At 41.2% G+C, this 72,089-nt stretch overlaps 3 protein-coding genes across 5 annotated transcripts in view; all 3 read left to right on the top strand.

Moving 5' to 3' along the window:
• Positions 1–15,465: 15,465 nt before the first annotated feature.
• Positions 15,466–27,545, top strand: tlx2 (T cell leukemia homeobox 2; the record flags this gene model as incomplete). Of its 3 annotated transcripts, XM_079352638.1 has the most annotated exons (5): positions 15,466–16,596; positions 22,906–23,118; positions 23,823–24,060; positions 26,669–26,849; positions 27,182–27,545. In XM_079352638.1, exons 1-5 carry the CDS (start codon positions 16,095–16,097, stop codon positions 27,191–27,193), a joined length of 1,146 nt encoding a protein of 381 aa, XP_079208764.1. In that variant the 5' UTR covers positions 15,466–16,094. The 3 variants fall into 3 exon arrangements, with proteins under 3 accessions (XP_079208764.1, XP_079208763.1, XP_079208762.1); XM_079352637.1 differs by lacking the exon at positions 27,182–27,545 and having other exon boundaries at positions 23,826–24,060; positions 26,669–26,885; XM_079352636.1 differs by lacking the exon at positions 27,182–27,545 and having other exon boundaries at positions 26,669–26,885.
• Positions 27,546–34,499: 6,954 nt separating this feature from the next.
• Positions 34,500–47,645, top strand: npm1b (nucleophosmin 1b). Its single transcript, XM_079352670.1, has 11 exons — positions 34,500–34,599; positions 34,884–34,966; positions 35,720–35,839; positions 35,925–36,018; positions 36,231–36,322; positions 37,327–37,385; positions 37,552–37,627; positions 40,945–41,031; positions 45,454–45,549; positions 45,651–45,725; positions 46,915–47,645. The coding sequence occupies exons 1-11, from the start codon at positions 34,551–34,553 to the stop codon at positions 46,966–46,968; spliced, it is 885 nt and encodes a 294-aa protein (XP_079208796.1). The 5' UTR covers positions 34,500–34,550; the 3' UTR covers positions 46,969–47,645.
• Positions 47,646–64,698: 17,053 nt separating this feature from the next.
• fgf24 (fibroblast growth factor 24) overlaps positions 64,699–72,089 on the top strand; it is a 12,537-nt gene continuing 5,146 nt past the window's right edge. The window contains exons 1-3 of the mRNA XM_079352648.1: positions 64,699–65,588; positions 65,772–65,808; positions 70,298–70,475. Coding sequence (XP_079208774.1) covers positions 65,557–65,588; positions 65,772–65,808; positions 70,298–70,475 — 247 coding nt within the window. The 5' untranslated portion in view covers positions 64,699–65,556. The remainder of the gene's footprint in view (positions 65,589–65,771; positions 65,809–70,297; positions 70,476–72,089) is intronic.

Here is a 72,089-nt window from a genome sequence, read left to right as displayed (position 1 = left end):
CAAACCAAAAGTTTCAATTTCCACTTTGTAAGACAAGAAATTTAATCTCAATATAATCGTCACAGTCAAGATTCAAAGACCCTATTACATCACCAGTGTTGTATTTTATAGGTGTCGAGGAATTCCCTTTTAAGCAATCCTTAATCAGCAAACACTAATCCTTTAAAGAACGGTCAATAAAGGGGGAGCTGGCAAACCACTTACACTCCCTACCTTCTCTACACTGTCCTCTCACACACAAACACACACTCAGTTTAATCGGCTCTTAAATAAAGCCCAATCACATTCACATGCACATGCGCGCAGCCATCCTCATTTGTTTCTGACCGTGAGCAAAGCCCGTTTGGAGCGCTGCGTATACCAGCGTCTCTCTGCCCTCAGATTCCTTCTCTTCCTTCTTCCTGTGAAAGAGCAATCATTTCTTCATTAGCCTTTTATTTGTTTCTAACTGTTCCACTTCAGGGCTAACACACACAGTTTATTTGGGTACTCTTAATTACAAAAGGGAGATTGTGTGCCCTCCTCGCCGAAATGAATGTCTCTCTCAGCCTCCCAGAGGGCAGCGGCGGCTTCCACTCGGACTGTATCTGATTGCATTTTCCAGGATTGATGAAGTTATCGAAACACTGACCAGAATGACTTGGACCTTATCTCGCTTGTATACGGCGGTGAAGTCTTTAACCTGTGTCTCTCACCCTTAAGGTGAGGAGGATTAAGAGGAGGAAAGCCTTTATTTCCTATTTGTTAGTTTTTCAGATTTCTTTTTTTTTTTTCCTTTGGAAGGAGAAGCCCGAGGGTTGTGAGTTCAGTCACGATAAATTACATTGCAGTGCTGTTTCTCTCTCCAGATAGGCGTCCAGGAGCTTCAGCTACCTTCAGGATCTTTTCATTTTTCGTACCGTTATTAAACACAGTGATAGAGTCGGCTTCCCCTTAGTTGATTCAGAAATGCCGGGGCTGACAACAGAAGAAGAAATATGGCTTGCTGTGTGAACTTTGCTGTCGCCTTCAACATCAGATATTAGACAAAAACACCTTTGAAGACACAAGAAAGCAACTCGATGTGAACGCCGGGAGAAGCATCTGTCAGATAAAGTTCAGATTACATTCACAGCGGAGGCAACCGGATGCTTCCTGGTCGTATAAATTACCTACCATACATCTCAATCTGCTATATACATCATCTTTTACAGAGTTACTTCTGTTCTTTGTTATAATGTACTTTAATTGATTATTACTTTAAATCTGTTGAATGGTTTTCAAATAATTAGTATCTAAAACAACATATAGCTATAGAGCAAACAAATTGGATCGATCCGATCTAATATTGGTTCCAATATTGACATCATTTACGTATCATGGATAGATGGATGGATGGATGGATGGATGGATAGATCAAAAGTCCAATTCTGACACAAAGATTTCATTTGAAAAACATTTCAGATTTTGCTGCTGCTAGCTGTTTGTATGTTTAGCCAGCACGCTGCACAAAACAACAATAAGACGATTAGTATTTTTAGACAGTATGACGTGTCCATGGTGAAACGCCACCCAGATGGTAAATGACCATTTAGCTATGACACAGAAGGGCGGAGATCACTGAAACTTTCTCGTGCACATGCATTACGGTCTCATGAGCACCATTAAGCACAGTACACACTTTACTTAAGTCCCCTTAAAGACGCTTTTAAGCAAAATGCCTTCTGCTCACCTAAATCAGTTTCAAATGAACAAAGTGTAGTTCTGAAGAGAAGTCGTTTCATGGACGCACACTGATGCAGGCTCAACATATAAACACCTATAGAGATTTCCTGGCCAGTTACGTTCTTGACATCCGTCCAAACTCTTGGAGGGTGAGGCTAAAAGGCCTTAAATCTCATCCACAATTGATTACGAGCATCGAACTCAGCGTGCATTAATTCAGTTTACGGCCATTAAAAGAAGAAGAATGCTTGGGCTTGCAAATGGCAAACTACGACTGTCAACAGCATGATGTATGGTAGCTTATTATATTCCCCTCATTATGATTAATAACATAGGAAGGAATCCTCCATTCTTGTCGAGATGGAAAATGTAATTAGCTGCCTTGGCTGGCGTTGCAGCCAGGCCTGCTCTTGGCTGCTCGCTTCCCTGAGATAAAACACCATCAGGTTTACAGCAGGAGGCTCAGGATGATGTGCAAGAGAACCTGCAGATGGTCAAACATCATATGCATCCTTTGATCTCCATTTTTCATACATACCTTGCTGTTATAAGGATGTTGAAATCATTTGTGACACATGTAAATATGCAGATTCATTTTTACCATTTAAGCTACTAACAACTGGGTGGCAAATATATTTTTGTTTTTGTTCATATTGTGTCATTTCGCTTAATATTGAACACACACTGGAGGTCACACTCACCCACCGCTGGGCGGACGTGTTTGAAGGGGAAGATTGCAGTGGTGGAATGAAGTAATGGCGGAGAGCAATGGGAGGGCATTCTCTTCATTTCTGCCGCTGCACCTGCACTCGGCGCCTATGAGACTGATCGAGCTAAACATCAATTAATGCGGTGATATCCTCACGGAGACCCCGCTCGCTCTCACCTGGACTCACAGCAGCAGATTACAGTAATGACTGTGAACAAGCAAGAGACACTCAAAAGAGGAAGCTGCTAAAGTGATGGGCTTTGTTTTCGGTGTATTTAGCCTCTTCTCTTTCTGAATAACATGTTTGTTGTGAGGTTTATTTATTTTTGCTTTTTATTCCTTTATTTTAGTGGATAGAGTCTGAAATTGATAAGAGAGAGAAGTGAATGACTTTAGGTATTTTAGCTTTGTGTGCACTTCTCCACTAAACTACCAGCCCCCCTTTGATGCCTTATTCTTGCTTTTTTATGACAGTATGACATGTACCACGAGCTTTGACATTTAACAATAATTCAAAATGACTGTTTTCACTCGTGCTTGCAGGCAAACTTTGTAATTTTAAACTCAACTTTCATTTTGTGGTCATGGCCGTAGCAGATAATGATGCGGTGAAATGACTTTATGTACTTACTAAATTACCTCCAAATGAAACCATTTTAAAAGGCAGTGCAGTCCAATGGAAATGAGAATAATCAGGTTACATGGCTGAGCTGCTGAATCCAAATGGTTTAAGTGGATGATTACAGCTTCAAGCAGGTTTTCATTACCAGATCACAGATTGAACGTCACGACACAGATCCTTATCGTGATTCCACACCGGGAGAACACGGACCGTGATCTGAGTCAAAAGTCACAGGTGAAAAACGTCTCACAGGGACGGGGTGGGCCGGGTGGTTACGTCCAACTTGGAGCACCTGCATCCTGTCGCTCAACAAACTGTTGACTATTTTATTTTGTTTAAGTTTATTATTTAGGAGGTTTTTTTGCCTTTATTTGATAATACAGTGGATGTAGTAGGACATCGGCTTAAGAGAGGAGGGAATGACATGCAGGAAAGATGCCACGGGTCGGACTTGAACCCGGGCCACCTGCTAGGAGGACAATAGCCTCTGTACATGGGGCATGGCCTAATCTGTACTTGACCAAGTACTTTAAATGGATCTCGATGTCTTCAATCAAGTTAAACGTTTTCCACAATTGGGTCACTCTGTTTCAAATATTATGTGATTTATTATAATAACATGTCTGTACGTTTGGGCTCCGAACCTTTTCAATATATTATTTAAAAATGAACAAAAGATCAGAGAATATTTTTGCCTTTGTTTTGTTTGGGTTTACTGACTTCAGATGGGCTTTAAATCTTGAAACCAAAATGTGGTAACAGGGACCAAACAACGCACAGCAGATTTATAAGGAATGAGAGGCGCAAGCTTTGTCGACACTCACCACCCAATCAAATGCATCTCTGCATTGTGTCCCACCTCTCTGTCTTGTGATTGGTCCTATCCTGTTCAGTTTGAAATAACATCATAGGTGACTTCACACAGGTATGGGTGGAGGGATTGATGGATCGATAAATCATATAGCTTTTCGATAGATCAGACTCATCAATTCAATCATAATCTCCTGAAGAAAGTCAAACAGATTTTCACATGACTACATGTCAGCCAAGAGTCTAAAGGAAGCCAGCAAGCTTGATTTGCAGTAACTGATATTCAAGGAGAAAGAGTTTAAAGTGGAACATGTGGAATACAGAGACAGATGTTACACTGCATGTTGTTACTCTGTCCGTGGATGTCTCTCATTGTATGAGACAGAAAACGTACACAAACCGAACGCTACGATGAAGCATGACTCAACTCGCAGTTATAAACTGAACACCTGCAGTGTGAACATGGCTGCAGTTTAACACCTTCCTGTCTCCGCAATCACATCTGCTCTTATTGGCCTGGATTCAAACCTCATCAGCCCCCCTCTGCACCGTCCCACCCTCTCAGCCTTCCTGCACGTGGACTGACCAGCTCGCTCCCTTTTTCAGAGGAAGAAAAAAAAAAACCAACAGCCATTGACTAAGCGCAACTTGAGATGGCGGCCTCTCATCCATCACGCTGCATGTTTGGCGGACGCCATATGAAAACACAAACAAGCAATCAATTGTTTTGCTCACAGCTTGAGGCCTCCTAATAGAGCACATTTATCTGACGCCGCGGCGGTAGCCCCAGCAATACTTTAATTTGTGAGACATTATGTTGAGTTAATGCCTACCAGGTTGCCGTACAACCAAGAGGGAGTTGGCACATTTTGGCGGCGCTGTAAAAAGCCAGGCTCAGCGCTGTATTGTACTGGGACACGGCGATGTAAATGATCTCACCCGCTGTATCTTTAATGGGTTGTGAAATGAATTTATGTGGGAATATTTGCAGAGGAATATTGCATTGTATCATGGCGTAATTAGAGAGCAGGAACTGAGCTGCACTCGCACGGAATCTGCTGCTCGGCGCGCTGTTTGTCCTGCAAACGCCCCTGTGATTGGACGAGAGAGAGAGAGAGAGGGAGAGGGAGAGGGAGGGAGGGAGGGAAGCCAGGCTCTCTAATAATGATGCACCCTCAGGCCTAATGTACCATCTCTCTCTCTCTCTCTCTCTCTCTCTCTTTCTCTCTCTCTCTCTCTCTCTCTCTCTCTCTCTCTCTCTCTCTCTCTCTCTCTCTCTCTCTCTCTCTCTCTCTCTCTCTCTCCCTGCTCTGGTCTAGTAAACACACATGCAGCACTGTTTGTTTCATTCTTCTCAGCTGTGCTTGATGTCAATAAAGAGTTCATTTAAAAAAAAAAAAAAGCCTGCTTTGCTTCCACAATGAAAATACATTCAAGCTTAAACTCATTAAATCAAATCTGTAAGGATCCAGTCTTTAAAAGACTATTTCAATCAAGGGATGAATTGGCAAAAAAAACAAAAAAACAAATCTATGCTTGCGAGCTGGTGCTTGAATGTTGAGTCAAATCATTATTATTATCATTATTATTATTTTACAATCATCATTTAGATCCCTGATGGGGACTGAATGGACCACATTCTGTTTCCTAAACAATAAATAATCCACAGTTAAGATCATGTTTGTGTTGCTTTTGTTTCTCTGTATATGTGTTTTACTCGTCACATCCTCCAACTTTATTTCAGTCTCTTGTTTTATTCTGAAGATCTTAGGGTCTGTGTTTTTAATGAACAGAGTAAAGAGACCCTGCTTGGTGATCATAATCAAAATCATCATTATATAATCAGAACTGTGTTTTGGAAATCCATAATCTTCTCTCCCCCTAAAATCCTTTATTATGATGTGATGCCACACATAGCACCACAAAATATAACGGCTCATTATCACCGCAATATTCATTCAAGACATAAGAAAAAAAAAAAAAACTAAGTTATTGTATTTTTCCAAAAAAAATAAAAAATAAATACTTTATCGAAGGCCTTTGGAGATCTGAGATTGATGCTGAGATGGGAAAAAAAGACATAAATTTTAAGACATTAGTGAAAAATGTGAAAATATTTTTAAAAAAAAACCGTTTATGAACATATATTTGTCAAGCAATATTTCGTTAAGAATTTAAACTTCAGAATAAGATTTAAATGTCACATAATAAATAAATGAATGAATGGAGGAAATGGAAGCGGTGTGGATTTACTATAAACACGAATTAATAACAAAATCTGATCTTTCTACAACAAGAATTTACCTCCTCATAACCCTGCTTATTAATACATATTAAATTATAGATCTCTGTCAGCTGACCCATAAGAGGAGTGGGTTTACCCTCCATTACACCCAGCTCATAATTCATGTAGGCTTTTATTTGAAGGCAGATGTCCTCCCTCCCTCCCTCCCCCTCCTGGCTCTCCATCAGGATCGCCCGGGGCCAGACTCCTGCTCTGCCCGGGGCAGGAGAGACTGAGCTCGGCCTGACAGGCGGCTGGTGGCTCCTCAATGCTGCGCAGGAAATTAAATTACCGCTTCTGTTGCCCGCTTTGTAAACAAGACAAAGCCAATGATACGGCCAATTACACTTAAATGGCACGCATGTGTAGTGCAGGCTCGCCGAGAAGCCCGGCTTTAGACTGAGGACTCAGGGATGGACAGGAGGATAAATACACTGGAGCCAAATCACGGACATGCTTGTGTTTTTCTAGCAGAGAATTGTCACATTGTCATGTTGGTGTTATTTATTTAAACAGCTAAATCTATGACAGCAGGTATATTTTTTTATTTTATTTTATTTTTGTAGCTGACAGTATTTATATTTCTGTAGCCTATGTTGCTGTAAAAATCCTGTTATAAATTCGTTATGATGACAACCAAAACTCTGCTTTTAAATGCTGGATTTAGTTCAATAAAACATTTTAAATGCATAATAAACCAAATCATGCATCACCACTTCAATTGTTATTTTTAAATTATTTATTTGAGACAGGTTTTTTTTGTTTTTTGTTTTTAATTTACGGCACTTTCATTTGATATAAAACAGAAAATAGTATAAAGCTGCTAAACGACAAACATCAAGATTATTTCTCCTGCAATGGTACGTCCTCCTGAAGCTGCAGCTTTTGTTGAAACTGTTGATACCTGCAGATAGAAGAAAAATGCATATTAAAATATATGGAGCCAAGGCTGTAGACTTCATTGATTGGTCAAAGAATATTCCTAGAAAATATGAGTGGCCTTATTGAAGACATAATTAGCTTAACATCTGTTAAAAATGTTTAGTTTGATGTAATTATAACGATATATTATCAATATAATGCTTAAAATTGTAGGAATTTACTCTGTGAAATAAATGAAGATACAGACACTGTAATATTAAAAATCGTCGCTTTAAATGAACACAAAATTCCGTGATAAATCTTTTTCCCTCTTCAAAAAGATCCTGCTCAAACTCCCCCCGTCACACTCCCAGGAAATAAAGCCCCCCGATGAAAATGGCGATCAGAGTAAATAAAATAGATGGTCTTTATCAAAGTAAATTAGATTGGACTAAATAGTTCACCGGAGGGGCAGAGCAGTTTCTGTAATTCACTTTAAGGTTCACCAACTTACTCAATAAAGCTGTAGACTGATGTCTAATCGATGAGTTTATCTGAGGCAAACAGCTGAAAGTGTGGAGCCAAATGAATCGGTTTGCATTTAAAGGAAAATAAGAAAAGATGGAGAGAAATCTGACCAGGAGGACTGAAATGAAAAGCTCTGCCCTCCTCGGTTCGTCCCCCCCTCACAAGGCTGAACTGAAGCGGTGAAAAGCACGAGATTTTATTTTTATTCTAATATATTTTCTTCCCCCAAATAATATTAAATAACAAACTCCGACCAAAAAAAATACACCATAACCATAAATGACAGCGATAATAATTCGAGCAATATCTGTAGGATGAATGCATTCATACAATCAAATAAAATTACCTTCTTATTGTCAGGCCTGTAAAGTTCAGTGCAGCAACATGACATCCCATCATCCTCCCGATCCCCTGCCTGCATTTCAGATATTCCTCCTCTCTTTTTTTTTTTCACCCCCCCCCCCCCCCCCCCCCCCCCTCTCTCCTCTCCACTCTGATCAGCTCCGAGTCGTCTGACTCGGGGCAGGAGGCGCCAGGTTTTCCCCTGAGGAGAGGCGAAGAGTCAAGGACTGAACCCTCCAAATGCGGAATAATGTAATTCTACACTCTGAGCAAAGAGGGTTCCACATGCACCATGGGTGATGTAGTTTAACCACAGGAGGAGGCTGCAGCTGCAGCAGCGTTCACACTCTGAAGAAAACAGGTTTCACATCGGCTGCGGAAATCCAGAGATCCTGCACACAGTAGCTCACATAGTTCTGGTTTTAAGTCTTTATTTTAACACTTAAGAAAAGGAACAATTTAGTAACTTATATTTATGTAAATTCCTTTACATCCCATTTCTCACAATTTGAATCTTTGTGATACGCACATATCTTCATGTAATATATTATGCACATTGCAATACTTAATTAATCCTATCTTTATATACTGCATTGTTTTCTGTGCTCTACCTTTCTTCCTTACGTCTTATAACTCACACCTTGCTTAGCTTACTCATTATATTCATATTCATATATTATATTCAGTATTGGTTCAACTTCCAACACCCAAACTCATCCTCCAGCAATTAATAAATTCAATTCCTTTCAAATTCAATTCTATTCAATTCAACTCAATTCAATTCAATTCAATTCAATTCAATTCACAAGAATATCCATATCTGATGATCTACTTCTAAAGGAGTGGTATAGTTAACATTAATGTCACCTGTAGGTTTGAATACATGACTGTCTTTGCTGAACATTTTTTGCAATACCCCCAAAAAAGTCATTTTTTCCAAACTTCTGCCACAAGTGTTCATTATTTGATTTTTGATTTTTTTTGAAATTTTTGGCTTTAAAACGCACTCGAATTAATTTCATGGACATTTGTTACATTTGAAAATTACAAATGGTTGTCATCTGAACAGAACCTCGTCCACCTTCTTTACTTGTTGTCCAATTCAGCGAGTGACAACAGCAAGGTGCAACATTTCTGACATGCTCAAAAACACTGAAATACACAGAACTGTTTTGTTCACTGTAGGAGTGCACTGCCCTCATCAGGGGTGGCATTCTTTTGAGGGAGGGAAAAATTAACAATCATTCAGGAATTATTTTTACCATAACAAAAAGTTTATTTCATCACAGAAAACATCTGTAGAATGATTTTGGTACCATTAAGGTTATCATAGAGCTTTCATTAAAACTTATGAGGCCACAAAGTTTGGATGTATTTTGAGCCTTTTTGATACGACCAAGCAGGTCTTTTAAAGTGCAGCGGTTACATGTGGGCTGAATCTTAAAAAAATAAATAAAACAAGAACAGTGTCACCATATTTATTCAACCTGTGGGGCAAAGTGAAGTTCAGGTTTCTCAAAGCGGGTGGCTCGGGTTCAAATCCGACCTGTGGCTCCTGTGCTGTATTTCATTCCAGCGCTCTCTTTAAGTCACTTTCCACCGTCCATGTCTGGCTTAAAAAACAAACATACATTTTTTTTCTCCTTTAAAAGAGAGAAATTTGATCGTAAAGTGAAAAGATAATATCTTAACTTTAGAAAAAAGTCAATGTGGATGGGGGGGGGGGGGGGGCTTAAGCTTCAGAAATTCTAAAATCCCGTCTACGGCCCTGACTGAGCTACAGCTGAATAATGAAGAGTATTAAAAGAGGTGAAAAAATAAGTTTGCAAATCACTTCAAAAACAAAGTCTGTCTTATTTGCACATTTTCTAAAATTGAACTTAAATGCAGCACAGAGCCAGTGAAGAGGAGGAGGAGGAGGAGGACAGCCCTTGCATGTCAAAATCCTCCCTGACATGCTTGATTGCAGAGGCTGTTTTCCCCCTCTATCTCCAGGTCTGGGATCATTACAGCTGTCAATTTAAATGCATTGGTTATCGGACAACTTAGCGGCGAGACGTCCATTATCAGACTCTCTGCTGCCTGCTGTGGTTTTCTTTTAATGCAAAATTTGGAAACAAGACTCCACAAACAACCAGCTGACAGCTTGTCATACAGTTTAACCGTACAACTCCAGCTCTGTTTATACACACTGTGTTTTCATGTCAGGCCAGATCCCACCACACACTTCTATACAGTAGGTGAAAATGCTGTCATATGGTGACATCACAACAACACCTCATCTTTTCTCTTTACAGAAACAATTAGTGAACACAAAGTCCAAGCAAGGAAACGTTTTGCATGATGAACCGTGGAAAAACCCCAATGACCAATAACAGAGAGGCTTTACACAAACGAATGACACACAGCAACGTTTAACTATATTAACAACATCAGCAACAGCAGGCAAGGCTAATCATCTTCATAATGAGGCACAAGCATGGTGTAGGAAATGTTTGTCATGCAAGTACTGTGATAACTTCAAACGTAACAATCGAGTATTTCCATTGGCTGTCATTTAATGCTGCTCCTACTTAAAATAAAAAGCAGTTCAAGGAACATGTTGCACTTTACATTCAACTATATGAAATCTATAACAAACTACTTTGTTGATAAAAGAAAACCAATTACGACCTTGTAAGATACACAATAAAAAAAAAAACATTTTTTATTCAGGTGTGCAAATTTAACCAAACAAATGTACTTTTATTTTTCAATAAATACAAAAAAAAACTACTGTATGCCTACACAATATCATCATCATTTATGTATTTAAATCCTCTGAAAACACATAGGGACAAGTCTGTTTTTATAGGCTTTGACTTTTAATACGAACTGTAAATGTATAGTCCTGTTACTTTTTTAAAAGGTTTCTTTGGGTCAGTCTGTTTCAGTGGATTCTTCCACCTCTGGGCCGTGCGTAAAACCTACGACGTGTGGTGCGTGCACATGCAGATCTGTAATAAATCCTGTTTCTATTTCTTTTTGTCTCTATATATTTAAAGTTATGCCAGAATATCACATTAGAAAAGAGAGCCCGTTCACATGGGCTGATATAATTGTAATGTCTGCATTAAATACCCATGTACGTTATTTAAAATACGGGTCATAGAATCTAGACCTCTGATTGGCTGATTGCGTTTGAAAGCTTTGCGCACCGGCTAATGTGCGTAAACATGGATTCAGATTAAATGTAGGCGATAAAAGCCTTGAGTGACCTCTCGTGAAGCGCGAGTTGAATCATTGTGTTGGACTATTATAGCTGTGCTGTATTTGTAGGCCCAGCAGGAGCTCAAAATATTTTTTTCTTCTTAAATGGCCTCTTCCAGCTTCTAAACCAAACCTCTCTCTGCTGGCTCATTACTTACCTTCACTCTCCCTTTCCTGCCTCTTGTTTTTTCTCTTCGGTTTAATTTTGTGTGCTGGCCCCTGGTACCCCAAATGAAAGCTAAAGCGACCAGTAGGTCGCTAAAATATCGAGGAGGCAACTGTGACAAATTCCTTTTGTCTCCGCTTTGCTGGTACTTTATTACCCAGACGAGCTGCATGGCCTGGAGATAACGATTCATCACGCACAGCCGGCAACCATAGACAACGCCTCTGGGCACCGGCAGAGAGGCCGCTCATATTGGAGGAGAGGGTGTGTGTGTGTGTGTGTGTGTGTGTGTGTGTGTGTGTGTGTGTGTGTGTGTGTGTGTGTGTGTGTGTGTGCACGCGCGTGTGTGTGTGTGTGTGTGCGTGTGTTTGGTGGAGGGGGGGATCTTAATTGGCAAAGGGCTTTTATTGCATTAGTAAAATTGCTGATTACAATCCTGCACACCATCATGTCACGTTTGCATTTAAAATCCATAGGTAGACCTCCTATTGGCCTATTTTATAACTAGTTTAATAGTGACAGCTCATAATAAGTTGGGGGTTTTTATTTAGAAAAAAATATAATTAACATTCCCTGGTGTTTTAGAGCTATAGCTTATTAGATAAAATTGTAATGATCCTGGTGGGAAAACTGTGTTGTTTAAGCAGCAGATAGAGGGATGTAAAAAAAAAGAAGTGAGAGCAGAGACACAAGTAAAGACATTCATAAAATAACAGTTATATGTTAAGAAACTGTTTTTCCCTCTGCAGAATGAACTGTTAGTCTAAATAAAATCAAAACATAACCCTTTTTAAACTGAATGTCATCCCCTGATGCTTCAATACAACAGCAGCGTGTGAGCTCATCAGAGTTAACAGCCTAAATAATGAGAATGATGGAACAGGACATTCACTGTCTCGTCTCGTCGAGTACGCTCTGTCTGTCAGACTTAATGAAGAGAAGCCTGATGCTGCTCCTATCATGTGAAGTTGTGACCATTATGTGCACGTTCACGCCCTCACTTCATGTGAACACACAGTGGAAGTTTGTACCATTAGAATTTCATTGAAGCTCTTAACACGTTAGTTAGAGGATCAACACAGTCTAACTTACACTACAATCATAGTTGTTGTTTATGAGAGATGCATTCAATGCCCTGCAGTAAAGCAGCTGTTTATCACATCTGGGTTGATGCATGAGGTCATTCACATTGCGTTTGCAAAAAAAGGGCAGACTTACGATTTCCACTGCTTTCACTGAAATGTCGTATCATAAAGCAGAACAGCAGGCCTGTCAGTGGTTAAACTGACAAATGTGACTCGCTGACTTCAAGTTGGCTCAGTTACAGAATATGTATGGAAAGTCATGCTTCATCTCACTCAACAGTAAGTGAGGGTGAAATAACTAAAGTGATAAGAAAGCTCCCACTGTGACTTTTATTAGATAATGAAATGCTCTGATGTGTGTGCGAACACTTGTGGGTCTTTAGATAGAAACATTTTTGGGAATCCCCAACATTAAACACATTCACACACTGACCCTTAAAAGTGAGCAGCAGGATGTGTATAAAAAAAAAGAAAGAACCCATGACAGTATTTGACAGACATCATGATTAGGAAACAATAAGATTATAATCAATAAGAATTATTAGTTTGATCTGAATTTATATTTCCCTGAAAACTAATGCAATCTGTAATATGTGACATATGTAATATGTCTGTGAACAGGGGGTCATCCGAGGGGAAAATAATGTAGCATATTGTCAATCAGTCCATGGTGTTGAACCAGATGAGATGTAAAAGAGGGTATATGCCCAATGGAGACCGAACAACTGTTTACCTGTATGTACCCTGCACTACTATGGACTGATTTATTATAGACTGCAGACTAACATGTCATGACAGTCTATGCAAATCTTGTATGCAAACAGGAAAGACTGATCATTTAAAACATAAGGGTTACAACACACTCTCATAATCCTCGTGATTTACTCTTCTCTAACTCTATAACACACACACACCGCCAGGTCTACAAATGCTGAGAGAGAATCCAATCCAATCCACTTTATTTATATAGCACATTTAAACAACAAAGAAATGTCTCCAAAGTGCTGTACATATGATAATATGAATGATGCCACTAAACCGTTTTGTGCATCATTTGAGTCTATCTGGCTCTCTCCTCTGATAATAATATGGGATCCCCTTTGAATGTTTTTGTGCATTAACATCTTGTTTTGTGGCCCTGAAGGTGACGCGCAGTCCAAACCTCACACTCCTGCAGCTGCATGCTGTGCTGACATCACCGTCAGCGCACGAGCCTGTCAAACATTTATTCTCCACCTTCCTGCTCATAGATCTTCCTGCTTTTGAATAAAAGGCCAATTACCGTGTCGGTAAGCAGATCTGAGGGCCGCTGCATCCTCTCGTCCCTATTCATTTGATTGTAACGCGCAAATATAAACAGGCCTAATAGCAGCTCCGCTCGCGCTGCCCTCGTCCCCGCGCCGTTATTGATATGGCTCTGAATCCACACAATTGATTTTTATGCTTCCCTCTAGCCACCTTGTGCAGTGGAGAGATATCTTTATTCGCAGGGAAAGTGAAATAAGTGCGTAATAAAACGGTGATATATTAAATTCGTTTTTCCCCGTGTCGCGCTTTTATTATCAGACATTTTTCATTTTTATTGAATTGAGACCAGGGTGATCTGAGGCGGAGCTCCAGGCGGAGAGAGGTGGAATAATTTGTGCAAATCAGCAACTTAAGGGTTCACATCATTATCTATCTATCTATCAATTATCTATCTATCTATCTATCTATCTATCTATCTATCTATCTATCTATCTATCTATCTATCTATCTATCTATCTATCTATCTATCTATCTATCTATCTATCTATCTATCTATCTATCTATCTATCTATCTTCTCATGTATTTTTTTCATTCGGGCTAAATCTTGCTGACGGTTGCTCTACATTTCAGTACTTTGTGATAATGCACGTCAGAATGGGCCTATCAGTGGCTCTAAATCAGGCCCAAACTCTGCACACTTGTCCACACTGACAGTGGATTTATGGCTTCATTGTGTGCAACAGATTATTGCTTCAGCAGCTCGCGCACACATAAATCTGACCCACTCTTTTGTTGTGTCCTCCAGGTAAACAGCGTTTAGAAAAACAAGACATTCAGACTAAATGAAACAACATCTCTGCTCTGCATAACGCTCATTGCTCCCAATGTTGGAGGTCGCTTATACTACAGGAGTCTATGGGTCAATTTAGGGCTGGTTTCACTGCCAGTGAAGCTGAGCCTTTCCACAGAATCACACCCATGTTTCATTGGAACACCAACGTGCTGCAAACCTGCTGTCAGGTTCTGTAGAGCCAATCCTACCAAGCAGACAGCAGAGAGCTCCCAGACAAAATGTTCAAATGGAATATTCTCAAGGGGAATAAACGCATCTGTTTTTAAAACATTTATAAATGTCCCAAAAAGCCAATTGTAGCAGACTGTAAGAACAACAGACACGGAAACGAATACACACGAGCACTTAGTTAACTCTACTGAGGTCCATTTAGCCAGCGGAGTAGTGTATCATTAGATCCTTTCATTCCTTTCTTTTTTTCTTTTCTTTTTTTGGAAGCTTTTTTAAATTTCCCTTAATTTTGTTGTATTTATTGATTAACTATAGTCGTTATTCATCCCTATATTTCCCAATTACTTGGAGCCACTTGTCTTTAAATAGTAACATGGTTTGAAAATTAGAGATGACAAAAAAATAGGAAATTTCAAAAACTCACCTTAAAAAAATATTTAAACAAAACATCTATAGATACATTTTTATGAGGAAAAATATTGGAATGATTACGCTCGTGCTGCAGAGTGGATTATTTCAATGACAGTCCTTGAATGAATGAATTCTTAATGTTTAGAAAAAGGACGAGAAGCCATATCGATTTGAAACTGTTTGGAAACTGATTGACCCGCTTGTGCCTCCAGCGCCACTAAAAGGCACAAACCCTTCCGTTTATCAGCAGAAAAGCTGCACAAAATAAAGCAAGCTGCGGCTTCTTTAAGACATCCGAGCAAAACGACTGCCCTACAGAGGAGGAGGAGGGGGGGAGGGGAGGGGAGGGGAGGGGAAGGGAGGGAGGCTTGGCTGGATGACCGAATGGCAGCTTTTACGCAGAGGGTTGTCTCACCTGCTGAAACGCACTTCACCATTCAGCACAACAGAGCCATCTTTCGCTCTCACCTCCAATTAATCTGCACGCCCGCGAGGTCAGCTCTTCGTTTTCGCCTTTTCGGCTTTGTTTTGTTTTGTCGGTTGCGTTATTTTGATGCGACGAGCTTTGGAAACCCCACCATGCCCTCTGCGTGTGGATCGTCACTGGCAGAGTAGACGAACAAAGCGCATCAGGGCTCTCCAGAGAACTAATTTCCCCTCCAAAAACACACGGATTTTTGTTTGTAAGTACTCGGGATAACCATTTGGCACGCGTTTCTTGTCATTAGGCTTCCTTTCGTGTAGTTCACAGGGAGAGATCGTGCTGTTAAAGATGGATACGCTTTTTCTTAGTCCGATGGAAAGGCTTTTAATTTAGGGAACATCTCGATCCTGGTGCTGGACAAAAAATGATGGCAAGATTTTGGATAGCGCTGCTGGACAACTTGATGTTGGTTTCCCGGGAGTAGAAGAGGCCTGTGTCGATGCTTGACGACACACATTCTGCAGAACACATAACATTGTATCTCCCAAGGCGTTCATTCTTACATGACAAAGATACATCCGACAACTGTTAGAATAAACTGACAGAGGCATCACATATACAAAACTATGGAGCACACTGGGATCGAGGAGGTGAACCAGACGCACCAGCAGCAGCATGAGCCCATCAGCTTCGGTATCGACCAGATCCTCAATAGCTCGGATCAGTCCAGCGGCTGCATGCTGCCCAACCGGACCGGCGACCCGGATTACGCGCTGGCCTCCAATGTCTACAGCAACGGCTACAACAGCGTCTACAACCCGGCCTGCTCCATGGCGGCGGCGGCGGGTCTCGCAGGTTCTTACAACGTCAACATGAACATGAACGTCAGTATGAACATGAACGTTAACGTGAACTCTGGGGGTGCAGGCGGGGTGATCCGAGTGCCTGCTCACAGACCGATGCCCCCTCCGCCCGCTGCTACCGCGCCGCATCCGCCCCCTGCGACGCATCCGCCGGGCATCGGACCCGGCATCGCCTCGGTACCCGGGATGGGGATGGGAAACGCTGCCAACTTCACCTTCCCGTGGATGGAGAGCAGTAGGAGGTTCGCCAAGGACAGACTAACAGGTAACAAATAGTTTCTGCATGATCCTGCAACACATGAAGCCTGGTTTGTGTTCCCATTTAAACAGATGAAGGCCAGACTATTCAGGTTACTTTCAGTCTCTATTTGAATTTTAAATAACCAAAACACTGCATACAGTAATATTATGGTATATTTTCGCCTCGAACTCACAGGTGTCTTTTATATTTTATCTTTTTTTCACGACTTTCTTTAATTAGGCCAGAGGTGCGCGTGCCAAAGTGGGCCTATCCTTAAAGTTCCTCTGATTTATAACGAGTCGTATTTACACGAAAACACAGAGTGGATTTTATGATGCTGATGGGCAGTCAGATGAACGGGAGCAGAAATTGACTCAGACATGCTGATGAATCAGTATTGGACTATCACTCTCCATTTACAGCGGATGACGGATAACGACGTTCCCTTTCTGTTCATGAGGATAAATGATTTCTTTTCTTCGTCTGCGAGCCAATTCACCAAGCAGGAAGATGAGTCATAATAACAGTAATCTCATATGGCAGGAGTCAACATTATAGCAGAGGATAAAACTGTTTACGTTGATATGAATATAATCAGTACGATTTGTGGTTTTGTATTTTGCCACTACAAATAATGCAGCTTTATCTAAACGAGATGTGTTGCCCCCAAAATGAATCTTAAAAACCTCCTATACATTTTCCAAACCTTCACTTGATTTAATTAGACTGTGGACTGAATTTAAATACAGAATCTACATTTTAATGTTGCTCCTCATTTGCTCTTAAACTGTAAAATGCCAAAGTTATAGCTAAATTTTTTTTAAATAAATCAAAATAGATTCAGAGCATATTTTCAATTAAATCAGATTAATTTTCTGTTCTGACACCATTTTTTCTTCAAAATGAAACAATGATTAAAACAACTAACATGCTAAATGATTCTTTATTTTTAAACAATCCTGGTTCAATTGTTTGTGTAAATAATCTTCGTTCCCTAATCAGTTTAATTTCTTCTCTGTTTACATTACTTCGTTTAGTGTCTTCACACATCTTTTTGGGTACATTGAGACTTTTTCAGATGCATTCAAACAAAGGCCATTTCATTTAATTTTTACAGTTCACAGTTGATACCGTCAGTTTTAATTGCCAAGTGTTATTTAAAGGCTAATTTTACCCTGAATGAATAACTATTAGTGAATGAAATGCAACTAAAAAATGTGCTATAATATAGCATATACAATTTAAACTTTAAATTCTAAACTATCATTGACTTACTGTAATATAGTTTAAAACGTCTTCGATGCTTTTTTCTGGCTTTCTATTGCATCATTATTTTTTGACGTAAGGTATTTTTCTGAGGGGACGTTTCTCTGCCCTGTTCTCATGACCTCATCGTTATGAAGATGAAAAAGAAGAACATCATGGAGTGGCGCCCCCTCCCACCTCTCCATGCATTAAATATGCACTATTCGCTCCTTTCTGGCTGATGAATTATTAAATACTGGGGGACGATGTGTCAACTGCAAACAGATCCAGTGTAAATAGGCTTATCAATTCTCCTCATAGTCACCGAGGGCCTCTCGTTTAATTTCTCTCTGCTTTGTGTCGCTGTAATTATTTCGCAGCTTATATCTTTGCACTGTATTGATCAGGCCAAGATCAGCTACAGTAGCTCACAGACACACACAGATACACACAGAGACACACACACACACACACACACACACACACACACACACACACACACACACACTCAGCCACATTTAGCCTGCTCTGTTTCCTATAAAAGGCCGTAAATCAAATGGACCATCATCTCTCCTGATGGCCAGAGGAGCGTTTCAAATGTTTCCTCGTGTCTCGTGTTTTTCCTCCTCGCGCTTCAGGATGAAACCGGAGCAGAGAAACGGCCTCGTGCAGCTTTTAAACAGCCAAACATTTTGCCAAAAACGCTTCCAGCTCTGCCAGTCGTGGGAAGCAGGGATCGTAAACGAAACCTGTCACACTTTTGGGGGCTATAGAATCTCTCTTTTTTGTCACAGTGGCGAGCTTCTTATTAACAGTACATATTTCACGTTATAAATCTCGGGGAGTTTTATCCACCTAACGCTGAGGATTAAGTTCTGTGATGTTGGGGGGTGAAAAAAAACAAAAACATAATTCAATCCAGGACTAGAAATAAGATTTGTCTATACGCTGGAGGGTTTATGATGATGACCAGTTTATGGGTCTGACATTATTTAAAATGACCTACATCCGTTTATAAAGCTGCTGCTGAACAGTTTCCTTCTTTCTCTTTAGTTTTCAAATATTCACAGCAAAGTCGACACGATTTCTATTATTATAGGTATTATTGTTATTGCGTGATAAGGGAGTACTAGCCTACTACTTGTGCAATATGAAAACTATCCCTTGATTTAGAATGAACGTTTCTTTTAAATATGAGCTTTAAAAAAATAAAAATAAGACACAAACAAAGCACAAAATACAAACAACAAAATACATTAGAGGAAGAGTATAAAAGTATAAAAAAACAAAACCAAATAACTATTATATCGTCTGTAGTCTAACATTTAACCACTATAAATGAAGTAGTACCACTAAAAATGAAGCAGTACTCAAACTGTTTTAGAGATAAATCAGTGGTAATGTCCACGTTTTAAATTCTGAAATAAACAAATACAAGCGCTAAAAGCAGATCACATCATAATAATGATAGTAATACTAGGAGGACATGGTGTTGATCATTTGGGCATCTTGACAATAAACAGAGCGATGATCCAGTACGTGAATCTCTCCTTCCGGCCACATATAGCTCCAATAAAAAACCTAATTAAACCCTTTTTCTCTCCGCTTCATCTCTGTCTGAGTTTATAATGGACCAAAAAAAACAACAACAACATTGTGCATTTTATTTCCGTGTTGCACGCGCTCCTGTCCTCGTGCCTCCACGCTCCACAGCTCCTCGCGGTGACAGAACCGAGTGTGTGTGTGTCTGCGTTTCGTCCCGTATAGTGTAATAAATAGCAATATATGTTCATGTTATATTTCAATATCCCCTTTAGAATCCTTCACGGCTGTATTTATTAGATTGCTGCAGAGGTAATATCCGCAGAGGGGAAGGGAGGCGCTGTCACACACAAGTGTTATTAAGTAGAGCTGCTTTTATTATGGGAAACACATTCTCCACGGTAGCATTTTATTTATTTCCATGTGCTTATGCTAAATTGTGTTAGCCAGGCAACACATTTAGTACACCCGCTCATTTCGTTTTTAATGATGAAAGAAAAAAAGTCACATCGTTCTGCAACATGTTCTTTAGGTTTCTCATTTTCCTGTTAGGGAACCTTATATAGGCCTATATATATGTTTTATCCTATAATAACATAGCTTTTTAACATTATCAACAAGCTGTTTTAAATGATTTAAATTTCCTTTCAGTAATACAATTCTTAATTTAGACCTTAGTGGAAACCCAACACATCCTTGCTAATTTGTCTCATTTCCCCACACTTAGTTTCTTTCTTTGTATTAAGAAAACTGCAGTTTCATAATAATAATTGTAAAAACAGTCATGCTTGAGGAGCTGTTATAGCATCATTTATAAATCTGTGTCTGATTCCTAAAACCTACATTTTTAAAATATTGTATCTCGTGTATACTTTTAATTGAAACAAAATGTTAACACAGGGGAATTGTTAAGCTTAAAATGATGGATTTTGGGTTATATTGAAATCATTTTATTTTAAGCACGGTGGAGCAGGGACAGTGTTTATTTTTCAAATTATTTCAAAATCCAGTTCATTGTCTGCTTTAAAGACCTCTCAAGCTTAAAGGCTGCCTTCATTTACTTCCACTCTCCATAATAATATATATGCACACAATCTGAAGCTATGCCTCCTGAGATGCTTGAACTTTTTAAAATTCTCTGTCCAAACACTGGACGTGTCTGCTGCTGCAGCATTACTGTATCTTGTGTTCATCAGCATTCTGCACACGGTGACGGATAGTTTTTCCTGCAGTTGTCGGTGTCCAAACGCTCCTGTGCTCCACTTGTGTTGCCTCTGAACGTGCTTGTATGCGCCTGGTCCATTAGTTAGCTCACAGATGGCCTGAAATAGCCGTCTAATGCGGTATTGGTTAGCCAGACCTGCTGCTGGAAGCAACAACAGGCCTGTTTGCTCTCTGCATGTGACCCGTATGAGGCTACACTCATTTTTTTGGCCAAAAAAAAAAAAGCCAACAATAATGTTAACGTGAAAAAAACGCCATAGAATAAAAACATTAAGGTCACTATATACTCACGTTAACAGGCTGCAGAGGTGCTGCTGTCTACTGAGAACACTTCATAGAAACATCACAAACATCATGGGGATTTTGTCACTATAAACTCCTGATTAAATACCAAAGACGTCTGTCTGAGTCCCAAAAGGAATATTAGAGGGATACAATTACCATTTATGCTACTATGGAGCATCAGAGCAACACATAATGTGAAGCCATGATAATAATATTATAGGCATATTACTGTGGAAGATTAAAAATAATAATGAGAGCAAGCCAACGAAAACACAGTCACAATAAATCCAGCACAGAACACAATAAAAAGGCAGCGAGATTTTTTTTTATTTCAAGCACTAAATCTGCGCTGCTAATTTACACTCAGGTAATGTTAACTTTATGTGACCTACAGTAAAAGCACATTGAAGCTCTTTGTCTTTATTTTACAAGTCATTTGCTCACGTATGCCTCAATTTGCCACTCGTGTTCAGCACCATCAGGGGACGCCGGCTGCTCCCCTTGAAACGACTGCCGAGCGCGTAATCACTTCATGTTCCATTTTCCATCCAAATTGTCATCGTCTGTGCTGCAAATGAATTTTCAGGGGCGCTGAAACTCTGCGAGCACCAGCCGCTAAAAAAAAAAACACGTGGCCCCTCTTGGGACACCTATGCAGATGTTTTCATATTCATTTTGGCTTCTGGTGAGCTTTTCCCTGACAAAACAACAACAAATAAACACCCTGTAAGACAGGAGGCAAAACAGCTTGTCGGGGAGGAGTGACACAAAGATTTTTTTTTTTTTTCTGTAGTGGATTTCCATTTTGTCTCAAAACTGAGAGTGTGGCCAGGGAGTGGATCCATGGCCAGAAACGATCTCATTACATTCATCGATCTTCTGTTTACCCATGGCTGACAAAATAGACAGGATTCATAGATATTTTATGATGCAGAGGATAAGTTGTTATTAATACAGGGATCTGGGAAAGTGAACCAGCAGGCTGCAACAAAAACAGAAAAATAACACAATGAGGGCTCATGCATTCACATTAATGCATGTTCATAGCAATGTGTCAAAAAAATACAGCTCAGGCTGCTAATATTCTTATATAAAGCAAACAGATGTAACTTGCTGTTCATGCTCTGGACATAACGTGTCTGAATAGAATAATTCTGCTTAAGGTTGATGAGAGTGCAAATATTGACCCACAAATGAGATCTATTGTTGTCAATGAAAATTGTTTGATGTTCTGCACAAATTGCATATTATCAAATGTAATTAATCTGATGACACAGTGACAAAGTGTATGTGATTTTGAGGAGGTTGACGTTTGTATGGAAGACCTTCAGGGACAAAATGTGACATTATTTGAGTAAATGTGATTTGATAGCAAACATTGTCAATATGTTTATTGTTAGTAGTTTAATGAAGAAATGTTTCATGATGTGTGTTTGAAGTTTGTTTTAAGAGCAAAAAACGCCACGCGAAAATGTGTCAGGGTGCAAAATGTGCAAAAAATGGAAAGCTTTGAATTCATTCTGGTCTGATGGCAAACATTGCCAACTATGCGTATTGTTAGCAGTTTAAACTGAATTGCTTTCGTTTTTTGTTTCAATGTTAATTATTGTGTAACGAGTTCGATCTGATCACGACTATTGTCCACGACTACAGGAGAAAAGGCATGCACAATGTCTGCTGTGCTGCTTTTGAATAGCACTTAGATTGCTCGAGCCATTGTTTAAAGTGGGGTTATGATATTATCGTGGTAATAAAATAATCTTTTGACCTTTCACATTAATCTTCTGATTCTGTTTAGTAGCCAGCATGTGCTTCATTTATCTTCCTAGCTATGCTTATTTTTTCTAAATGGCAGATGTCTCATTTTAGAACTTAACCTCTCTAACTTAAAACTCTGCTAGATAATAAGGTTAAAGTAGACTCTGCTCATCATTCAGGGATCCTTCATGTGATTAGCTGCTATATGCGTCGGCGCCTGCACAGTGCTGGCTGCTGTGCTCCAGATGTGGGACCTCAATGTGTCTCCCTTTCCTTTAGGGGAGCAGGCAGAGGAGAGCCGAGCCGGGGAGGCTACAGGGGGGCTGGGGGCCGCCGGGTCCCTCTGCCCTCTCCCCAAGGGAGACATCGGCAGGGTCCCTGTCTGGAGCACTATGGAGACGTTAGCTAAATGCTATTACCCCGAGCTCGCTCACCTGCGAGACGGCAATGGCCTTCTAGCAGACTATCCTTTCCCAAAGGGGGCTTGCCCAGGTGAGTGACCCCCTCTACCCCTTAAAACTACCTTTCCTCTCTTAAATCATGTTTTACTGCTTATTCTGAAGTGCATCCCTCTAAATTTGAAACATCTTTGTGTTTTTTATGCTTATCTAGGAGTTTAAACCATCTCTCTGTTTTTATTGTCAGTTTTTAGCAGAAGGATCACAATCTACTACAAGCTTAAAGCACAATATTTTCTCATATAGCTGCTTTTTTAGCTGATGTAGCATATCCCAGTTTTCCTAAAGTCTGTCTTTGACTCTTCCTTGGTTTTCCTTTCTGCATGAATCAGACCACTGTTTGGTTCTTAAATCCAGCACGAGGGATTATCAGTCGTAATTTCATTTGTTTTCTTCAATTGGCAGCTTCTGGGCCTTCTCTCCGACTCTGCAAACACACTGGCCTTTTTCCAGAGTTAAGACAAAATGGACAATAATTGTATCTAACCGAGGACTGGAAAACAAAATTATGTTTGTAACATGAGCTAAACAAACAAACAGCTCCTGGGAAATAAGTTTTTGGTTCAGAAGTGTATCTCACTCCAATTTATAAATGAAAAAAAAAACATACACACAAAAACCTCAATTACTTACAGTAATCTTATTGCAAATGTGTAACAGCGACTTTTGTGAAGAATTACTGCCTATAAGACTCATCCAACAAACTCAAATCAATAACTTTTTTCTTTTTATTTTCAGCAGCCCTCTCACCCTTCTCTGTGACCCGGCGCATCGGACACCCGTATCAGAACCGGACGCCGCCCAAGAGGAAAAAGCCCCGCACATCCTTCAGCCGGGTGCAGATCTGCGAGCTGGAGAAGCGCTTTCATCGGCAGAAGTATCTGGCGTCGGCAGAGCGTGCCACCTTGGCAAAAGCCCTGAAGATGACAGACGCGCAAGTCAAGACCTGGTTTCAGAACAGACGGACAAAATGGCGGTAAGAATGCAGGAGGGCACTCCTTCGCTTAAAGTGTTATCGTTGAAGGTTTAATGTGGTGTGAAAGTAGAGAATAGTGAGGCCAAAGGATCATAATCTCGGTTTAAGCGCCATATTTTACTCCCTTTTCTCCCATAAGAGCAAAACAAAAGAGGCTGTGGTGCTTTTTTGTCTTTATTAGAGCAACATTTTTCACTCTGAGGATTCCCTCCTCCAGCCATAAATCCACAGGACTCAATGTTTGGTCCTGGTTTCCAAGTGGTTTACTTAAAAGACGAGTAAAATGGCCCTGAAGCAATTTGAGACATCGTAACAACACAACACCTATTTTGCTTAGCTTAGCTGCCAGTCGAGGCCACTTCACTTGACCAAGCACAATTACTCGTGAGCGTCCTGAAAGGCCTTTTAGAAAGCTGCTGTCCAAAGCAATACTGAAACACTCAGAGGAGGAATCCACCGCCAAGTCTATAGACAGCAAACACACACACACACACACACACACACACACACACACACACACACACACACACACACACACGCTTCACTTCATTCTAACTGTTGTTTATTGCCATTTGGAGTAAATGAGTAGGAAATCAAATTATGAAGCCCTGCCCATAGTTAAAGGGACAGGACGCATATTTCAAAAGCACATTACAAACGGCTCATAACATCTTTGGGATTTAATGGTTAAATGATCTTAAAGCCCTTCAAGAATTATTTTTCAACTCAAAGAAAACACTTAAAGACGTGTGTTTTGTAGGCCCAGTTTACATTTTAGGACGGCTTTATTGGCATATCTGTCTGAAACCATCAAAATGATTTTAGCATTTAGCTTCATGATCCTAAAAATGCATTGAGGTTTATTAATTTGAATGATTACATTCAAAAGCAGTGATGCATTTTAAAAAAAAAAATACAAGATATAATAATAAAAATGAATTAGCCTGAAATAAACACCAGCAAAGTGAATCCAAGACTAAACGGCGTGTCCCGCGTAGCGAGGGAATTGGCGTAACTGGTTTTTCTGATTTCCTAGTTTTGCAGAGATTTATGCCTTCTCCCTGTAGTGTGCACCTGATAGGATGAGCATGAGGGATGTCTTTGCGTGACGACTACGTTAGTAACAAGACGATGATCAAATCAACAGCCGGCGAATCAGATTATGATAATGCTGTTAACAATAATGTGTGGCTAATGGATGGAGCTTGGTGTGCATGAAAGAGTGTTTCAGAGGTGTGTTTCCGCCTGCGAGTTCCACCTGCCATTTGTATGTTGTTGTTGATTTTGACGGCAGTCGTTGGTTCATTCATAATGGTTTAGAGTTGTTGGTAATATCATGTTATAAAGAGGGCTTAGATAATCCTCATTGTGCCTTACTGATGACGACTCTTCAGAGCATTTCTTCACTAAAATGAAAACTCATACGTGGACAATTAAAACGTTTTAAAATGTAAACATGCCAGGAAATTAATATTCAATGAAATGAGAGATCACATTTCATTGATGAAATATGCTCGTATACACGTTTAGAAAACAATCTTCATCCACTCACTCGCCTCTTTTTTATTTTTAGGCTTTTTGCCTTTATTTGACAGGACGGTTGTTAGAGTAGAAAACCAGGGAGAGAGAGAGAGGGGGATGAACTGAGTGAAAGGAGCCACAGACCGGAGTCGAACCTCGGCCCCTCGCTTGGAGGACCGTACAGACTGTCGGGCACAACCTAACCCCGCAGACTCGCAGTGTGCCCATTTTTTGAATAGACACTGCACATCATAAAATATCAAATAATAAAATCAAATCAGACGTTTCTTTGACACACTGACAGATACTAGTGCCACTTAAAATGAACCCTGTTTGGATCCTTTTTTTCTGGATACAGCAACACTCAGTGTTTCCTATTAGGAGGCTGCATTATGTATTTAAAACATACTTCTTTAAACATATGTTTAAAACAGTGCCGGAAGTTTTATGGTTTTGTAAAGAACAAAACAAACAGATGCAACTTCGTACCTCGAGGCAGAAAGAGAAGCTGTTCTTACTCTCCCTCCGTCAGTCCCCCACACCTGTCACTCATCCTGATCAGCTGTCATCCAGCCTGAGGCTGAAGACCCTGGCACAGGTGTCGAATATGTGCACATTCAAACTGCTGGTTTAATCATCATTTCGCACGCTGCAGCTTTAAAAGAGTTTCTTTTCTGCTCGCAGTCATTTGTGTCGTAAGCTTTCAGAGGAAACAACAGTCTGACATCCTTTCATTACCTTTTACACCATGTCTATGTTGCCCTCAACAGTGGTTGCTATGGTTACAGTTTCTGACAAGTTTAACTAAACCACTCCAGATGTTCTTTGTGTTTGATAAGAAAATATAAAAAATGTGTGAATAAAGAAATTGTAATCTAATCATGAATTTGAAGAGCAGAAATATTGATTTCTTTTGATCCACTTAAAATGACCTTAACACAACGACTACATGTAAAAGTAATGTTACATTTTTATGTTGAGGTGTGCAGTATTACTCAAGCTGGTGTGCATAAATCCCCAATAAAAACGAAGATAATTTAGTTTTTTTATGTCCTCTGTTCCCCTTCTGTCTACTTCATCCACCCAGGAGACAGACTGCGGAGGAGAGGGAGGCAGAGAGGCAGCAGGCCAACCGGCTGATGCTGCAGCTTCAGCAGGAAGCCTTTCAGAAGACGTTGAGCCAGCCGCTGCAGCCGGACCCGCTCTGCCTGCACAACTCCTCCCTGTACGCCCTGCAGAACCTGCAGCCCTGGGCGGACGAAAACAAGGTGACCTCCGTCACCTCCGTGGCATCTGTCGTTTGAGCGAGTGTGAGAGTGTGTGTAGATGAGATGGGGGGGAGAGAATGAGACGTTTGTTACTGAAAAAAAAAGGGAGGAAAATGTCTGTCGTGTCTGACGTTATGGGACTGTCGTTACCAGCAAACATGGTGGGGTTACTGCCAAGACCCACACGACAGAGTAAGCGGACTTCACAGCACAGGAGCCGCACTGACATTTCTGTTTGTCAAATTTAATCCAGTCCACAACTGTTATCTTGAATATCTGAAGTATGTTGAGTCAATTTCCTGCCTTACACCACGTTTCCGCTTTCCCTTCAGCTGTCGGTCTAAAAGAGAGGAGGGCATTTTATCCAAAAGTGCCAGGAAACAAACGGACACCTCTGTACATGCCCAACTATCAAGACTGTGCCCCCTCCTCTTTGTGCCTCTGGACCCCCATGAGGCAGCAGAGACACTATGCCAATAACGGCACAAAAAGACCTCCTGTTTTCTCGCTTTTGACTTTGTACAATATAGTAAATGCATGTTTCAACCCTTTCTGTGTGCACTCGGGACGTACCATTGAAGCCAGCTGCCGTGGAGGTGGACTGCAGTGATCGATGGTAGAGGATTGGTGGATTTCCTGATGATGAATTCCTCCTTATGTTCAATTTAAAGGTGTTTTATATTAAATGAAATTGTGAATTTTTGGAAAAGATGACAAAGCTCTCTGCTTTTTTTCTTCCCTCTCTTTGTCTCGTCAGGCGGTTTCTCTTCCGCCCTATCTGTTGTTTGTCACCATTATGAAAACAATGCAATAATACTTTACGATTTTGGCTCAGATAGTTAGCCTCTTGGGATTCAGCTATGATTACACATTAAAGTTTCAAACCACCCAAAGGTAAGATACTGTTGAAGTGTATCACAAAGACGGGGCAATACCTTTTTTTGTCCATAAAAACTGATGACTACAGCTCCCAGGTGTGACTGTGAAGGAGGGTGTTGCTGAAAAAACACAGCGAGTGAGCTCAGCGGAATCCTCCCTGGATAAATAAAGATTTGAAAACTGATGCCAGCTCAAATTACAATGAGAGTACAAGTTGTGCCCCTGCCAAGTGAACATTTGAACTACGGTCTGGCTTTTATGTTTGTGTTTTTAATCCAGTGATTTTATTGGAACACCTTTGAAGGGACATTTCTCCGGTGTTTAACCTTTTTTCTACCTGCAGAATAGGCGCAGTGTTATTTATTTTGGAAAACATGCCCGATGCAGAAAACTCAATATACAGCCAAGTACTGACACATGAACTAAACGCCATGTAATCAGCAAAAACAACAACAACAATACAAAAACATTGTGCAAATGATTCATTTCAAGTCATATAGTGAGGAAAGATGAAACTCTACCTGTCTTTCAACGGTAAAGATCCCACCGACTCCCCAGATGTAAAAGGGACTGATTATTTACAACCAGTTAATCAAATTATCATATTGAGCTGAACAAAAACAAACAACCAGACTTAAAGGTTGCTGCTCGCGTCGTGGTTATAGTGTGTGTTACGACCCTAACCCATTAATCTTGTGAACTTTTATTGCCTTTATTTGTGTAATTGAAAGACACTGATTTTTAAGTGGAAGCTTCGAAATACTCAGTTCTGTCCTCTTTATCTGTTTTGTACTACATCCTATTACACAGCAGTTTCTTTTCTGCATATTTTAGATATTGTTTTTTCGAGCAGCCAAAAGTAGAGGTGTAGCCAGAGTGTAAAAATCTGAGGACATGCAGCGCAGCGAGACAGAGGCTGCAGCTGCTGGCAGGAAATGCATCCTGGTACATGTAGGTGGTCTGTATAGACTCAGTTTACTAAGCAATAAAAGACAGATTTCACATTTGTAAACTCTGCAGACAAGAAGGTTTGTTCATTGGTGGGGGCACAAACTAAACAAAATAACTTAAGTACAGTTTGCTTCTCCTGCTGGAGTTTGCAAAAAGGCTTAAGATAGCAAGGGTTGAATTTTTTACCCATTAAAAGCCTTAATTCTTGCACAATGTTGTCAAAAAGAATGATCATTCATTTTAAACAAGAAGGTAAAGTTCGGTTGGTAACATTTTTTTCTGCTGCATAACTGCACGCTCTGCTTTCAGCTCTCGCCTACATGATCTACAGGAGGCATGGAAACTTCTGCCAACAAAAACCCAACAACATGATCTATAATCCTAAATGACACCAGCATAATCTTCATTCACAAGTTTGCTCCCACACTATTTTTGCTTTTTGCTTCCATTGTTGTCTGGGTGAATCACGGCCGCAGAGACACTAAAAAACGCTTGTTATCAGCACGTCCACGCTATCGTGCAAATACTTATCAGCCGAGTCATAACAAAAACTTATCTGTGTGGAAGCACAGTAAACACGTCGCTCAGGTTCTCTGCTCGTAAATGAGCCTCCACCACTAGGACGTTGCAGGAAGTGAGTCTGGCCGCACCCACGTCGACGACCAATCGCAAGACCTGGCGAGGTACACTAATCCTTTACCAAAAAGAAAGTAAAAATTGTTGAATGTAGAAGAACTGATGGCACTTTTTGACTGCAGTAAAAGAGAGAAAGTACAGGCTGTGACGTGTGAGTGCCTCTCTTTACAGAACAAGTCTTCAGCTGTTTCTGTGCTAAGCTAACGATGCATCACCCATTTGGGAGTCCGTTGACTTTGAGTCCCTGTGACTTCAAATTAATTAAATGCAAAAAAACCCCTGAAATAATCATGATTCACTTCTTCAAAAACCAGATGGTTAAAATATATATCTTACTGCTCTTCATCTGCTCTGTCTGCTCCATCCATTAACTTTCATCTGACGGTGTCCAGTTGCCAATGTGATTAAGGTCATTGCGATCGCTAGCCGTGTTTCTGGCCAGATTTCTGTCTTTTCTCTGGTTCATCTTGAAAAGCCTTAAGTAATTATTTGTCATTTTGCATTCATCGTGTGCGTCATCTACCAATGGATCATTTTCTATTTGTTCCCATTCAAGAATCAGTTTTGCAGCTGGGAAGGAGGCATCCAGTGATGCAGAATCAAGATTGTCCTTAATTTCCCTCCAAAGCACGAAAGCCAAAGTACCACGTCTGGACACAGAAAATGTCCAGACGTGTGTCAAATTGTAAAAAAAAAAAAAAAAATTCAGTCCAAAGAGACGTTAGCATTAAGGTTTCTATGTTTCTGCTCTGTTGTCATGTTTGTAATTATTAAAAACACACACACATGAATACTATCACATCTTTATAAGACCTTGTTAAAGACGCACTTAAATCATTTTACTCCTGTGTGAGTCTGTTGTCTTGTTGGGCCAGCCCTGTCAGAAAGTCTGGTTGCACGTCTGTGACTAAGTACAGAATCAAAGTATTTGTTCTTCATTTTTCCCACCTCTGCGATGATTTTTTTAATTTATTGGTGCATTATGTAAGCCTGTTGTTATCTTGGCCGTGCCTGCTGCTGACAAATATCTTTCGCAAGCTTTTATGACATACGTTGGTTTTGAAAATCTCCAGGGTGAACGTCTTGTACCTTTTGTTATGGATTTCAACAGCATCTGGCTGCTCCAGTCTCCAAACTGTCGCTCAGAGCAGGTTGATGATTTGGTTGGAAACAGCTGTCTGCAGCTGCATCCACCCCCAACAAGCCTCCGACTCTCCACAACACGGCACGTATGTTTAGTCAGTTTTTTAGGACGTCTTGCCTGGTTGGGATCCTGTCAATAGCAGGCAGTTCTCCAGGTGACGCCTCCTCAACCCCCATTTCCTCTGCTCCACGCTGCTTTCATCTCTGCGTCTCGGATGCCTTGACGACGTGACTTGGCTCATTCTCGAGAAATTCCTCGCTTTTACTGTTTTCAAAACTGTGCATTGTGTTTTACTACAGGTGCTTAAAGATTTTCTTCCTCGCTTGTCATGGCTCTACAGCGGGTTTTTTTTCTTTCTTTCACTCCTTCTCCTCTGTCTCGCCACCAAAGAGCCCTGTCCTTATCCAATAAAATGTCACCACACAAGATGAACAAGAGACAGAGACTCAGGGTGTATCACAGTTCCTATCAGACACTCTGTTTGGAACAGGCTGACAAAAAAACTATTCACCCAAACTGCCCTGTTGTGCTCTCTGTCACGCTCCGTCTGCAGCCATCATTTGTTTCCATTCTTCAGAAATACAGTTAACATGGAAGTCATTTTTAGGCTGCTTCCATTCTCTTGTGAATGCTACAAGCCTCAGAAGTTTGATCTCTGAAAGGTGACTGATAGATATCGTAACAGCTGTCCAGTAAGTGTTATATTTTTTGCATTAGGTCTGGTTTAACTGACGATTTGACAGCCAGCACATCCACAATTTCTTAAAATATAACACGTACAACCTGAGAGTGATGTCCATAAACAGCTCTTTTTTATGTTATCTTTTTCTTGGTACTCTATCAGGCCACAGTCCGATGACCATTTTAAGCCTTTAGTTCAGCTGCTGCTGACTCGAGATTTAGTCGTGCGATGGCCGCCTTTGAATGTCACACTATTAAATGACTGTTAATGTGTTGACATGTGAGGCTTTATTGACGAAAGCTTCAATAGCACTTGACTGTGAAGTACCACCACAGCCTGTTAGTTTGAGTCACTATGAAAATAAGAATTTAATAGAATAGACTTAGAATATTTTTCATTTGAATTGCTGCGTAAAAATCTCATAAAAATTCTCCTCCCAGGCCTACATCGTTTTGTACTGATTCGTACGCCTTCTTCGTGATGTTTGGTCATGTATGAAGTGCACATTCACAAAGTGTTGTGTACTCATTGATGAAACCAAAGTGGAGCCACAGAAAATCACGTCTTTCCACTTTATTGGAAGTAAACAAACAACAAAGAAAAGTTTAAACCAGATTAAAATCAGCTTGAAATTAAAAACAAGTTACCTCCTGGGTATTGTGAAAGTTATTTTTATTTATTTACGAGCCGATATTTATTGAGGCCCCGTCATCAGTGATGACCCTAAATAACAATTCATGAAATAGTCTGAAGATATTTAGTTTGTTCTGGAAACTCTTGTTATCTAATTGTTGTCAGGTTTCTTTTTATTCAAATGATTCAAACCTCCCGGGTGCAGACAGTCTCTTCTTTTCTTACATTAAGCTTTGGTTTGTTTTTGTAATGAAAGAAGAACATGTGCTGTAGGATGATGCAGCTCAGTCTGTTGGGAATCGGAGGGTTACCGGTTTAAATCCCAGTGTGGACCAACATATAAAAGTTTGTTATAGCTGGAGAGGTGCGAGGTCACTTCTAAAGCACTGCAGAGGTTCCCTTGATGAAGGCTCTGAACCCTGGTACAGCCCCCGCTCTGACGTCTCTCCACTAATGCATGTCCACAGGTCCTGTTTGTGCATGTGTGTGATTCCGGTCTATGTGTGTAGGAAGCATGTCTCTCAATCACAGAGTGTAAAACAGATTCGCCTCAGCTATTAAAAATATAAAATAAAAAAATACATCTGGGTAGCTTGAGTTTTCGTCAGTCTGCCTTTGAATAAGCTTGAATACAATGACTTCAGACTGAAGGAGATAGAATGAAGCATTTAACTACAAATGTATATAAAAACATGTATTCATGCATTCAGGTCATATAACACTAACTGTACACTGAATTTCTGCTATTATAAGCTGTGTTTTTAAAAAAATGGCTTGATGATGATTGAAAAAACAAAAGTGTTGGCCGCGGCAATGGAAGAAAATCCTGGAGAATCGAGTCACTTCCAGGTGAAGAAGGAGGAACTCTTTCTGCGTTCGGTCAGCATGAAAGAGACCTGCTGACATGACATGCTGTCACGGCTCGCTCTCTCTCTCCATACCTCCATTCACAAACTCACAGAGGCACACATGCTCACTCACACTAATACGCGTGCATGCAGGAACAGAAGAAAAAGCACAAACACAGCACACATGTAGAGACCAATATTAATAATAATAACTTATAGCACCTTTAAAAACAACTGTTTACAAAGTGCTTTACAGATAAAAACAAATATATCAACGTCCTCACATGGAGATAAAAGCTACAGAAAATGTTTTCTGTATCCTTCTGATTTAAACAGAGCATTTAATAAACCTCGGTGAAAAATACAGGATGTAAACATACCAAAGTTAGCAAAACTGCTGATTATCATGTCATTTTTATGACAGGTGACAGAAATGAAATATTACAAGTGAAAATAGATATCTTGAAAGATATACGGACAGAAGTAACAACGTACCACATGTCAAGTCAAAGGTCAACACAAACAGGCTCTGACTGGACAGAAGATGACTTGTAAATGAGAAATAAAGTAAAAATGTTATTTCTTGGATAGCTTGAGGAATCTGCGCTGAAGTGTTGAGTAAGTCCATGTGCAACAACGTCATATCAGCCATGGGAGCGGATCTGCGGACGTGTCCTGGCAGTGTGTGACACATTAAAGCCTTCTCAACTTCTCAAGCTCTCAGGCATGCATGAAGACAACTCCACTCATTCCTTATGGGTAATACTGCGCCTCAGTGACTCAACACCTGCTGACTGTGGCTCAGATACACACACAGACACACACACACACACACACACAATGTGACACGTATGAAGATTACAAAAGGTATTTCACCATGAAGCAAGTCGATTTGAAACACCTTGATATTTTTCTATGGCATAAAAAGATCATTTGAGTACTCACCGAATCAAGGTGAAAACTGTGTCAGTGGTGAACCTGCAGGACACAGCGGGTGAGTTGGCTTTTGGACAGGCCCCTGATTCAAGCCCCTGCATCTAAAAACACACATGCAGAGCCTTTACGCAAAACACTGACCCATCAACAGATCTGACATTAAGGACAAGGAGAGAATGGCAACTCAGCATTATGTATTTCTGACTCAAAAGGGATTGAATAACAGACGGCCATTGAAATATTCCTGAACGTTTGAGTCACATAACATGTTTTACTCAGTTGATTTTTATCACATTAATATCAAAAGGGAATAAATTGAACAAACTTAAAGGCTGTTTACATGTTTCACTTGTATGCAGCTTCTCTCTGAAAACAAACTCTCATTTTGTGCACAGTCTGCAAATTTTAGGTCAATTTGTCTCTCTCTGTAATAATCCAGCCTGCAATGATTCTCCCTTTTATTATCAGTATTTTTTTGTTTTAGCAACCACAGAACACTCTTTTAAAAGCTGCAGCTGCCCCTTGGGCCGGACTTTTAATATCACTGACCAAAGGCCTCTTTTATTTAGTCCAAACGGCGCATTAAGCGTTGGACTTTAGGGAGAATATCCCAATCTTAATATAAAAGCTGTAATAGTTATTTTAAGGGGGCCATTGCGTATAAGGGAGTTACAAACAACTATCACCTAAACCTGAACATAAACTGAACATTTTAAATGCAGTAAACAATAATTTCTTAAATTTAGTTGTATTATTTATAGATAAAAATGAAACATCTTTATATTATTTAAGCCGTTTTCCTTGATTTTCTATTTTACGACAGCGCCATCTAGCGTTCATCCTTTTTAAAAGGTTCTGCTCCGTATGTCCCGCCTACTCTCAAATGGAATTGGCTCAAGTTCTGTCGAACGTCTGTCACGTTCTGGTTTGTCATTGGCTCGTTGACGCGTCTGTCGCACCAGTTTACGGAAGCCTACACAGCCGCCGCAAAGATGGAGGACGATATCTCAGATTCGAGCAGACCACAAATGTACTTGTTCGGTGAGCGCTCACATTCAGACAAACTTAATATGTTCCTGTTGCACAATCAGCTTTAATGCCACGTCATCACGCACATCTCGTTAGTTTACATTTTAAGCGGGAAGAAATGAGCGTGATCACGGCGTGCTCCTCCACGCGCCAACTCAGCTCTTTTGTTAGCTGGCCTGTAGATGCGTGGGAATACGCAAAGATTAGACACCTATACATGTCATAATAAAATGCATCTTGTTCTGAATAAGCGTGCCTTTAATGCTGCTTAAACGTTGCACATGTCGTTTCTTCAGGTTGCACCCTGAAGTCGGACAAACGGGAGTTCAAAGTTGACGCAGACGACGATGAAACGGAGCAGCAGCTGTCACTCAAAGCTGTAAGACAAACACGTCAAAGATGCCTGTGCTGCACGTGCTCATGGACACTAGGTCATGTTGTTTGCATGCTCTGTCTGTAGATGAGGGGTCTCCAACCTCTGTCAGGATGAGAGATACTTAAGAAAAATGAAACAAGTGACGAGCTGCTACGACTTCACTTATTTTTGTTTTGTTATTGCGATGATTTCTCACATTGCTGTCGACCAGGTTATTGTAATATGTTTAGATAGATCGAGAGTAAGTAGATCCAGTTTGCTCTGATAGGTTTTGTTCATGCATAGGGTAGAATTTTTTTATTTTATTTATAAATATTTATTTTTGGATTTGCTTGGCGAGCTGGAGACCCCCTACAGCTCATCTTTTCTGGGACGACTCTTGAAGGCAGACTTTCTGGACAGATCTAAACCTTTTTTTGGGGGGGGCAATAAAAAGACATTTATTGATTATGAAATCCATGCCCTTCATTTATTACTTACCTTTTTTTTCCCACACACAAGCACATTTTCAGACAGAAGCCCAGTGTTGTTGTCTTTATGTCATTCTAAAGAAGAGCTCCCCCCCCTCCAAAAAAAAAAAGAAAAGAAAAGAAAATATTAGACCACTAGAGAAGAAATGTCCTCTTATAAACAGCAGGGAAGGTCTTCCCTTCAACAACCACAGCAACCAGCAGCTCTCGTTCACCGTGTTAAATGAGGTTAGAGAAATGTTCGTGTGATCATTCAGAGACATGGTGGTGGTCCGTCCTCTTCCAGGTGTGTCTGGGGGCCGAGGCTGAGGATAAGTTCCACATGGTGGAAGTGGAGGGTCTGACTTACGATGGGAAAGCAACCAAAGTGCCACTCGTTGCTCTGAAGCCGTCCGTCCTGCCGTCTGTGAGTGAACGCAAGCTGTCACACTCAGTTTAGAATAAGGTCTGTTGTTCTGTTGTCATCATCATCACGTCTTCTTCTTGTCCAGATGAGTTTAGGGGGATTCGAGATCACGCCTCCAGTCACCTTTCGTCTTCAGTCGGGCTCTGGACCAGTTCACATCAGCGGGCAGCATTTTGTCAGTGAGTATGATGGCAGCAGGCAAACACTCATAAATTAAAACTCAGATTTAGTGGTGTGTAAGAGATACACAAACAGTGAAGGCCATTCAATAATTCATCTTATATTGTGACACTACACATATCCGTTGAGGATATTTCTGCCCTGCCTTTTCCAGTATGATTAAAGAACATGTGTTTAAATCAGAGTTGAAGTCACCCTGTTTGCTGTGCAGGTGTGAAGGATTCAGAGGACGAAGAAGAGGAAAACAACTCGTCACCGGTGAAGCGGCCTGCAGGTCTGATGTTGGGGAAGAAGCCTCAGTTGGTAGGTAACTTATTGTGCTCCTTGAACCTCATCCAATCAGTCCGCTGAGCTGAGGATCACATGATCTGAAGCTAGTATGAATAAAACACGTCGTACTTCTTATGCAATAACTGAGAGACGACGCGTGTGCAGCACTTTCCCCAAAGGGACATTAAAGTGACTTAGACTACATTTCCCAGAGGGCATACGTTTAGGAACAAACAACAGATGGATTCATCAGAGGTCCAGCCTCCATGTCCCACTCTACCACGCTCACTGTTAACTCTGTGGGAGCTTCATGCTGTCCAATCGTCACAAGTGCGAGGGACCTCTCACTGATTATTATTTTTAGCCCTTAACGCATCGTAAGTGGGAACACCTGCAGACTTAGCGTGAGGGAATTACCCATAGTTCATAGCATTATGCCGTGAAATGATTTACGGAGCATATCAAGATTCAACCAGAGACAAACAAATCAATCAGTACTTGACAAAGATGAGCGCTGATTCCCTTGTGTGGTCTCTTTGGGCGATGACACCCTCGAGGGCCGAGCAAGATCTGTGTATCAGAGAAAAACAATGTAAGTTGTATCTGCTGTCAGCGTTAACATACTAATCTTAACATTTAAGGTCTTAAAATAAATGCATTCATTTCTTTTAAGTGCTTTGATATGTATTTTGTCCCTGTAGGCACACCGTAGCTAATCCAGCGCACAGACGGCAGCGTCTGCCTGTAGTCACTGTGATGGAGAACAACGACACCTCTGCTCCTTTGGATGTTTCATTTCACTTAATTAAAAAAATAAGGTCTCAGACGAGTCAGTGGACAAGTCAGAAGGAAAATTGTCCATATCATGAAGTCAAACGATTGACTTTCTTTTTTTAATCGTTCTCATTTCCTGTTTTTATTTACTTTTTTGTGCGGGTCCGTGACGGGCTTTCACCCTTTAGTAAGACTTAAAGTGTTGTCAGGCCTGCTCCTCTGTTAGACTGTCGAGGTGTTTCTAATTTACATTTCTCCTGTAGAAAAAACTAAAGATGGAATCAGACGATGATGAAGAAGAGAGTGACGACGACGACGATGAGTACGTTTTCTTTTATAGTATTTATTTATTGGTAATCAAACACACTCCATTGATCGGCCTCATTGTAAGTCTGTCTAAACAAATAACATGAGACGTCTATCATTCGAGCAGAGAGAACTTTCTCTTTATTTTGCTTGCTGACCTTTTGCCTTCCTCCTCTATGCAGCGATGATGATGAAGATGATGACAGCGATGAGAACGATGTGAAGCCTCTGAAGAACGTCGGCAAAGATGCCAGAAAAGTAAGCCTGCGTGTATATTTATTTTCCTGTGATTGGCTCGTGAAACGAGTTTGAAAGAAGCAAACGTAGAGGCACAGCACATGTGTGAAAGGAAGAAACTCTACGTGCCAGCAGGCGGCGCTAGTCTGTAATTGTCATTCCAAAAAAGGTAGGAAGAGGAAGGAAGCGGATAAATAAACCGTTGTTTTGATACAAGAAGACGGTCACTCAAACATTAATATAAGTTCTTCTAATTCAGAGTAACGTCTGATTAAAAAGTTAAAATTGGCACAGAAGAGGCACTTCCGTTTTTCTTCTCGTGCTCCGGCTCTCTTTCACTTCGCCGAACAGCCAATCAGAGTGATTCCTACCCCCAACGTCAACATCATGGGTGGTTACTGTATGCAGCATGACACACTGCGAGAACGAGGGAGCGATCATCCCTCACTGACGGTCCGACCAGATGATCTCCTCGGTGTGTCAGGGTGTGTTTAGTCTTCATCGTCCTGATGGAGAATTCTTTCTCCCAGCACTCTTCAGGATTGACTGCGATCAGCGTGTAGTGACGACAAAGAACGAGCAGGACTTATTGTCCATCACAAACTGCACCGCTGTCGACGATGTTTAAACATTTAGGGTGCTGTAAATGAAGCTTCTGATACGTTTAATAGAATAATATTTAAAGAGAAGAAAAAGTATCTAAAGAATTTCTAAAGTCAGCTGCTGCAGGTCGCTACAAGAGCACCAACTCTCACCTTCAATGATCTGAATCCTGAAGTACATGAGGAGTGTTTGAAGTCCTCTGCTGGCCACTAGGGGTCAGCGTAGTCGTCTGCTTGCCCTCTGTGTTTTTGTTGTTTGGCTGCCTTTCTTTTTTTTCTTTTTTTTTTCTCTTCCTACCTCATCACTTAAACTCCCACAGACTGTACGCTGTAGGAGCATTACATTTGAGCGGGCCCTTCCCATTCCTGCACTCACTGACCGTCCAGCTTTTTGTACGAGACAAAACATGGATCTTCTTCATCCTGTTCACTCATGTACCCACCTGTTTTTCCAGCAGTAAAACACAGGGTCTGCGTGGCGTAATGATCGCATTTCTCCTCTGTAATCTGCGTGAATTCTCACTGTCTCACCAGCAAGACGGCACTGTGTTATCTTACACACACACACACACACGCGCACACACACACACACACGCACACTCTCCACGGTGTACAGATACACACTTATAAAGGACACATACATTTGTGCAAAAAGGGAAAACATTTGCAAACATTAACAGAGAATATATAAAGTTCATATGCAGATAAAAGCACCTTCTCTCACACACACACACACACACACACACACACACACACACACCAGTTATGGGAAACATCTTCCCTCATTTTTCTGTAACGCTGCATATCTTTGTCCCTCTGTCATCCCACTGTTAATATGATTGCTCCTTTTTATCGTCTCTCATGCCATTTCAGCGTTGCACCTGGCCTTTGCCTTTGAACACTTGTTTTTGCGTGTTACCACAATCGTCTGCAACTGTGTGTGTGTGTGTGTGTATTTGCCTCCTTTTTTTTTATGTCAGTGTCTGTTAGTGATTTCTTTTTTTTTCTTTTTTAAACACGCCATCCCAGTGAAAAGTGTGCCAGGAGAAAGATCAAAGCAGGGCAGATGCACATACCTGCGACGTGAGCGTGGCTCCTGGCCTCAGGCTCAGATGACAGCTGAGCGTTTGTGTCACCTGTTGATTGATTCTGTTGTCTCGTCGTCGTCCTGCAGCCCGAGCCCCACCCTGTTTTTTCACTAATCTGCATAAAACTTTAGAAAGAAGGAATCCGTTTTAACAGATACATTTGATTTAAAGACTACTGTCTGCCACGAGGTACCAATCTGATGAACCAATCACAAGCCTCAGTTTCCCCCTTGTGACATCGAGCGCCTTTCTATCGAAGGTGTGGTGCTTTGTATTAACTCAAAAATCCCCCCACACACACACGCCGGCTCGTCGACAAACGACTCGCTGTGAGCCGAGGAACGTTTTTCTCCGGTGTTGTCGAGTCGAAGCTCAACATTTCAATCACCTCTCTCTCCACTCTGTACAACAAGCTCTGTTGAGTGAGAAAAGCGAGCGTGTCGGCCTGGTAGAGCGCCCTCCTTCCTCTACCGTCTACATGAGGAAACAGAAACAATAGAATCAGAATAATTGCGTTCTATGACTGCACCTCTTCATTTTGATGTCTCTACGCAAACAGAGTAACATTTTATTAAGGTCATTAACTTTGCAGTAAAGGCAGATCACTGTTGAAAGGACGTCTGAACATGTGATTAATTAATGTGAGCAGACAGAATGATCCCCTCTGTACGTTTGTCCTGTGTGTCTTTGAAAAGCCCTGCAGCATTATGTATCACCGTGAATCGCTGGAGGAAATGACATGTGTAATTGCCTTGTAGCTGTTAAGTCAACACAGGCAATTACACACGTAGCCCGTTCCAAGGTGAACAGCGGCGATGGCAGGGAGGAAACGACTATTACAAGGTAATTACACAGGTGACTGAGAGCGATGCAGAGCTGACGGGAAGGCCTCCAGTGTGCCAGAGAACAAGCACAGGTTACTGCAGGGTGCTAAGTATCTGATCAGTCACTGATGATCCAGTGTGTGCAGCGCTTCCTCTGTCATTTTATACAGCACCAGTGCTAACAGATAGCTCTGGCTTGTTTTCAGTTCAGCCTGCAGATTTAAAATCCAGAATAAGAATGAAACACAACAACTCGACTACGTTGTGACGCATCGATCCACTCACGCTCTCGAGTGTGTGCTACTGAAATGTTTTGGTGTCTGGAGCGTCTCAGCGTGGGGACATGTTGCATGTTGGTTAATGTATTTCCGTTGCTCATCAGTCTCCTTACTACTTCTTCATATTTCAGTTTAGTCTGCTGCCTTTGACTCGACAGTACAGAGACGAGACGTGTCTGTGCGCCTCGCTTCATCCCAAACGAGCCTGGAGCAGATAGCGCCCTCTGCTGGTTAAAGACATATTGCAGTGTACAATTTTGTCAAATTGATTCAAATCGTCCATATTTGTACAAAATTTAAAGTATGTTAGAGATATAACTGCTTTAGATGTGAACTGTGCTGTTATCCTCATTGTTCTTTTGTTTTGTAGTTTTTACTTTTTTTTTTGTAAAAGAAAAATCTTGCTGATTTTCCCACCTGGGACAATGCATTATTGATTTTTCTACTGTTTCATGAACTTGTCCAGTAAATGAATCAGTACATTCAGCTGGTTACTGATGATATCTTATTTACCGGTCTTGCTCGTGTTTTTATTCTTTCTCTCAGAGCTTGGAGGCCTCAAAGAAGCCCAACAAGACGCCAGTGAAACAAAACGGTCCTGCAGGAAAACCGGGAAGCAAACCACAGATGAAGGTAAGGAGAGGCTGTGCACTCGTTTGCTTCTGTTTGGATTTATAAGGTGGCCCAGAGCCCATTGATTGGATAATAAAGTCAGCTTTTAGGCTCAGTGTTTGCTTTGTCACCAGGACTATTAGAAGATAACGTTTAGTGAGGAGTTGTCTCTAAGCTGGATGGTCGAGGGTTTGATTCCCAGCTCCTGCAGCCTCATGTGCGATGTGTCCTTGTGGCTGCTTCATCAGAGGTTAATGTGTATGAATGGGATTAGTTAATACTGATGGAAACCTCTGCCCTCAGTGTGTGAATGTGGAGACGTAAAAGGGCTTTGAGTCTAAAAAAAAACAAAAACTAGAAAAGTTCAATACGAGCTAACGTCCATTTACCATTTTGACCTTCTTTTTCAGAAGTTACCCAACATAATGAGATATTTGATATTATTTGTATAATGACGGCACACCTGTAATCCTCGCAGACACACTGTTCCCGTGTCCACACACTTAGGTCAGTCATTCCTGACTCTACTTACAGCCTCTTTGAGCTCAAACCTGAGAAGTCCTCTGTTATTAAAGAGCATTCTGCAATGTAGGAAAGCAGCCAAAGAAACCAACGACTGCAGAAAAAATGCTTTAAACCCTAAAAAACAGGTTTCAATGACAGAGGCTAATTGTTTGCATTTAAGAGCACCAACAATGAAAACATTCCAAAAAGGAAATAAGACTTTAATTGTTCCCATTCAACTGCCTGAGGAATGTGACGAATGCTCATTGCAATTAGCTCAAACTGATAGTTAATTTCTCAAGTGAAATGTCTGGCAGAGCCGCCTCAGAAAAGCTAAAGCCTGAACTCTGCCTTTCTTTAAGCAAACACACCTGACCTCTAAATGGGTTCCCTGGGGCTAGGTTTTAACCCCTGACCCCTCTGCCTGACCCCGCCGTCTCGTCTTTGCCGCCACCTCTGATACCCTTGAGCACACATTTGCATTCGGAAGTTCAAAGGAGAGAGCTGCTCTGCGAGTTGAACACATTTCACCGAGCGTGTTTCTCTGATAACGACGAGCTAGACCAAAAGCTCTTCTGTGTTTGCACGTCAGTGCTAAAGGCCATTATATCATCCACTTGAACATCCATTAACATAAGAGGATTGTCCCTTCTCCTCAGGTGTCTTTAAAGAAAGATGGCTAATTTTGATCATGTTAAACACTAAGCTACTAGATTGCTAAATTCCTGAGATGAAAAAAAAAGCATTTCCCCCTCAGGGCCGACTCGCTGTGTGCATGTGGGGAAGAGAGCAGCTTACTCTGCTGTGGCTGTCGCGCAGACATAACACAGCAGCTCTTAGAATGCTCCGGGGGATTAGCTGACGGGCAGCTGAACCGCCGAAAACCATCCCCATCCCCATCGCTTGAACTTTCCGGCCCGCGGAGCTCGAACTGCCCCCGTCGCCTCTCCACTTCTTCACAACAACTGTTCCCGCTCGACAACCTCTTTCACACCCCTCACTTCCTGGACACACCTTCTCCCAATTGCTCTCATTACCAGCGTTTGATGTCTGGTGCAGCTTGCGCTTCCAGATGCCCCTGAGGAGTTGGAAGCGGGGCGTGGATGTCTGTTTTTCTTTACTAAATGCAGGTGACTGGTCATTACAGCGGCTCGTCAGATCTGCTGCCAGCACCGCAGTTCTCACCTCTCGCAGCCCAGCGTGTCGCCGTGCCTTCTTTTGTGTAACGGGCTCGACATGAGAACCAGCGAACTCGTGTCGTGCTGATTTGGAAGTAACTCGCTCTCTGCAGCTGGTGTCTTTTGATTGATGGCTTTCGGAGGAGTCGATGCCTCGGAGCGCACGTCACAGTCGTAAAGTTGTTAAGCACTCCGCTCGAGCTTATCCCAAAAGGGTGTGAGTCATTGTTTTAGTGACTGATAGACGTGTGTTAGAGCAGGTGCCTGTGTTGTTCTTTCAAGGAGGTTTTATTCGAACTAAAGTCACACTTACACTGCAACCCTTGAACTTCTCCACACGCCACCCCGAGGAGCCGTTCGTCCAAAAACCAATCGTCATAAACCGTTGGATGAACTCTGACGTGCCGATTTTAAAAGTCCTTCAAATGTTAATGAATCAATCTGTATTTGTAAAGGTCATTATAAATGTTATCTCGAGATGCTTTTACAAAAAGAGCAGATAAAGACTTCACTCTTCGTGCTGTTTACAAGGATCTGGTGACTGAGACCATAAATATAAATGAAAAATCAGGAAGGTTGTGATGTAACTGGGGGCGAAAAGTCCCATTTATAAATGAATTCAACGTGCTACATGTCTGCACTTTATATGTAATGGAGATTTATATAAGAGAAAGGGCTCGTGATGATACACGGTTTCCATGTGATCGATGAAAAAGGCCGAGCGTTGTCAGTGAGCCATGGCTGACGGCAGACTCGAGGCCCCTCCGAGCTCTCATTCCAACGAAATGACAAAAAGCATGCCCGACACACCTGATGAGCAAAAGGTGTCCCAGCCATGTGTTTGCGCTGGATTGGAGACAAGAGATTGCATCAAATGATAGCATGCTTGTGATTAAGTTCCCAGTCTCGTGGCATCTGTAATCAGTGTCTGGCCCAGATGAAAAAGCTGCTCGGCGTTGTGTGTTTATCAGCTGTTTCAGGTCCACAGCTGTCCTTTGGAAGTCGCTCATAAATAATAACACGTAGTGCATTTGTCTGGCCTCGAGCCAGCAGCATATGTGCTCCTTATTTTTAAAGTGTGTGTGTGTGTGTGTATGTCAAAGTTTGACTTTATTGAATGTCTTTGATCTTTGCTATAAAAGGGGACAGGGACAGATCATTGCGTTTCTCCACACAGACGCAGAGTTTGGATTTGCTGTCGTTTCTTTTTAACCATTTCGAGCCTCCTGCTGGCTTTCAAACCCTCAAGTTGTTGAAGGTGTTTGAAGTGTTATATAGATGCGTCCTGTTTCTCATTGGCTGTCACTTTTATCCACAGAACCGGACCATTAGGGCGGAGCGGGGAGAGAAAAAAGCTCTGCATGTGAAACCAGTCCAACCATTATTCGGTACATTGTGACCCCAGTGTTGAAGCTTAAAAGCACTTTGACATGTAGCAACGTTCCTAGATAACTCTGTTAGTCATCGGGGGGTTTTAAACTGAATGTTTGGCACAGAAAACGAACACAGCTGTGTGTATGGGAGGATTAGTGACATCTAAAAAGAGATGTTGTAACATTTTATAGTCACAAATAATGTTAGCAGTGAGTTTGTTTCCAATAGTCCTTCAGGGAACCTGAAAGTCCAAATGTTGATCGGCTTTGTAGTTCAAAGAGTCAGACAAGTGAAGAGAAAATGAAAAATGGGCTGGACGTGAAGGTTTTCTGTTTTGTGACTCATGAGGTAAGAAGTGGCTTTAGACATGGCTTCACTCTTCTTTCAAATGTGTCTCTGGCTATCAATGAAACCCTGCAATTTTCACTGGAATCCACACCGGCTGTGCATGTAAGGGCAAGTTCTGTGGCTTGTGTAACATGCAGTACCAGTGTGTGTGTGTGTGTGTGTGTGTGTGTGTTGTTTTTGTGTCACATTTGCACATTTCTAATTCGGGACCTGGAGGGGCCTTGAATGCCCAGGTCTGGACACATGTGAGGGCTTGTTAGTTCAACGGGTTTAAATGATAATGTCACTGAGCCGGGCTGTGTGGGACACTTAGTTTGATTCAGGAATTGACTGTTTTTTGTTGGTTTTTTTCTGCATTTTAAATGATTACACCTCCAACTTCTCACTTTGCCGTCCTTAAACATGCTATTCACATCATCAGGCCCAAAATCAGAAAGTACATGTACTGTATAGACGTGCATTATTGGAGAGGCTGCACAGAGACGGGCGTCCGGAGCAGGTCTGGCTTCAGTGACTTGCTGAAGAAATAAGAGTCGGCCTTTAAACGACGTCCGTTTGATGTCAGGTGTTTGTTCAGCTAAGTGCACTTGTTGGGATTCACCGTTAAAGGAAAAACACATTCGACAAACAATCTCTGCTGGTGAGTCAGGGCTTGCCCTCTCCGGCTTGCAGACAATAAAAAACCTAATTTGTACCTGATGTATTTGGATTTCTGTTTGAAAAGATGGTGTAATTAAGCTCGAATTAGCTGTCCTTTGTAATGCTTTCATCCTTCTCCAGCTGGTTGCCCATGCCAAGCTTGTAAAGTCAGACCCAGACCGAACGGGTCACGATAGGGCTGACGCTCCGAACGGCCCGTTGGTCAGCTCAGGCGTTCATCGCCAAGAAGTTAGAACTAGTGCTTCTCAGCTGAGGTCAAATGAGTACACAGCATGTATGCAACAGTCATGAAGCTATCTTTAATCTACAACTCTACAAATCTCAGCCTATGTGACAAATCAATCAGTGTTTCTTATCTGCTTGATGTATTGTTTTGAAGACACCTGCCCAAAGAAAAGACAAACCCCAGGCTGGCCCGTCTAACTCTCCCACCCTGACTGAGATTAAGAGCAAGTTGTCAACGACCGCCAAGGAGGTAAGGCTGTCATCCTCTCTTTGCAAATCACCGCTCTTAATTGAACGTCTGACGCACGGTTAAGCTGATGATTGAACGGCCTTTTTTTTTTTTCCCACCAGGGGAGACCTCTCCCGAAGACGGAGCAGAAGTTTGAGAATTTCGTCAAGAGTTCTTTTAAAATCTCCGACAAGAAAGTAAGTCATTGTGTGTCGTGGTCTTTAGGAGCACTTTAGAGGCAGCTGAGATTTGTCTTTGTTTATTTTTTACGTTTTAACGTCTTGCGCAACGCACAATTTATGTCATTGTCCAGCTTTTTTTTTTTCGATTGCACTTTTCCAGCCCAGAGGAAGTTGTTTTGGTTTTGCAGATCTTTTCCAGTTGCTGGGCGTTAGTAGCCGAGGTCACCTTTACATCAACCTCCTTTTCAGCGTTAAGAGCTTTTTGCCATGATAGATATCCAAGAATGCCTTATTGTTCCCCACGCTGTCCTCGTACTTCCACTGTCCATTATGTCTCCCAAGTCTCCGCAGCACACTGTGTTCTCCATGAATTATACTCATTTCGTGTCGGCGGGCTCTTTCTCGGTGGAATGGGAGTACACCTGCCAAGGCAAACTCTTTCTCTGTGATTTACTGGAGTTGCTCTTTTGTAGCCTTAATGAAGGGACTGCTGGTTTGAGGATGGTACCGGTCTCTCTCACATTCGAGCCCTTTGACCAACCTGTTTTTTTTTTTTCTTCTCTCTCTAAATGCAGGCCTTTAATCTTTCCTAATGCTGCTTGTCCTCTCAGAAGAAGAACAACAGTTTGTCTGCAGATTGTTTTTGCAGAGCATGAATTAATCACCCCAAAACCTTTTAGATGCTCACCACACAATCCGTGCTTTTAGGCACCGCGCTGGATGTAACACCTCTGTTTTCTTTATCAACGCATCTCTTAAAAGGGCCATTTGAACATTCACATGTGTTTTTACTGCAGTATTAAAATGTTAGCTGTACAGTTATGAGTGCAGGTGAAAGCTCTTTAGACCGGCGCAAGAGCTGGTTGGACAGGAAAAAAAATGGGGGGGGGGGGGGGGGGGGGCTTGTTGATCCCAGTGTGTAGAAACATCTGTGGAAGTGCTTTGGTTTCATCAGCCAAGGCTGAGATCTGTCAGACCTGGAGCACCTAGTCATATACTCTGGTATGTAATGTTGCCCCCACCCAACCCCTCGTCGTTCCCCCAACAGCCCCGTGTAAAGTCAGCGTTCCCACAGGCGAGACGCACACAAGCATGTTTCAGTAAAAAGTGAGTCATGTATGTAACGCTGGATAGCACCTCATTTGGATGATTTATAATTCCTTTCTTCTCTTCTGTTGTTACCCCCCCCCCATACCTTCCTCAGGTGGTCAAGGAGCTGTGGAGTTTTGTACAGACACTGAAGATTGGGAAGAAGTAACAAACCTTTACTATGTGAAGCATTTTCTATGTTTTGCATCCTGCAAGACATTTAAAGGCACAGTCAGCGACATTTCCTACTCGGCCTTATTACGTCATCATTACTAACTCGGACTTGGAGTGACGATGGACCGAGGGTTAGATATACGTCATCACATGTTTTTCTTTCTTTTTTGTTTTTTTCCTTTTTTTTACTGGTAAGATGCGAAGCACCTCCTCGAGCTCGTTTGCAGTTCACACTCTCTCTCTCATCATCTCTGTCAGCCACGCTCAGCAGGTTTGCAGATTTTCTTAAAGTCGTAGCTTCATCACATGCAAACCTGAACCAATCACAAGGAAGGACAGGAAGAACAATACCATCTGCAGACAGGACCACATTCCAATAACACAACTATAAAGTATGCCAGAAAAAAACATGTGCTATCTTTCCATACATTTATGTAAAATGTAAAACATCTTCTTCAGAAGACAAACAAGCATTCTCCATCAACCTTTTTACCCACAATCCTTCAGACAGCTGAAGATGTACAACATGAGCTGAGCCACCACAGAGATCCACTCTGCCAACATTCCCCCTTCATCTCAAAGATTTACATTTTTCTCAACAGAAGTCATTGTGAGGCGACGTTAGCACACTTCATGCTCAGTGTGTTCTGTGTGAGAACAGCTGCAGTGCAGTGAAGAAGAAAAAAAAAAGTCGGTGCAGTTTTTAAACTTGCACCTCTAGCTGATTAAAGTAGTTCGATTACAGCAAGGTTTTCTGCTCATAACCTGTTTAACACAAAGCTGTCTGTGAGGTTTGAAATGTAGTTTTTAATGTTACTACAAGGAGAAAGACGGATTCCTACTCTACAGACGAGGGTTTTTGACACTGTCAGATTCAGGTTATTCTTTCCCCTGCCTGTCGACGGTGAGATTTGACTTTATTTTTACAAAAAGTCGGGTTGTGTTGCAGCTTTTCAATCTGCTGCTGCTTCTCTCTGCTGTGTGATACTCTGGGCTGAGCCGAGCTTCAGGTGCTTCGCATCTACGACACCGTGTTCTTAAGACAACAATGCAATAGGAGATATTGCAGAATGTGCCTTTAAATATCTCTACTGTAAACTGCGATTCACTGCGTATGTGAATTTGAGCCTGTGAATACAAGGACGGTTAAGACATCTGGGGGGACGGGGGGGGGGGGGGGGGGGGCAGTGCTGACATCTTTCCTCTAACATGTTTTTATCTCTTATTTTAAGTTGTCTGGCTTTAAAAGACATTTTTAGCTTACAAAACGTGCTTTCTGATTGTACTATGAAATGTCGATGATGTTGAACTGTAATTGGTCAGTTTGTGTTAGATCAGAGCGTACCTGCTATAAACATCAAGTCTGATGGGCCAACAACAACAACACAATGCAAATAATCCAAATAAACTCCCACATTGGTCTGGCCCTTGTTTTAATACTTCAATCCAAATGTAGTTACATTTATATTAGCATGATGAAAACATGCGGAACCTGCAGATGTTACGAAGACGCTGACTGGACCAGCTCATATCAAGCCCGTTAAGCGTGCGTCATGACCTAAAGGGTTAATTTTTACAGTGATCATCAGCGCGATGCACAACATTACAAAGAGTATTACGAGGTCCATAAAAGCAACACAGATGCGCAGACTACATGTTTTTTTTTTTCTGTCATTATAAACGCAACGTACACAAAGTTGAAAACACGGCTAACTAGCTCCAGGAGAGTAAATTTACGACGTGTGCTCGACACTGTTTTCAGTGCATGTCCGTGCTCTCCGCAGCACTCGAAACATATTACAGGCCCATGATTAACACGAGGCTTTCTTATTTATTGCATCATAATCACGAGGTGTATATCAGAGAGACATGAAAGCCCATAAAGAAGTCAACCCACTAATTGTTTGCACTCTTGTGTATCAGCGCTCCGGTGACAATGAGCACTCACTCGCTCGGCGTATGATGTGTTTATGATCCTGTATGATGCCTTTTTATGAGCCAAATCTTGGCGGCTGGGTACCATCGTTAGCCAATTGGGGGGGGGGGGGGGGGGGGGGAGCGATGTAAAATTCCTTACCTGTAAACTGCACTGTGTGGACTAATGAAGCTCATCAAAATCTCAGTACATTTTAAATGACGGCTGTCGTGTCCACTGGGAAGGGAGTGTTCAGAAGGAGCAGCATTTCTCATTGGTTCATACATCAATCCTTTATTTGAATTCTTCCCTCGTATCGACCCAGTTGAACGTCTCTGTAAATACATCTCTTTGCTTTTTAATAAAGTACGGCAGCTGAACAATGATATTTTTTTTAAGTGTATGCGTAATCCGCCCGCGCTAAATGCTGATTTTGCAGTTTGGAAATGTTGTACTTTTTTTTTTTTTTTAAACATTGTGTTTGCTATAGTTTGAAAGTATGGACGTGTTTTACTTGTCCAATAGTTTTAATTTCTTTCCTGTTTTAGTGTGTTTTTTTTTTTTTCTATCTGCGCTCTGCTGTCGTTCATGTTGGACTCGCTCTCTTTATGAGGAGCCATCATGGTCTCCACTGACGCAGCTTCATGTAGTGACGACAACTATTGAAAGTTAAGGTCCCTGAAATGCTGTTAGCATTTTATAAAGCAACTGTCTGTTTTTTCTTTTTTTGGGTTTTTCCCATTGTTTGATGCTATAGGACGTTTAGGTCTAAGTCTTATTGACCCCTCCTTTTTTTTTTCTTTTACCTTTTTTTTGTCAACAATCTAAATGACCTGTAAAAACCTCCTTAATGACTGATTGTTAGATTGATCAAGCCTCTGCTGCATGTGTCAGTTCAGATCTGAGTGTGTTTGAGTACACGATAATCTGTGCACACTCAAAGTGCATTTTGTCCATGTCGCTGGTCTTTATTGATTTCTTCATGCATGACTGCTGATGTTAGATTTTCATTCTGTCATGGTTTATTCAGATGAACTTGTCCATCCATATTTTTTAAACCTACCTGTAACATGTACCTGAATAAAGCGAGCCCCAGCTGGTTTTAAGTTGTTGACGGCTAGTTTTTTTGTTGTTGTTACCGCAAACAAAATCAAATGTCGTAATGTTCTTTGCTTTTCTATACCATGTGATTTTAAACAATACATTCTCCAGTTCTTTAATGATTGATAAAATGGAAAAAACAGAGGTCAGCTTCTCCCATTATGTTTGATATGGAGAAGGAGGAAGTTCACGTTCATCTATTCCCAGAGTTTATCTCTTCTTCTCTTATTGCTTTAAACGACAACTTCACATTTTTCAGGTATATTTTAAAACCCTTCTTTAAAAAAAAAAAAAACCAACAAAACGATTTATTGATAAAATGACTGGCAGAGATTCTTTCCGGAAGTCAAAGGGGACAAAATGGTCTCAAGATGCTCGACCTCTGAGTTCGACGAATCGAGTTGTGTTGGCACCAAATTCCCCCCCTTTTTTTTTTTGTTCTTCTCTGTTTGGGAGAGTAACAAAGACATCTTGAAAGTGATCAGTGACCGCCTCAAACACACTTTTTGTGAGACAGAATTGAAAATCTTTCCTTTATGAATATCGTCTGTCTGTGTTGTCACCACTGGGTGGCACTGACATCCAGGTCCAAACATCAAAGCCGGACTTCATAATGATATCAATTGATGAAGTTTTTACCTGCAGTGTGAGTCAGCCATTACTTCACTGGCAGCTGAGCACTTTGTGTCCTGTGGCCTCGAGGCAGAGAGGCGCACTAGCGGATGCAGCCACGGGATGACGCACGATTTTATGTTCCAAACAGGACGACTATGAGGCACGTGGAAATCCCCCCTTTGTGGTTCGCTTGAATTCCAGTACGGGGTTTGACTGAACCAGCCTGGAGGTATGCACTCTCACAAACACACACACACACACACGCAACAAAATCCTAAAGCGCCAAAAAAAGGACACAAGGAGCATCGGTGAGGAGGTATAAGAAGTAAAAGGAGTTTCATGGAAGCAGTGTGTAAAGATAAAGGGCGAGCGAGAGGCGAAGAACGAGATGTTTGACAAAGAACACTTCAAACATTTCTGTGAGGGTTTGAGATTTTTGAAAACGTCTTTGAATTTAACTTATTGTTTGTCCGACCCGTGGCTTCTCTCTCTCTCTCCCCCTCCCTCCATTGTTTCCTACTCTGTCCAATAAAGGTCAAAAGGCCAAAAATAAATGTAAGGAATAAAGCAGCAGGATCATGCCATGGCGATTAAAATAAAGTGTGTCTTACTCGATTCATCTGGATAAATCCCCGATCAAACTTTTAATAGTTCTCATTCGGACTACCTAACTATTTTATTTAGACTGGGGGCACAATCTAAAAAGTTGGCCGATCAGACATGCTTTGATACCTCGACAGGTGAGTAAAAATACATGAATATATTTTCTGATTTGGGTGAACAGACTCAGACTTGTTCTGTTAGTGCCAGTCGTGATCAAAGAGGAACAAGGAAGGGGGGTGAAGGTGAGTGTGCAGGTATCACTAACACAACATTAGGACCATTAGGGAAATATTGCCCTTTACTCTAATCCAGCAGTCACACGATACAGGACAGGACAGGACAGTCATCACAGTCTGTTCCCCATCTGGACCATCTCTTCAACCTGTGTGTGTGTGTGTGTGTGTAACTCTGGTGTTGAGTTTGTGCCCCCATGAACATTTAAGTGTGAGTTTACAGCAGGCGACGGGGCAGCTAGTGCTGAATAAAATCAGTGTGTTTGGCCATCTGCCTTATTAAAAGCCTGCAGCCAGTGTGTGTGTTTTTGTGTGTGTGTGCAGACTTTAATGATCACTTTGTGTACTATATGTTTATGCATGTATGCTGATCATGAGTGTTATTAAGAGCCACTCGTAAAGAACTGCAATACAGCAACAAAAATAAAATGAAACAGCACCTGTGATACATTATATTGAATTGAAATCCAGTTTTAACAATGTGACATGAACTTTGGAGCTTGGTCAAAGCCCCTTCTTTGTAAAGTCATGTCTGAAAAAACAAAAACACCAAAATTGGATTCCGACGCGGCTTGTCTTCACTTTGACCTCCTTTGTTCGTACGACTTGTAGCAACTAGTGTCAATTAAGCTACAAATTTCCATTAGATACAATCACCTGCGTTGTTGCCAAGAGTGTTACTCCACATGCTTCTCTCCAGACGTCTTCAAGTGTCAGTATATCTTTCTCAAACACCAGGCGCTCTTTTCCATGAATCCGAGGCTCTGATTATGCAACTTCATCCTACACCGTTCTTTAAACTGCCTTCAGGGAATGCAAACACTACTGTCAGACTGACTATATCACTTCACTGACAACGCCTCTGCCATGTGTTTTCATAACTGCAGTTTTGATAGCTAAAAGCAGCTGTGCATGGCAACTAAAACTCATTGAATTATCAGGGTTTTCTGAGGTAAAGTCACTTTTTTGAACTCGTTCTGCTGGATAAGAAAGTTTGCAAAACCCTAATTAAGTTTTTATTATAAGTCAGTGTGTCTCTGTGGGCTCTACCTGCAGGACATTTAATTGTGGACAATATTTTTAGTTCGCATCTCTGGTGGGAAAAAATGTAAGGTCATGTCTCTGCAGGCATGTACATTTCTGCCCTTTTTTTCTTTTTCTCACGACCCGAAAGGATGTGTGATTTTGAACACATCTGTGCGTCTAGTTTGAGAAAAGAAACTTGAACAGGTGTTGTTAACGCGTGTTAATACTGTATAATAATTCTGTGGTTTGGACGTGCGGTCATTTCTGTGCCTGCTGATAAGTGTTGTTTATTAGGAAGGAGAGAGGTTTGGGAGAAACTCAGAAGTTATCCTCCAAAAGTTGTGTTTCAAGCTGCTCGCTCAGATGTGCACTTTGGCGGCCTCACGTGGCAGTGAGGCTGAACTTTGATTTTGGATATTTGAACTTAATTACCCTTTACCTGACAGATGGGCAGAGTGCAGTTTTTTCTCTCAGTTGTGATTACCTTTTTTTTTTGTCCTGAAGCAAATGAGCTGAGCTTCATTTTATATGATACGAAAACACTGGTGAAGGATTTTTGTCTTCTTCTTCTTCGCAGCGGTTTGTGATGTGGACCGAACAGAACTCAGATCATCTCTAACAAGTCGTCAAACGCTCTGTCAGAGGCGTGTTTGAGTGAGCATGTTTTTAACAATGTCGGCTTCCTCGTGCGGTTTGTTCTTCACACGTCAAACTAAAAAAAAAAGCCTCTGAGTTGGTCTGCACCCCCCCCCCCCCCACACACACACACATTCAGACACATTCCCCCCACATTACACACACACCCATCCCTCCCATGACAATTGTTTTGACCTTTGCTCTGAGGAAATAAGGCCGTCTGTGCTTGATGTGACAGGTTGGCACATCACCTGGATACAAGCAAATAAACGAGCAGAGGGAAAAATATCAAGGGAACATTTCAAGCATTCACAGAGAGCTTTCAAAATGGAACAATGACTTTGCCCTGGGGGGAATAAGTGATCATGCTGGTATGTTTATATTAGACAGAAAGGAAGCCATCATTGTCATCACCAGTGATTTTCTCTTTCACGGCAAGTTTTTGACAGTTGACTGTATCTTAATAACAATTCCCTCTATGTTAAGTCAATTGTCACGGATGATGCGCTTATGTAAACATTTTTTCTCCACACAAAAAAAAGCAGGGAATTTTTTTTTTCCTGTCAGGATTTGTGAACTCTGTGGCATTATCACGAGTAGTGTGAATACAACGCAGAGCTGCTTTTAGCAACTCTTCTCTTAAATGAGGTACTTGCAACCAATTTTTTTTCTACATTTTTTTTTTTTGCTGATTTTTTCCCTTCAATCTGCTCTTGGCGTTGGGAATATTTGAGGGATGACAGGTTTGGGATGTGCAGGGGTTCTTCGGTTGTGGATTGGGAGCACATCAGCAAAAACAGACATCGGGGGAAGTAATTGTGTAAATTAGAGGAAGAGGTGGAGGAGTTCATCATCCATCTTCCCGTAAGCAAAGCGTGGCCCAGTAAAACACAGCCCAGTTGGTACAGCAATAGGACATGCGGTTATTAATACAGAAGAGGGAGGTGCACTCACCTCGACAAGCGCCAACACGCGAGCGCATTACCTCTACGGCTGCTATGGCAAAGATGTGAGCTGCATTCCTCTGCCCACAAACCCAGAGCTTGTTTCCCTTAACACAGAGGAGAGGCTTCTGAGTGTTAGGATCACATCTGGGGGAGTTTGAGGGCTTAGAGATTGCTCAAGGGAACTCAATGTTATTCTGCAGTCTCACATTCGAGATTTGTTTTTTAAACGTTTAAACATTGCACTTGCAGAAATTTGAGAAAGTGCAAACGTAAAGTATGAAGTCACAAAAACGACAACTATGTGGACGTCAAAGTTTGAATTTCAGTTAATGATGTAAACACGGTGTGACTGAGAGTTATAATGTTATCGTGCAGCTCAGCATTTTTTCAAAAGATGGTATTCCAAAAATGTCTCGAGATGCCAAGATTTATAACACTCAATATTAAACTCACTATAGTAACCAGCATTATCATTTGATATACACTGCTCCAATATCTGATGCTTAAACACTTACCTTCTCTGGCTTAGACTTCTGAACAAACCAGTAGGTTGAACAAGTGGTGTGCATGTATCTAAGAAGATGTCTGGATTTGAACCGCTCCGCCATTTTCATTTTCCTCTACGGTCGAGTTTTCATAGCATGCATGAAAAGGGAAGTTTCATTTGTTTTTCTGCCCTCCTGTTCAGCAGATACGAGTACTTGAAGTTCTTGAACACAGGTAACAAGATAATTGTTGGATTAGTAATGGTAATGTGATTACTGAAGTTATCCACAGTAACGCCGTACATGGCTGTGTTCGAGGCAATGCAATCTCATTACATTACTTTTTAGCACGTTGAACCCGAAAATAGTCATAAATAAAATGTTGCAATGGTGCAACTGGATATCTCTTACATCCATCCTCTCAGGAGGTAGACTTTATACTGTCTATTGTTTACAACATACCCTGTCTATCTCCTTTTAACAGTTCCCTTATTATTGGCTATGTCAGCATCTTTACTAAAAATATCTCAATTAATCCTATTTAAATTAAAAAAAGAAACTTAGCAGAGGAACTTTAGCCCCTTAAAGTTGAGATGCCCGTCCCTGAGGTAGAACAAAGCACGGCCATATTTGTTTCATAACTTTAACGTGTCTAGTTTATGAAATAAATGGTTGTATTCACATATTTTACTGCAATATTAATTTCTTCTTCTTCTTTTTTTTTTGATGGATGGAAAGATGTTCATTGATCAGCGTCTTGAGCCTGGCAAACACTCCAAGATTTTTTTTTAAAACATCTTCACAAATAATAAAAATGTGGACGAGACCGCACACATGACAATAAATAATGAGCAATAATTAACAGCACACCACACACCTACATGTTCCATTCACAAACAACCAGAGTCCAAAATGTAACAACTGTAAATGTTGAAAATCTCTTCACATCTTGAGAGTAATCACGCATGGAGGACGATGAGCAAGAATAATCTATCTATCTATTCCCTACTTTTCACTGGAAAGTCACAAAGAAAAGAAGAAATGGATGAAGTTGTAGAGACAGCGTTAACATTGGGTGTATGTTTTACCGCGTGAGCTGGAGGTGAATGAAATGTATTTGTGACACGTCGTGCTTCTTCTTTCTTTGCATCCTAATCGGCTCTCATGAAATGTGACTGTCCAAAGAGTGAACGCTCAGCTGTCTTCAGGGGTTCCTCCACACTACAAGATTTTAGATCATAGGGGGGTTTTTATGACTTTAAATTGGATGTGGCCATGATGCTTTTCTGAGCAGGAAGATCTGCAAAGATAATCTTCAGGTTTGAGGTAAACTGGGTCCTGATGATCTTGTGTCACAGTGATTGTACCTGGGTAAAGTCCTGTACCTGTACATCAAGCCCACAGACTGAAGGCTTAACTATAGATGTTGTGATGTGTTATGCCACTCCATAGGAGTTCTCCATGGGGCAGAGGTACTTGCCTGGACAGCTTACATGCACTGAGAATTAACGAGAGAGAGAGAAAGCCTCTTTGGAGGGCGAAACCCATAAGACTTGGGCAAAACATGGCCTATTTTACTGACAGGGGTCATTGAGGCATTAAAAAAGCTTCTAAGTGACATACCTCTACAGCATTGTGTTAAAGGATCTTTGGACTGCTCCAATGAGATGGTGATTCAGGGAAGTATGTTCTCCTGTTATTTGGTTATCAATAATAATAATGACAATACATTTCATTTGTAAAGCACTTTACATCTTGAAAACCTCAAAGTGCTACAGAGTTAAAAAGGATAAAAGAGAGTCACAGTGTTTAGCTCCAAGGTCTTGGTTAGTTTTCTGTCATTTCAATAAACATCCCTGTGTTGGTATGTAGCATGGCAGTAGAGATGGATGGAAATCTCCAAAAGATGCTGAAGGCTTATGATTGGGTTGTTTGGGTTGGCATCACTTCGCAACATTGTTTAAAAGTTTGAACAGTGCCTGTGTAAAAGGTTGATCAGAAATCTTCATCTCCGTTGATAAAAAGCTTCTCCAAATGAACCTGATTTAATTATTTTCCACCTTACTGAGCGATGGCCAAAACCAGAGGTAAATAAAAGTGCTCGAAACATTTTTCAGTGTTGTCTTTAAATGGGAGCTTGTAATCCCCCAAAGGTGCAGCATTTATTTCAACAGTCAATTTCATTCACTACTTCAACACAAGTTTATTCCACTGAACGCACATGTATCTGTCCAAAATGAGCCGCCGCCTCAGGCAGCACCTTTATCATGTTTTTGACAGACATGCCTCACTCAGACCAAAAAGGGTTCAACAAGGTAATTTGTAAGTCCACAAACTTCAAAAAGCTCGTATCTGTAATGACTTCAGCCCCCGAGCTCTATGAGGCTGTTATTCCATGTTCACTTGACATCGTGCACCCTTATTTATTTGACCAGGTTTAAACCAGGTGAAGACTTTAATTTTACAATGAAACCAAATTAGGACAAATATGTTTTTATTATTCCAACATTCAGTCTATAAATTAAAAAAATAGAGGAGACACACTACTACATAGCTTAACACTGACGTGATCCATCACACATCCAGGAACATGATTGTCCTGCACTCAAGTGTTTATTTAAACCTGGGAGAACCCAACACACTCACAACCCCAGACATTAACTCAAGCCTGCCCCCCCCCCCCCCCCGCACTGCAGAAAAAAGCTGCAGGGATATCGATTGTTTTTAAATGTGAATCAGAACTGTTTTCATAAAATGAGTATGGAGGAGGTATGACACACAACTTGCAATGCAAATCATCCTGCACTTTAAATGAGCTGAGCTAATGCATTTCTTGACCGATCATGCACTTACACCACTGCTGAGCTGGGATTTAACCTGATTTACTGGTTTAACTGCTTTTTTTTTTTTTAAGCTCAGCTACTCCTTTTTTTATTTTCATACCTTACCAATTTAGACTCACAGCCAGAAGAGCAAGAACTGTCCAAAAGCTGCAAACCCAACTTGGGTATTATTGTCGCATTATTTCATTCTTTTGGGAAGAGTAAAGTTCTTTCACCGCTGAGGTCTTAATGTCAGGACTACAATCTAACAGAAATATCCTCTGACTACGAAGACGTCAGCATCTTACCTAACAGGTTACCAAACTTCTGTACAATAAACAACCCACATCACAGACCATTCGTGTTGTTTACGCCCCTGCTTGTTTAATGCAGGTTGAAACTAAATGACCCAAATACACAAACACAAAGAAGCCAACTATTATGCAACTCAAACCATTCAACAGAAGTTCTACCCTCAACATAAACATGCACTCAAATAATGCTGGTTAGTTGTGTTTTCAGGCAAAACATCGCTTGATACTATTGCATGGTGATGCATAACTTATCGCATGTTTTGCTGCCCTCTATTTGGGTCACAGATCACGGCGTTACGACAAACTTTACAATGCTGGTGTTTCACTTAAAAACAAACAAATCTCTAATTTTCTTTTTCATCTCAAGGCGTCTGATCACCCTGAATTTGTACTGCAAAGCCTTTTTTTTGTAATGATTGTGTTGTCCCAGGTGAATGTGAAGCATGTTTTGCATTAATCTTTTTGTTTAATTCCTTGTTCTGTCTAAATATAGTGTGTGGTGATGTAATGCATCACATATCTGTTTGAAGGAAGTGGTAGAGGCAGCAGCAAAAACAACCTCAGCCATATCAAAGCTGGTTGGGTGTGGAAAGGTCCAACCTTTTCTTGGTGGGTGGAGGTACCAGCCTGCCTTTCCTTTATACAGCTTACATCTGGAACGGGCACATTTTTACCCCTCTTTTCTAAATAACATCTGCAGCTAAAAACCAGACAGGTAGTTAGACTTGATTGGTCATGGCTGGATTTTCTCTCTCTCTCTCTTTCCATGTTGTTCTCTCTCTACTTCTTTCTCCTGTGTTTTTTTTTCTATTCTACAAAGCCCAGAGGCTAGTATTTCACTGATTACAGAGTCCCTCCATTTGAATGGTCGTTTGTGTATTGTCAGAACAAAGGGGCGAGCGGCCTCTGAAGAGGTGCTAGACAGGGGAATGGATTGGGCTCAGCGATTAGGATGAGTGGAACTACAGGTTCAGGCTAGCTTAGCAGAGCAGAGGCAGCTCAAGGAGGGACTCCACTCCAACTCGCTGTAGGAGCTTTCGTGACTGGGAAAAGAGGACTTGTGTGCCACCGATGCATTCCAGTGCAACTTATTGTTGACCTTAAATTGTAAGAAAGATCAGGAGTTGTATAGTTGACTAACCTGACCACTTGTAAGGCTTCAGTATTGTCAGTCTGTTTCCACCTGCTAAACTGAAACCAAAATAAGGATTAATGTCTTTAATCCAATGTCAATAATTAATTTAGAAGGATAAATTAATCTTGGACAAAAAGTGCACCCTTAAAAGTGAAACAATCAAAACACGCCCACATGTGTCAAATCATTGAGGCTGTTTTCCCAGGTACCTCGAATGTCACTATCATCTGTAGCGCTGTAGTCTTTGTGGTGACGGTCAAAGATTTCAGGGCAGAGGTTGTTTGCATGATGTTATATCAGATATCAGTGTCGGTCTTAGACTGTATAAAACAAGGAGGTGCATAGTGATGTCACCCACTGGTTTCTGAAGCAGGCTTCTTTAAAGCCCAAAGATGGCTGTCTAGCAAACAGCTTGATATAATATAATCCAAACGGATGCTTTTTAAAAATTGAGCTATGACCTCAAAACATGAGGTATTCAAACCCAAACTGGGTTTTGTACCAGCCTCCAAACCTGTAAAAATGGGCACTTGTTTATTTTAGCCAGCCTCGAGTGGACTTTCAAAGAACTGCAGTTTTCTCCACTTTCCTATTAGCTCCACTTTTCAAGGTGTCTTCTTGGGGTCGATACATCCCTTTATTCTTTATATTTTCTACAGTTTGACTTTTAACTTGACTTCCTACGTTTTTTTTTTTTTTTGCACTAATATGTGAATGTATTTTCATCGAGATTTATAAAAAGCTCGGATGTCCTCCGATGGTCTGGTCTGGCCCATGCGTTCTGCTTCTTTAGACAATAACAGCCTGTCTGCATTAAAGTCAGATAAAATATGACTGGACAATGTTACTTACAATACAAACAGAGTCAAGAATACTTCACAGACCACAACAGAAACCAGTTGAGGAATCTAGCTGTCAAATTTCACATTTAGACAAAAATAAAGTTACTTTTTTTTCAAATACTGATCAGGATTTGACTTCAAAAGTGTAAATTAAAGGGTTCATTTACAAAGTTTGAATTCATTAATATACTGTTCTATTCCTTGCACAATGCAGGTGTCCAACAGATGTCTGACGTATATTGTTATAGAAATGTTCCCAAATGTTCAGGCTTACACATGATGGCGCCACCACATGCGTTGCCACCACACAACAAGATCTAACCAGTAGCACCTGAGGAGTTGTCTTTCAGACAGCTCGGTAATCAGATAAACATTGGTCTGACAGGGTTGGGCTTTGAACACCCACTTAGTACTTCTCACCCTAAACATGAAGGCAATGACTTTAAAGCCAAAGTCCTCATCAAATGATGTTGGCGAGTCTGGGTCACCCACTTGGTGGGCTTCAACATCCTTTTGATTCCAGAGCATCACCTTTTCAAAGCTGTTTCTGAACTGATTTTTAATTTACTTTGGGCCTGTGTGTCCTTAATGAGCTCAAGACGCTGCCGTTCCTCGAGGGTCAAAGATGCTTTTCCAGGCAGCAAGATGTTTGTAATGATTGTAAGATAGCACATTTTAAGAAAACAAGTCGAAGCTCTAAGGCCAGTTTGCAAGTCTCTCAGCTATTTTCTGCCACATTACACAAAAGAAACTCCTTCATTTGGTAATATCGGAGAAAACAATTGTGAAGTCCCTTCAACTCAGGGAGGAAAAATAAATTAAAGAGCTGACAAAGAACACTTACATCATTTTACTTCTCAAACTTTCACAGCCAGTCCACCCAGCTCTGACAGCCTATTATGTCATTAAGGCACTCACATGCTCGGCTAAAGTCTGAGAACCGAAACAAGAGTTTTTGGATTACCTCTGCTTGTCCAAGGATTTGACATTCACGCGTCAACCGTGGTCCAAAAACCTGGGACACATGGGGTCTGTTGGCTGATTATTGTTTGATTGGAGCACTGTGACACATCTTGGCAGTTGTTTTCTGCGCTTAACAACATCCAAAGAATTCATCCAAACAAGTGAAGTTCAGTAATGTCTTCAAACGACATATAAGATCATTCACATGTTAGCAACTAAAAATGAGAGACTTTAGTTTTTAGAGAAGTCAAGACTCCCCCGCTGGATGACATGAGTCAAATCATCATTAACGTCAACCAGGCAACTGAAGTCAGTGGAAACATTAATATGTTCTGCATGTACCGTGGTGCTTGGGGATGATTTGTTGAAGAGCTACGCTTTAATTTTCACCCTTCACTCCCACCACCTCTCCCCATAAAGAGTGCCCGCACCCAAACTCTCTGGCCTCTTCCCTTCAAGGCAAAACCTAAATGGCCCTTAATGACTCCATGCAAACAAAGTGTGACGGGGGACAAATTACTAAAACACTTCCCGCTTCTTTCCCTCCTCCCTCTCCTTCAGGTGATACTTGAGTCTGTTAGGTAGCTAGCACGCTGTGCCCTCCCGCCTCTGGCTCCTCTCTCTTTCACCCTCCGCAATGTCAAGGTGTCACGACCCTGTTGCGACCCAAACCCTGTGTTAGCTGTTGGACTTCACTCGCCTGCAGGATGGCATGGTTAACAGTGTGTAAAGGGATGTGGTGGGGGTTGGGGTCAGCGTATCCTAATGGGGTGAGGCTGACTCCAGTGAGATGAGAGGAAGAGGGCCGTCCCCGTCGAGGTCTCACACCCTCGTCGGCCTGTGACTTCTTGTTAAAAAAAAAGGCTCCTGGGTGGTTTATATGAGCCAGTGGTCACCCCTCAGCATCAATCGCCTCACCTTTAGAGTTGAATGGGACACATGCACCCCTCCTGACAACTGCCCACCCCTCCTTCGCGTCCCTGGACCCCCCTCCTTCCTTTCCTTTAAGTCAATATGTCCGTGTCAGAGATGAAAGTGCAAAGTGGGAGGGACGCGGAGGGGGTCCTGACACTAATGTAGTACATTGGGCTTCACTTACTGATCTGCCAAGTTCTTTTGTCAGGCCCTAAATGCCTGCTAGGACCCTTTGAACCGCGGACCACTCGCCCGCCCTCAGAAGCCTCCTCCTTTAGCTTCAATGAGATATCCTCGCTGGCATTCCCACAGTCTTGTCTCTGCAGACAGATACGCATAGCTGCACGGGACGCAGCGAGGTTCAAATTCAAAGGCTTGAAAGGAGTCTGAGAGTCGACTAAATAACATCACTCACCACTTTGACTTAAAAGTAAAAAATTGTTGTCATCAGAATTGAAATAGAAAAGAGAAATGCAGCAGCTAAGGATCACTTCAGGCATCGTTTGGATCTGTGGTTTGAAAGCACTTTCATTGGCTGCCAAGCACAGCAAGCCAGGTAAAATAAGACCTTTAACTTGCTTGCTTGTTTTTCTCACTCCCTCACTCTTGTCAGCTAATCTCTGTGGGTAACCTTATCCCAACTCTTGAGTGGCTGCCCCCCCCCAAATCCTCCTTCTCTTAGCCTCAGAAACTGGACTGTGAGACAGTTCTTCCCATTCATAAAGCTCACTCCTGTTATGCTTGACCCGCGGCAGCCTTTATTCATCGATCGTTGACATTTTATTCGGTAGAATTTTTAATCTACATCCCACATGCATAATTTAAAAGTGCACCAACATTAAAAACATATATATATATATATATATATATATATATATTACAATGAAGTCTTTGAAGGGGAAGCATTTTAATCATATCTGCTCTTTTATCCTTTCGGGGTCAGATTTAGTGGTCTATCATTTTTGTGGTACGTTATTTTCTTTGACACTGATCTTTCCATGCAGATTACTTGATTTGGGCGGATCATTACATTTGAAAAACAGAGCTTTGCATTTAATCATTAGTATCAAAAAGCACTACAGCTTAAAAACAACAAATGTCATCATAAGACAGGTACTGAGGAGAAGAATGAATACATGTTGCTTTGGATAAAATAATCTGCTAAGTGAATTGTAATTCATCAAAACTGCATGCTAGCTGTCTTAAGTGCACACATGCATTAGCAATGTTTGGCTGCAACATGAAGGACTTTGCTTGAAACTTTTGATAAAACAAGAAATCACCAGGACTTCTTTTTCTATCACTGTGGTTTGTAATTATACACCGAGCACCACCTTACCCTCCATGAGCCACAGTTACACAGGTTTGTGTAATTTAACAATTTAAAAGTATGTTTAAAAAAAATATAAGAATAATTATGTTAAAATCACAAGTGTGTCTTTAAACAACATAAAGAACTCCTAAAATTTTATCAGAGAAATAATGTTAGTTTAAATCTGTTTTCGTAAAATCAAATCATGTGTAGGATATGAAGAGAAGTATATATTCATTAAGTCCCTTTTTCTCATTTAGTTGAATTTCTTGTTTCTAGATATCTGACCCTCTGACTCCTGATTGGCCAGCTGCTGAAGTGACTCATTGTCCAGACAAATGCACTGCAGAACCATCCAAAAACTGGCTTTTGGCCATCACTTTCTGTATTTCCCACACCCTGAAGGCAAATGATGGAATGATAAAAGTCCTCTTTAAAACCTGGGATCTTCCCTTGCATTGCCACGAGCAGAGAAACGTTTCCTCCTCCTTTCCTCCTGAATCACAGGTGGCCACATCCAAGCCTGCTGCTGTTGCTCTCTCCTCTCAGACGTGGATTTACAGTCATGCTCCGAGAAGTTTTGTCGCAAACATGCATGTGCTTAAAAAGAGGCGATGAGTGACTCCACAGTGCTGGCTCCATCACAGTCAGAGCACTAATTGCTGTTTATCATCCTGCCGTCTTTAAATCAATTGTCAGGTACCTTTGTTTTGGACTTTGAGAGAGAAATCTTTACCTGTGGTGAGCAGCAGCTAATGTAAGCCTTGTTTGATCCAATAGAACCTTGTCTTTGTAAAGAAATCATCAAACTATCTCGCTGGATAATTACTATTTGCTCATTTCTGCTGTGATTTCCCTCCCTGAGGCAGACAAGGCTAAATTAGTCATGCTTTAAATGATACTATATATCAGTTGTGTTACAGGGATTATTAAAGAGCAGTGTGGTTGGCAGGATCAAGCCTTCTTGTAAGGCACACAGCCATGAATCACAAAGTAAACCCACATCAAGCCACTTTATCCACATTTATACCTGAACACAACAACAAACTGTTTCCCTGATTAATTCAATGCTCAAGATTTTCCAAAATAAAAGCATAAAAGAAGATTTCCCGGATAAATTGTATGTTTTTTGTTTATTTTGTTGCCTTATGTTGATCAGCAGCTCCAGCTCTTAACTAAACTCCCTTTAATGAAAGCTCACCACAGGAGGCTCTTTTAGTTCCCCAACATGGGAAGTTATATATGTAATCATTTAGAATCACTGTGAATATCAATGGCACAGGAATGCCGAGGATCTAGTTTTAATGGGACAATAAAGGCGAACCACAAAGCTTTTCTTTTCCTTCTTTTTTGAAATGGCAGAAGGGATGTGGGCTCACTTTACTGCTGCCAGCTCGTAAACACATTCACACCTCTCTTGCATTTAAATGCGCGATAAGTTATAGCACATTATTGAAAAAAAAAAAAAATCGAGGTCGACAACAACCTGCATTTGAATGGTGTCTGGAAGAGCCGAGGCCAATCCACAAACCTGCAGCAGCTTAAAAAGCACAATTAACAGAGAGAGAGAGAGTCGGTGTCGCACAGCACCTGGATATTTTCACGAGCGGTCACCATATATAAAACATATTTTACCAGCTTTAAAAAAGGGAAACATAAGTTTTAAGTAAAAAGTAATTAAAATGTAAACCTAGATATATACAGTTAAATCATATTGCTGCAATCCCTTTACAAGGCTGTTTGTCCACGTCAGTTTAACCCAAGATCTCCTACTTGTGGGAAATAAATCTAATTTTAAAAAAATCGCTTTTCTAAAGTAAACTAAAAAGGACTTCATCTCCTTGTTTCTCCTTTTGTGCATTGCTTTGCCCACCGAGAGGAAAAAACCCACTCCAGGCTGATGGTCTCTCCAAGATTACCCTATCAGGTGCAAACCGCTGACATGTTTCCACCCACCAACAACAAAAAAGCCTCTCTGTGCCCAAATCTAAAGCCGCAGACGCACAAACACCACTGACAGGCACTGCTGCGCCATCATCAGCCCCCAAACCTCTCCAGGGATCCGCTGCTGCTGCTGCGATTTTCACACAACTTGTTTTTTTTTTTAAAAACAAAACTTTTGAAAAGCCTGGATAAGTTTGTTTTCCCGGTTTTAACGATTTCTTGGTGGAAGGGCGTTTTATCATCCACCACTTTTCCTCTTCAGCACTTGATAGAATAAAATGACCGATGCAAGGTGTAGAAATCCCCCGCAGGTACGGACGGAGTTAGGCAGCCTGTGATCTGTGGAGAAGCAAGATTGAGATTGTGGGGAAACTTGGCTTTAGGTGCGTAAAACTGGGAGGATAATATACTTGAGCGACGGGATTTTTTGGAGCTAGATTGAATTCTGAATTCTATCCACGCTTGGCACTGATATCCGGAGACGCTGTTGGATTTCGGGGAGTGGAGGAGGCTAAGCTGAGAAAATAATACACTTCTGGATAATTCCCCCCGACAAGGAAGCGCCTAATGTTGCACCCCGTGACTCTGTTGCTGCTCTCCAGTGATCTATCCTTACACTGGGATTCAATCTCCCACTTACCCCCGGAGTTGTGCGCGTAAAGTACGCGCAAGGTGAACGAAAGCGAGCTAGAGGGGGGGCGATTTCGCCAACCTTTCCTGGGGCTCTTAACTCTGTGGAAGCAGGTGTATTTCAGGTGTACTTCTGCGAGTCAAGATGTCTCTGCTGCCTTCGAGGTTCATATACGTGTAAGTGCTCCACATCTCCGTTTGCCTTTTGCATATAAATTCGTACATTCTTACCAATAGAAGTCGCCAAAAGCTTCATATTTACGCATTGCTTTCATGCAGGTCGGCTGCGTTTATTCTTCATGTAATTGCCTGTGTGATTCACTCCCCTCCTCTCTTCTCTCTCCCTCTCTCTTCACGTAGGTGTTTACATTTTCTGGTCCTCTATTTCCAGCTACAGGTATGTTTACTCCCGACTTCAACGACATTTTTCTTGTATATTGGTTTACATGCTGCATGCGCTTCTTTTAAATGTAATGCTCATGATAGGTGGAGATGATTTGACATGGAGTTCCCGGCTATGTTAGACTGCACACCGGGTTGACTTATTCATGAAAGCAAATCAATACTCATTTTGGTGGGACCAGAAGTTTAAATATTCTCTCTAAAATGTGCAAGGACACACTTGTTGGGAAAAATGATTGATAAATTCAATATAGGATGTTGAATAAAATTATTTAAATAAACTTTGAATTAACACGGATTATTTAAGTGTAATGCAAAGAAAACATGTAAAACTAGTCAGAATATTTTTGAAATATTTACATCGCAGTTCCCTTGATTCTTATCAGAACTGTGTCATCGCGATATATTGGCGATACAATAGCAATGGTTTGATCAAATGTCTTTAAAATAACCGATGCAGAAATAGCCTGCGTTATGCCACACCACTGAAGCAGGAAAGTAAAAAGAAAGTCTTAAGTGTATCTGCGTGCTTTGCTTATTGCACTAAAATCCCCAATAAGGACCATCATTTTCTGCAACAATTTAATTAAAACCTGTTGTTTTTCATTTGGAATTCAAGTAGCAGTTTCCGTGTTTTACAACAGAATCGTGCAATTAATATTTTGATCCCTGGGGTGAAAAAGTCGTTCTTTGAACAGCTGGGCTCGTTTGGGGCTTGTAGCCTCAGTTTTTATGAGTTGCGTCTCACTTTGAACAGTAATCATTTGCAGGCATTCACTCACCTAATTGCGCCGCTTTGATTCAGAGAAGATGCGGAGAGTATGCACGCGCCCTCCCTCCCCCTCTCTCTCTCTCTCTCTCATAAAACTATCTGATCAATTTATTGGCATGACGTGTTTGATCGTAATTAATTTCTCCGAGTTGTTATGATCTCAAATATTCCAGCATGATTGATTCATTCCTCGTTCACTGTTGGCGTGCGTGTTCTTCCACAAACGCATCACCAAGCCACAGCTTTAATGTAATTATAACTTAAATGCAAGAAATATATTTTTACAAGAGAAAGCTGCATCATTACAAGGAGGTGTAACATATGATGTTTATTGGAGAAGTACAACCAGACAGGAGTTGTTAATTCTCTGTACAAAATGCACGTTATAGGTTATAGATATATTTAGTCCTGCCAGGTTCACCTTGTTTCTTAGCTTTGAGAGATACAATAGAGTTTAACTCCTGCTCTAAGTTACAAGATCCAATATGTACATACAAATAAAATTAATAAAGTTAAATAAACATTACACAAAAAAAATATACAAAACAATGTAAACTGCTGTGTTGCATAAGCACGTGCACTCTTATTATTCCAACAGAGCTGGCACACACAGCTTTAGTGTCGACTGAGCACCTCGCACATGTAAGGCAGGATGTAGTTCTTGCAAAATGTGGCCTGACAGATGTATAAGCAGCAGGGATTTTACCTATCACATGCTTTTTCCTTTTTTATTTGGCATGTTGTTGTTTTTTTTTCAGTGTAGAAAATGTCTAATAAAGCACAAATAATGTGGTGCTTTGAGTGCTTGCTGGCTGATCAAAATAAAAAATAAAATCAAGAATAGCCCACCATTCATGTTGCCTTTCCGTACTGTTTGCCCTTTCTGCTTCTCGGCCCTGCTACATGAAGCTAACGGCTCTTACATGTCACACTGTGGCTGTGATTTCATGAGGAAAGACAACAGAAGCAACCACAGTTGAAAGAAAACTTTGAATGCACCGCCAACATTAAGGAGTGTGTTGTTCCCTACTTGTGTGTGTGTGTGTGTGTGTGTGTGTGTGTGTGTGTAGAGCAGATAGCAAGGTGTATCTTAGATGGACGCGACAACTAAGCTTCCTGGGCAAAGACTAGTGCCAGACTTTTGAAGTTTCAACCATATCCGTTTTCATGCTGTGTCTTTGAAGAAAGGAGACAGCGTGATAAAACACTGTTGTCGCTGGTGTTCACTTCAGCCATGTGCTTAGGCTTGCCTCTCTCTTGACGCAAAATGCAACTGTCTACCAAACACACCTTTATGTTTGTTTAGAGATGGAGAGATTTGGGATAAATCCTGTAGCAGCCTGGTTAGGCTACGGTTTGTTGTGTGTTTAGTTTTTCCCCCTTCTTGTGAACCTTGAGGTTTATTGTGTCTGAGAGAGAGAGAGAGAGAGAGAGAGAGAGCGCTAACAACAAAGGATGCTGAGGTTTAGCTTTTTTAAATTGATACACATTTATTCTCTCTTGTGGTAACTGTGTGCAGTTCGGGATGAGCAGGCATTGTTCAATCAATCGAACTTATCATTCAAACATGATGAATGTGACTTATTGTCCTTTGTAGTAAAAGTCATGTGAACACCTTCTTCTTTTATAACTTCTGAATCGTCCTTATTGAGCTACTAAATGTGTAGAGCATCAGATGTGAAAGGTTAGAAAAAGCACCATTGTTGTTGTTGCTACTTGAGCTGAAAAAGAAGAGGTCGAACAACTTTCATTTCATTTTCATGATGCAGTAATTGGGTTTTTTGATTCTCCTAAAGCTCCTGAGGACTGGAGGGTTACAGCGTTGTACAATGCCCTAAATATTGCACATATAGATTTCTTGAAAATAGCAAATCTGCCTGGAATGTGTTCAGTAGGTCATGAGGTTACTGAGATGGTACAATTGTGTCTCTTCATGCCATAGCAGTTAAATTCCTGGTTGAGTTCTGGTTGTAATGGTCATGATTTGGTTCATGGGGTGAAGGAAGTGTTCGAGGTGCTCGATGTATTGGATCAGTTTTACTCGTCATTGCTGTGAAGTCGTTGCATGCCAGTGGAGTTGCGTGTTTGAATGATTACTTGGGATCAATTGTGTTTCCAAACATGGAGCCACAATCGGAGACTGTGAGGCAAGTTAAGGAGCCAATCGGGCGTTACTGATTTTGATACCTTTTCTTTGAAACAAAGTAAATGCTTCTCTGTAAGAAATCTTCTACTTCATCAAAAACGTAACCGAGTGAGGATCATCATCATCGACTTGAAACGAAGTTGAGCCAGAAACTCAATAATAACACTACAAATGTGTTGCGATGCATTGTCCAGTTTCTGACATTTTTTTCACACTGCTTGATGCCAAAAGTCACATTATGGGTGTGTTTCCTGAATGTCAAGATACAGAAGCTGTGTTCCAGTTTAGGAAATGTATCCGTCAGAGGCCACATTTCTCGACAAAATACGTCATCATGAGCCAACAGATCGACAGTTTCATAAACTCGTCCAAACATGGCAGAGAAATGATGCCTGCTGAAGCTACAGCTTACAAACCTTAAAGCAATTGCGGGTCCTTGTTTGACGCCAAGAGATGACTTACAAACACGAAGATGAGATTGTCGTTTATGTTGGAAAACATTGGGTCCAACCTAATGGATGTCTATTCATGGATTTGTACTTAACCTGTATGACATCTGGTTCGGAGCCTCCATTAAGACTTGCTTCCACAGATTTATTTTTCCACTCTGAGTTTAAGGATTTTTTCTTCTGAGGCCTCAATTTCCCATCATGTTTTGCTACATGCCATTAATTTACCGAAGGTCGAATAACAAGTACTCAGGGTATGTAATGTGTATATAATTAGCCACCTGAGAACAGCCACATAAAAAGCCATTACTGTGCAATTACCACACCATACAGCTGGGGAAATGGGATCTTGGCGTGAACTGAGATTCCTGGGCTTCTGAAAGTATACGTTTCCCCGCGCTCTTCCACATGTCCGTTTGACACGGTTGCTTCTCTGACAAGCTGCCGAGTGTCAGTGATTTCCTCTGTTTGCATGTCAGGTCTAAGGTGACTCGTAAACAGCAGGCAAGCAGGTTCTGAAAGGTGGATTTGGACGATTTTTCCCCACAAGAGCGTTTTTGTGGTTCGAGGTGCCTCTTGCCATCTTTCAGTCTTGTCTTCCGCCTGCTGCGTTTCCTAATTTATGGACCTGACTTCGCCTGCAGGCAGATATTTGTTTGATGATAGTGCAACAGGTCTGGATGCTTCAGGTGTATAATTGCTAGTGGCTTGCTTGCTTGTGGAAATGGAGTACAGGTTTCTCAATATCGCCCAGGGCACATAGTAAACTGCTGTCTCAATAGAAAGCAACAGAAGATTGAACCTTCTGCTTTGCACTTGTTCTGTTGGATTTTTACTCAAACGGTGACTTCATTAACATGTCTTGTAGCATAGTTATCACCTTGTAAATGCAATGCATATAAAACGGGCCAGTTGAAAGAAGGAAGAGAAACATTAAACTGCCACAACCGCAATTTCTAGGTTCACGTCTTAGCCCCTGAAGCACAGTTTTCTGACACAGGGCCCATAAAAGCAACAGTACAGGTTACTATCAACACCTGTGCAGTGACAATCTCTCACTTTCTTCATCTTCCTCTCTCTCTCTGTCTGTTCCCTTCTGTCCCACACCTCTGTGCAGGAGTCCCAGCAGAGCACCGCAGATTTTAGGTTTTACATCGAGAACCACACGAGGAACCCCGATGACGGTAGCCGGAAGCAGGTCCGGATCTATCAGCTCTACAGCAGAACCACGGGGAAACATGTCCAGATCTTGGGGAAGAAAGTCAACGCCAACGGAGATGATGGGGGCAAGTATGGTATGGGAGATCTCCTGTGCATCTCACTTTTACATTCAACAAGTTAGATAAACCACCACCAAGATTTTGTCTCATCACTCCAGCCTACTTTGCTGTCTAGTATTCTTGAGGATTTCGATGCTCCGTCTTTGGATTGGGCAAAGTTGATGGAGACTCTTCTATCCCACCAACTACTGGTTGTTATAGAAGGAGAGATTATGATGATACTGACCTGGTAATGGATGTTTACTGCAGAATTTGGGAATCAAAAGCAAGTCTATTTTTGGATGGAAAACAGTGTGAGTGTTTCCCAGAATGCATTTCTTATCTGCTACTTCGCCATTGTGCAAAATATTCTGTATTGAGATTCAAACTATTTGTTGTTAACCCAAAATTAAACTGTCCTTGATCAGAAAGTAGCGAGAGAGTTCGAACTAAATGTGTAATGCAGCTTTTCTTCACCAAGACGTGGCTTGCAATGGTCGTTGACACATTAAAGTTGGATGTAGAAACCATTTTGATTTGGTTTATTCCAACAGTGTATTAGTTCTTTATGCCGATGTTAGAATGTATTGCATGATGGTGATAAAATGCATTTCACTAGTTTTTGTCCTGAATTTCAACATTTCATACAAGTCTACGCTTCAACTTTAAGAATATTCTTTTAGCTTTCTGCATGGACTTTTTCGCCGTTTTAAATCAAAACAAGCTTTGCAGATGGGTCAGTTGATGGTCAGCGGAGCCGACTTCGATGCAGTTTTACAAACATAAGGCAGCAGGACTTGTGTTGTACTCTCCTGCAGATATTTTGCTCATAACAGCTGACTCACGGCTCGAAAATTGCTGGTCTTGAATGCCTCTGAGTGAGTGTGTTCAGTCACAGATGCGCCGAGGCGAAGTTTCCTCACTGCTTGTTAGAGCTTGAGTGGAAGCAGATCCAATTTTTCCCATGAGGCCTTGCCAATTCCACCCTCTGCCCCTCCCCCTTCTCGTCTACCTCCTCCTCCTCCCGATCCAGCTGCAGTACCTGGCACCTGTGAACTCCTTTGCACTCACTAATAATAATCAGGAAGATATTTTCTTTGCTCCTAACCAGTCTCGGTCACTGCAGCCTCATGGTGGAGGGATAGAAACCACCACAGAAGAAATATATTGCCTCACTTTAGAGCTTTATGACGAATCATTGCAGCAAAGTGCAAGCATTATTATCCCTTTGGGGTATTAGAGAATCAAATTCATTACTTTTAAAAGGCTCGGGCAATCCTTTTCCTGTAATTACAAAGTGTATTTTTCATTTTTAAGAGACCAGAATAATCCTTTTTTTTCTTTTTTTTTAAGAAGAATCCATTGCAGATTATGTTTCTTGTCCACTCACAACATGTAATTTGTCACCGCAAAGGCTTTTTAACTGATAAATGCTGCAAGATGGACTTAGAGAAAAAGTTTTCAGACGCTTCAACGAGTGACCACGTATTTGTTTAATTGGCTCAGGAAAAAAAAGTTGTATTTGTTGGGTTTCAGAAGTTAAATGGGACTGAGTGGACATTCTTAAAACTCTGATAGAAACTCTGACAACAATTTGAATGTTGATTAGATTTTCTGAAGTTTCAGTCCGATTTGAGAAATAACCAGAAT

The sequence above is a fragment of the Symphodus melops genome, assembly GCF_947650265.1.
Source record: "Symphodus melops genome assembly, chromosome: 9".
Lineage (NCBI taxonomy): Eukaryota > Metazoa > Chordata > Actinopteri > Labriformes > Labridae > Symphodus > Symphodus melops.
The sequence above is the reverse complement of the archived record's forward strand: the minus strand, read 5'-3'. Positions and strand labels throughout refer to the sequence as shown.

Coding starts and splice junctions, on each gene's coding strand:
- npm1b (XM_079352670.1), top strand. CDS start 34,551: ATGGAGGACGATATCTCAGATTCGAGCAGACCACAAATGTACTTGTTC. Junction 34,967..35,719: donor AGCAGCTGTCACTCAAAGCT/GTAAGACAAACA, acceptor GTCCTCTTCCAG/GTGTGTCTGGGGGCCGAGGC. Junction 37,628..40,944: donor TCGGCAAAGATGCCAGAAAA/GTAAGCCTGCGT, acceptor TCTTTCTCTCAG/AGCTTGGAGGCCTCAAAGAA.